Genomic DNA, 57223 nt, shown 5'->3' with positions numbered 1-57223 from the left:
TTTCATATTTTTTTGTGAACAACATTTAACTCATTTGCTCCCAAATAAATATTTTTATTTTAAATGGTTTAAGTGTCCCAAAAACGTATTTATACGTTTTTTTAAATAAATATGCTCAAGCATACAACAACTCGACTGCAAAGAACGGTTGAAGAAATGGTAGTTATTTCACAAAGGGCCAGCAGGTGGCAGCAGAGCAAAAGAGATCGACCAGGGCCATGTTGAAAAAAACCCTCAGTTACTCACAAATAACTCTAAATTGATAGTGTTTTTGCACCAGATTTTTTTGTAGGCGATGTCACACACAAACGTTTCCCGAAGAGGCGTGTGTGAATTTAAAAAATTCAATTTCTCCGGAGTCCATCAACCTATTTGTCACATTGCTCATATAAGCTAGCCCAGTGGTGTAGCGGTCCCTGGAGATGTGGATATAGTCTCCATTTTCACAATTTTTTTCTTTTAAAGTTGTACCGAAAAAACGTAGTTTTAGAAACGGGGACATGTAAGAAAAATCCGTTATTGGTACATGCTCACAATAATAAATGATCATGACTTGTTACGAGCAGTTTATTTATTTTGCCTGGATAATTTTAAATTCAATCAGCAGGGGATACAGGAACTGTCCTCCAATTCTGGTATGGCCCACATATTGACCAGAACTGTCTGGTATGGCAAAGCTTCCATCCCCAAATCGTGACCTTCAGGTCTAACCGGCAGTCCGGGGGAATGTTGTCCTCGCTAAAGTGAATTAGGTTGCAGTAATGCATTACGTTCCCCGGACAATCTGTCATTGTCTACTCGAGTTGGTCGCACGGGCTCATCCGCCCCATCTCCTCATCCCATTACTCTGCCGGCCGAGGTGGAAGATCCGTGTAAGGAGTCCCGCCAAGGTCACGGGTCCCCGGTCCTGTATATGCTTTACAATTGCAAGACACAAGCGCAATTAGCAAAAGCGTCCGTCTTCCCAGACCGTCCCTTTGCTCGAGGTCTTCATGAATAAACGATGACATTTGTATCATTTGCGAGCCGGAGGATAATACTTGCGTCCAAAAAGACTATAGAGTCCTCTAATGGGGTTTCAACTTGAACCCGCGCTTCACATGAGGAATAGTAATATCAAATATGGAGGACGTTTGCGAAGGGCCATTTATGAGTTCAGTCACAGCGGCGGATCGATGCCATTCCTCCCAGCAATTTTTGTTTCATTACACGCTTTTCAGTCTGTTCTGTACTCCGACTGACTGCTCTCATTTCAAAAGTGAAGAGCACTGGAAAAGAATGCTGCATGAATCAGCATGGTCTGTCTCTCTTAGCAGATGGGCCAGTTTGGGCCGGGTCCTCCCCTTTGCTCTCGGATGGCGTCGGCGGACAGTCCATCAGTGGAGAGAGACGCTTCAGCCTTGCCCTTGGAAAAAAACAAAAACGGTAAAGAGTCACGCAACATACACGCGGTGATCTTCGGCTGTGTAGACGGTAGCGCTGGGTGTCGATTCTAATTTCCTCAAGGTCAGTTCACAAGAGTTGAGTTCAATTCGATTTTGTTTTTTTTCCGATTCCATTCGATTCACTTCAATCCGATATTTGACTCATTTGCTTCCAAAAATGTAAATAGTGCCATGGTCCCAAAAACATATGTATACATTTTTTATGATTGTTTTTTTATGTTCGAGGATACAGAAGACTTTGATACAGCCTCTGACCTGAAGAGGTTGCTTAAAGCAATGGTAGTTATTTAAAAAAAAAAACTGCGAGATCAGCCAGGGCCAAGTTGCAAAAAAGCGCTTTCCCCCACAGTTTTCAGCAGTTTGGTGAATAATGATGAAACGTAGCTATATTCTAATGCTAATAGCTGCAAAACGGAAACAGATAGAAATGGTTTTATTTTCCTGATGAAAGAAGACACTCAAATCTTTCTTTTGGTAGGTTTCATGTTATTATAGCAATAGAACACAATATTCTGTGGGCTTTGCAAAATCAGTCAAAATCCAGTAAGACAGCCGGAAGCGAAGGGGGTTGCTTCAGTCAAAATGGCTGCCAGTGAATGAGTTAATTATGGAACATCAAGTCTTCTTAAATATCATGGACATGATAAAAACTCCTCAAAGATTAAATTCCAAATTTTGCGGAGGAAGTAACTGGTTAAATTATTTTGGTAAAATCACTTAAGTGTTACACAAACATTTAATTGCTGCTATGTGGAAAAAAAAAATGCTATATCCATTTTTTTTGATTTTGACGTTTTTGGGATGTCTGCATTCAGCTTCATCCCAAAAATGTAAAATAAAATAAGAACAAAAATGGACATAAGTGTTTTTCACATAGCAGCGACGATTTGCATCAGCAAAGATGAAATGTAAATATTTTCATAATTCTAATTCAATAATTGTAAATATAAATGAAAAAGATTCTGAATGGTCTTAAAGTACAAGAAATCAGGTCTTCCATAAATGTAAGAAAATACTTTCATTTCATAATTCATGTGAACAGTACTGTACATATGTCAATACAAAACAACCTTGGCCTTTAAAATACTATTCTGATCAATGTATGGGGGACAGATATTAAAATAATCGGTTCATGATTTTATGAATCAATATCGGGCTCGAAAAGGAAAACCGATTCTTCGTTTTTTGTGTGTTTTGTTTTTCAAACCCGGCCCTAGTAGACAGCCCTGTTGTTGGACGTAGCAGATTGTAACAGATTGTTGAAACGACTTTCACATCATGTTACATTAAGACTCTGAACATCAAACGGCGGTCACATTAAGCTGCTAACATAAGATGCTTGGGACATAGTAACTGTGGGCCATAGGGAACGTAAAAGGTTGGGACTACAGAGCATTGGTCATTTTGGGAACAAATGACCCTGGGGATCCTGGTAAACAGAAGCAAACCTCGGGCACAGGCGGAACTCTGGAGACAAAAAGGAGCCTGGGAATTGAACGGAAATCTTTGTGGCAGGAAACCATGGAAACGATCTAGTACTGGAAAAATAACACAATATGGTCAAATAGAACCTTGGTTAAAGAGGGAAGTCAACCGTAAACATTTCTTGACAATAATATATTATATGCGACAGTTATAATTCTTTAATACAAATGTACAAAGTTTCCTCCTGTAAATATCATTAAGCATATCATTTATACATGTATTTAAGGTAAGTTGTAAAATGTCTGAACTCCTCTTGTTTATGTTTAACAGATTTTAAAACATGATAAATCATGCTGTTACTACTAAGTATTGTCTCAAATGTTCTCCAATTTCGATACTGTAAATGTATAGGATCGTATGCTGAGAAACGTTTCTTGGGGAGGAGCAATATGGCGGCTTCAAAAGTCTCGGCCGAGCGGCTATCCAGTCATATAGCAAGAGGCAAAATGGCCGCCTTCCGATATTGATTTGAAAAAACTGCTGGATTTAGCTACTTAACTCATAGTCCACTAATGTAATATTAACCAGAATTCCATATTTGGACTAGTGGGGTTTCATAGAACATATTATTGTCAAGAACAAAATATTTTTTTTACATTTTTAAAAACCAATGTTGCCTACTTAGGATCTAAGTTCTATAACCACCGCGATAGCCCGAAATGGGTCCAAATCGGATCAAACGCAAGCATTTGGAGTGTCCTGTAGAAGAATCCAATCAAACAGGTAGACCAAAAAAAAAAACAGCTGACGTAAAAATGTTGATAGCTATAAATAGATCCAAACAGCAAAAATAGTAAAGCCAGGCTTTAGAACCTTCGGGAGAATATTTGCATTCTGGGCCCCTGGGAACATTCTAATATATATAATAATCATTCGGTTGAATTAATTATGAAAATGTCTCTTTCGTTGCTTTCAAAAGGCCAACAATGTTTCAAGACATGAGAGGAAATCGCTTGTAAATGTTCGTCCCTTTTTTTAAATCCTTGCAAAACATTCACTTGCTCTCCTTCTTGCCCGTCAGGCACCGCAACGTGTCAGGCAAGGACATTCCCGACTATTTATCTCTTATCACAGTCAGTAATCACATCCTCTTGATGCACATCATCAAACAAAAGAGCAAAAACACACTTTGGAAGGACACCGACTCGACAATTTTACCCACCGGCCGCAACAAACGGCATCGGGGGGGGGCAGCCATAAAACTTTATTTGCCTGTATTTATTATATGTTAAAAAGCGCAAATAAAATAGCGCTGTATATTCCACAGGACAATAAGTCCAGGAAAAGGGATAAAAGTCCCCCAAGTTGCCGATGACCTTTCAAATTCCCACCCGTTCCTGTGCTGCGGCCGTATAATTGCATTCTTTTACTTCCTTTTATTGCGCTCTCCAAAGCCGTTTTCCGTCTCATCCCGCTCGCCCGTTCTCTTTGACCGCGGGGGGATTTAATTGGAAAATGAAACATTGTTTGGATTCAAACGTCTGACTCCTGCACAAGGGCGCGTTTTGTGTGCCTTTTTGGGTTTTTTTAGCCCTTATCGCTCTTCCCGTCACCGCTCGCCATCTTTTGACCCATCAGCCATCTCGCGTTCGGTTCTGAAGCAAACATTCCGCCTCGGCAAAGATAAAAATGTTCAGTGTGAAAAATTGGACGGTTAATTAGACTGATATGTATTTCGATGACGATTCAGATTTTTGGGGCAAAATAAAATTCTGATAACCGATTTATTGGCCAGTGAACTGAAACGTATCAAATGACTACGATGAAATGCAGAAATACAGATTTGAATTACTTTGTCCTTTAGTAATTCAATTGACAACAGAAAAAAAATATAAAAAATGACTTTCTGTAAATTAGTTGAGGGGCCTCCTGTTCCTCGTCTTCTTGCTCATAATTGTGCTTCATGTTTTCCAGTAGAGCTCAGTGCTGCTTGGGATATTGTGGCATAACATGGTATTACAACTCCAAATTCTGTCTTGCCCGTGCTTCTCAATTAGTCTTTATTAAGAAAACACTTTCTGCCCCCCACCCCCACCCAACTTTCTGTATATCTGTATATATTACTGGATAGCCGATACACCCCCGTGCAAGCTGTTGAAGCCACAGGGCGGCCATTTTACCACTCCCATTTCACCAGCAGACTATTGTATAAACTATACGTATATGTACAGATTAGAAAATATACAGGTTGGCGGGGTGGTCGTTTATTTTTTTTTCTTTTATCGCTAAGTTCCTTAAAAAACAATATTAGATTTGGCAGAGTCATCTTTTGTTGAATAAAGCTATAATTCTTTCATTTAAAAAAATATACAAGTTTCCTCCTGTAAATATCATTAGGCATATAGTTTATACATGTATTTAAGTCAAGTTGTAAAATGTCTGAAGTCCTCTTGTTTATGTTTAACAAATGTAAAACATCCTAAATTATGCTGTTTCGACTGAGCACTGTCTCAAATGTTCTTCAATTTCGATACTGCAAATGTATAGCATTGTCATCCGAGAAACGTTTCTTGGGAAGAGGAGCAATATGGCGGCCTCGCGGCTTCAAAAGTCTTGGCCTAGCGGCTATCCAGTCATATAGTCAAATCGTTGCTAAAAATAGTATAATTTGTCTCTACAATTGTTGTAAGAAAGAGAACGCCACTGCCACCTACTGTAGTGGAGGTTCAATTACACACAAGGTCGCGCCTCCCTGGCATCGCACGTGACCCTGTTTTGTTTTTTAAAGCCTTTTCGATAAACAATAATTATTTTCAACAGTGGATCATATAGTGGAAAAACATAAAAGTATTATAAATCTGCGACATATAGCGGCGCGGCCCGCTATCGAAAAGCTGCACTGCATCACAGGGGAAATGTTTGTACAACGAAACGGACGGGAGAAGTCAGCATTCCGCAGCGAATAACCAGGAATGATGAAGCATTTGTGGAACATTACAAGCCATTGTGCGTCTGCCTTTCACTAAGACGCATGATGGTGACCTACATTCTGGGTGGCGGGGATATACTTTTGGAGAATTAGGTCGAGAAATGCTTGTTGGGACGAAAAAAACCCAAACATCTGAGGATCCGAGTGAGCGTTACATAACGGCGGCAGTGCAGCCGAGGTGATGGTACAGCTCGCTCGGTGCGTGTATTTAACGCTCTAATGTTGATTAAAACTATTAGGGAGCCCCCCCCCCCCCCCCCACACACACACACTCACCCACACACCCTGAGGATGAGTGTGATTCATCACTGTGCAATTGGATTAAGTCTCCAAATCCGGCAAGGATGAATCCTGTCATGTGGTCGGCGCTGCCGTTTTCGTATTAATATTGGTGACCACAAGCAGGTCGCGTGGTGTCCTACGCGGTCCGTATATGTGAGGCACCCGACTGAGAGACGCCCAATTACATGGAAATTAACGCCATTGCAGCCTTTTGAAATGTAAATTGAGGAGGTGGTGGTGGGTGGTGGGGGGGGGGGGGCAATGCGGCACAGGAATATGAATGGGGGCCTCGGTTGACGCAGTGAAACAAGATTGCAATTACCTGCTGTGTGCGTGTGGGATTAGGGATGGGCGAATACGGATTACGGATAGACCGATTATCGGCCGGGCTCATTATCAGTGCCGATATTTGGCATTTTGACAAATAACGGCCGATAAAGTCAGTATCTCACCGAGCGGTGAATGCTTGCGAACGTAGCGAATTTGGGGTTTTCATCATAAAATGTTCACAGACAGTTTTTACTCAGGCTGGGTATCGATTCACAGGAGCTCAGTTCGATTTTTCGATTAGATTCATTTCTTGTCAAACCGATATTGATTAATTATTGGACATCAAGTCTTCTTAAATGTCAAGGACATGATAAAAATTCCACAAACATTAAATTCCAAATAAATTTTTGCGGAGGAAGTAACTGGTTAAAATATTTAGTGTTTTAATCACTTAAGTGTTACACAAACATTTAATCGCTGCTATGTGACAGTTTTTCTATTTCCATTTTTTTTCAGTTTTTTAGAGTTTTACGTTTTTGGGATGTCTGCATTTAGCTTCATCCCCAAAACAGAAAAATGTAAAAATAATAATAATAATAATAATAATAATAAAGACAAGTGTTTTGCACATAGCAACGATTTGCATCAGCAAGGATGTGTACTCGTATTGGTCTGAATAAAAGTGATATCGAACATCCCTAATCGGGCTGGTATCGGCCTTATTGTAAGGTATTATGTACTTTTGGAGGCTGCCAATACCAGCCACCGATACTCAAGGCAAAACAAAATCTGACAGTGAGTCCTCTTCGGCAGTAGTTGACAACAAGTATCTGTACTCGGCATCGATGAGTACTCAAAGAGTGAATACTCCTACTGGTAACGGTCTCGTTGTGTGTGTAGTGCCTAATAGTGTTACTGTGCGTGCGTATCTCGGAAGTCTCATTAATCGCAGACAAGCGAGTTGAAAAGAAAAAGGAAGCGGCTTCGTAACAAACGTGTTTGCGTTTGTCCCAGTTGGCAGTTCACGCAATAAACGCGTCCCTCCCTTCTGAAGACCCTTTCCGCCATAATTAATCATTCATGAGTTTCACCAGTGGATCAGGATCACCAACCGGCGTGGACCCCGCAAGACCTCGGCAGTCTGCGGGTCCGCAAGTCAGCCTCCCTGTGGATTCATGTGCCAAAACCTTCAATTAATCACTCCTCGCGCTGTCTAAAGACAAGTTGGGATGTCGTGAAGCTCTGGGAGGCGCCCGCTGGGTTTCCTCCAAAATGGGTCAGGTGAAAGCTCTCTCTCTGCTAATGAAGTCCCAGAGCAGTGGGCATCACACCTGCGCACTTTCAATTAGCGCACAGGAAGAAAGAAAAGAAAGAAAGAAAGTCAGCACGGCAATACGGCAGCTGCGGTCCTGCCTGGGAGGACCCGCTGAGACTCGGCAGCTTCCTGCTGCACCGCTCGTGGATTTCAATGCTTGATTGTGATGTATTGCTGTATTTACATGTTGAGATGAACGAGCAGTGGCGGAAAGTAGGGATGTGCTGAAAAAAATCGCTTCTCATAAGCAAGGTTATTTTAGTTAACTTAAAACGAACGATAAAACTAAAATTCAGAAAACAATTGAGTTAACAAAATAAAAAAATAACTATAATTATAGCAAACATGTCCTTTGGTAATTAACTCAATACATGAGCCTTTGGGGATGATTTTAAATGTGATTTATTACTGATGTTAACTGGGAGAAGGACGTTTTGAAAGTGTGTCACACAGAAGTGATGTCATCTAGCAGCAGCCAATAAAAAAGCACCTTCAGATGTAGTAATACAAGTAAGTAATACACTTTTTTTTTTTTTTTACAAAACTAATAATGAAACTAAAATTAATAATTTATTAAATAACTAAAATTAATAAAAACTAGAAGAACCACCTTGAAAACTAATTAAAACTAACAACATTTTAAAAAACAAAACTCAAAACGAAATCAAAACTAACTAAAATGAAAATTCCAAAACAATAACAACCCTGCTCATAACGATTCTCATTTAGTACGATTCAGAATCGATTTTAAATGGCCCAAAATCGATTATATTTAAATTATTTAATACCGTGTGTGCCTTTATTGGGAGCGCTGTTCATGTTGTACACAATTTGTCCACTTGGAGGCGGTGTGGTTCCGCGCGTTCTGAAAGCCACACTAGCGAGTAGAAAGAAAAAGTCACAATCAAGTTATGCCAATAAAAGTTGTTTTTTTGCCGCGTAGGAAGAGCAATAGACACCAAATGAGGTTGACGTCTATCATGATGACAGAACACACAAAAAGGACCGAAGGACTGAAGATCGAACATGAAGTTAGCAATATTGGCAAGAGGAATTTGCCCCAATGAGCCTCAGTTGGAAGAAGAAGAAGAAGAACGGGGGACACATCAAAACCTTTGTAATTCAATTTGCCAGATAGTTATTGTTGTTCTTCAATTTTAGTGCTATTGTTGTTTTACACCACCAAAACATCATTCATAAAACTCTTGTTCCTTTTAGATTATTCCGATCTACTGAAAGTTAAAAACTTTAATGACGATATATGCTATTACACTTTTAAGCAAATGCGCCTCAAAGCAATAACAAATAAATAACAGCAGTCCTTTGATGTATCAGCAGGACTTTATCGACCGCGGTCTTTCCCTGAGACTTGCGAGCGGCTATCTTGTTTCTCTCTCTCTAAATGTCTGCTGAAGGGGACGGTGAAGGCAGCCATGTTGTCCTGATGGTAGGATTATACGGACAAAGCAAAGGACATGGTGCTGCAGATGGCATCGCACGGACTGACCTCGCCGCCAACAAAAGTCCAACGTTCAATTCATTGGAATTTAGTGGGAGTTCCGCAAGTTGGATTTTTGCCACTGTGACTTGTTTGTGTGACTCGTTTTAACTGTCAACAAAAGAAAAACAATTGCACATGATTGTGTATTTGAAACAACCACATAGCTTACTTAGCCTTTAAGTCAGCTAACTTAATGCTAACATACAATGCAAACTGTCAGACTAGCCTAACAAAGCTAGCATGTCGCGGCTCTCTGTAAGTATCGGAAGACAATATAATAGTCTTTGTGTGCTTCTCTCTATCATACTGCCCCCAAGTGGTCAAGACGTGCACACCAGAAAGAGCAAAAACTATTTATATACAATATAATTATTGTCATAATTATTTTGTTGCTGTATATTTTTAAATAATACAGTATTATAGTTTTATTTATTTTTTTAAAGACACTTTAAACCTCTTTTTGTTCAATGGTAAAAGAAACGGCGTATTAACAATACTCACAGGCAATACTCATTCACTTCTGTCAATTTGGCAGCATCTCTTCCAGAACAGCTCAGTGCTACATGTAGTGGCACAACGTGGTACTACAATGAAGTCATCCAACTCTAAATTCCGACAAGCCCGTACACTGTAAAAACACTTTTTTTTTTTTTAATCCTAAAATCTGGGCGAAAGCAAGGAGCTTTAGTGTATGTGTCCTTTTTAAAGTTGTGACATTTAACAGCAAGTGTCCAGCTTTTGTATCGATTGGCTTGTCATGCTTCTGTTTGTGGAGTGAGCGGAGGTGTTGACACTTTGATGTCTTTTTAGTTTACTCTCCTCGCGGAGGTGCCGGGGGCGGGGGGGCCCCGCCTCGCTTCCGTCCAAAACAGCCATCAGCTGATGAAGCCTGTGGATTTTCCACGGGGTTGCATCGTCAATTATTCCTCCCGGCGTTCCCCTCTCTGTCCTCCGTTGCACCTGGCAAGTGCGCCAACCCACGGCCTCGTTACGTTTTAATACATCACTCGTATGCGCGAGGATGTTTCAACATTCAATAGAAAGACGCGAGGAGATTACATCGCTATTGGCTGGTCAGATCCGGGATGAATAATTCATGGCGCTGCGGCGTTAATGACAAAAGCATGCCATCTGTGAGGAGCCACAGGTAATGGAGGAGATCCATCATAATGGCTTGTTACAGATGTACGCCGGATACAGTAACGCGCAATCCCGCCACCTTGTCTTTGGGAGTAATCAATAGATCCGCTCTGTGGGATCAAGCTCGCCTGCCGCAAAATCTAATTTAAACCATGAATAAAACATTTGGCGGATGCATTTTTAATCACATCTTGTTAAAATGTGTGTTTATATATTTATATATATATATACACAAAGAGCGTTTCCTCTTTATTTTGCTAGGTTCAATTCTCATATTCGATTGCATTTTTTTTTTTTTAAATAGAGTCATGTTTTCTGTATCATAATGAATAATTGTGATTATTGTTTTAGTCATGATCATGCAACACTGTCATGAAATTTTAATTCCAAAAATCACTCCAAAGCACCAAAACTGCTATGACCAACATTGCTTGGTTATATTACTTAAAAAAAACCTTTAAATCTTTAATCCCATTTTAATTGCACGTCATCTGTGCCATGATGCCAATCCTGACCGCCAACAAAGTTCTCGAATCCACGAACCAATCTCTGCCCGTGAATGTGAACGTCAGTCAATGTATGAAATATTCATGAATCTCGCCACATTCCAGACCCGTGTTGCACGCCGGCGTCTAATTGCCAATTAAAGCCGCCGCTCCGGGGGGGCGCGATGGTGACGACGATAGACCACCACCACGGCGATGGGGGAGAAGAAGCAAGCCTTGAAGTAGGGCACAATAACAGCGCATCCCAAAAAATGTCTTGAAGAAGGAACTTAATGGAATTCAAATCAGGGCCGCGGTGGGAAAAGTTAGCATGTAGCAACACATTCCCGAGAGTGCGCTTCACCTTTCTTTGGCATCTAAGCGGTGGCGTAGCAACATTGCCCAGGGGCCCCAGCAGCCATTCCAAGTATACATAATACGTCATGTTAAAATTGCTCGTCTTCAATAAACAATCACCATTAATTGTGCTTCGTTCAAGTGGCTTGTACGCTGTGAACGCGAGATTACATTTCCAGCACGCTGGTCCGTGGAGAGTACGCTTTGTTTTCATAGGCCGGTTGCTTGCATTGTCACAGAAGGTAATTATTCTGCTTTGGAACGGCCGGCGCTCAATGAGTTAACGTAAAATTTCCACTTTATTCTCGTCACATTACGTACGACGTGCATCTGGGCAATGTCCGGCTTATCGCGATCAAAGAGGCTTTAGTGTATGTATTGTATGTCGTTTTTCCGCCAACCCCATCTTAGAGTAAAGCAGGAGTGAACGCGTGTTGTAATTCAGATCATATAAAAGTAGACCTTGTCGCTAAGCTATTAGCATTCGGCTCACGCCTGTACGTTGCCTGTTGGGGCGACTTCATACTCAAAAGGTCCTTCAGTCAATTACAAACGCAATCAATAATCACAAATGAATCCTTGACGCGACGATGTTTTCATGTTGGTACCCGCTGATGGGATAACCCCCCCCAACCCCCCCCACGCCCGCCCCCGCCTTCATCTTGTTTCTGCACTGTTAGCTTGAAGAATTCGATTGCGCTTGCGGTTGGTCCGGGCCAGGCTGTTGCAAATTGTTTGTTTATAAAAATGAGCCACCTGATCCCGGGAGATGGAAACTGCAGCGCATGCTCCTCCTCCTCCGTGGAGTGAATAATGAACATATGTAACAGTATATGAATGTCAATGCAAGTGTCTCCCAACAACAGCCTACAACTGTACACTCATTAAGTCAAACCGTCGCCGTCTAATGAGGTCCACTATGAGCTCATTAACTTCTTAACACGCATGAGCAAAGGAAGAAGCCATTAAATGTCAGTGTCGTGTTCTCGTTTTTTTTGTGATTGGAGTCGAAATGGAGTGAATGCTCCAGTCCAACACAGAATCAAAATGGGCCCCCATCCATCCATTTGATTTGCTCTACCGACTAATAAGGCTGCTAGCAAAAACGACAGCGGTAGCTTGACTTAAAAGTTGTATATATATATATATATTATATATATATATATATATATATATATATATATATATATATATATATATATATATATATATATATATATATATATATATATATAGAGAGAGAGAGAGAGAGAGAGAGAGAGAGAGAGAGAGAGAGAGAGAGAGAGAGAGAGAGAGAGAGAGAGAGAGAGAGAGAGAGAGAGAGACGAGAGAGAGAGAGAGAGAGAGAGAGAGAGAGAGAGAGATTTGCAAGACAAGGATGTGTGTGAGGGATGCATTTTGGGTGAGAGGGAGAAAAAGTGTGTGCATGTGAGAGTTTGTCTGGCAGATAAAAAGTGTGTGTGAGAGTGCATGTGTTTATGAGAGAGAGGGTGAGTGAGAGAGTGTGTGGGTGGGTGACAGTTGTTCGTGTCAGACAGCACATACCTGAGAGAGAAAGTGTGCGAGAGAGAAAGTGCTTATGAGAGAGGTAGAGTGAGTTTGAATTTGTGAAGAGGGTGTCTTTAGTGAGAGAGCGAGTGTGTAAAAGAGCGTGAGAGAGTAGATCTTTGAGAGTTGCGAGAAAAAATTTAGCATGCGAGTGTGTATGAGTGAGAGAGATTTAGTGTGAGACGCAGTGCGCGAGTGAGTACGTTTGTGCGAAAGAGGGTGCGTATGCGGGTGGGTATCATTCCGTGCGTGTGTGCGAGTGACCTCATAGCTTTCAGGTCCGCTGCCTCTGCGGTGTCGGCGGCACATTGCGCCCCTCCGGCTTCATTTGATTTTTGATAGGATGTCTGATGGATGTCACGTCGTGCGGGCGGTGCCACCGTCCCCGTGGGTGTTTGGCGGGGGTGTTCACCTTTCCCACTGCTGGAGTCTTGATTAACTTTACAGTAAGGACGTGGACGCTGCCATCTTGTCAAAATGGAGTCCTTCCAACATTTCATTCATGCTTCGTTAAAACTGTTGTTCAGTTTGCGTTACGAAGGGATTGGGTCATAAAAAAAATAATAATAATAAATAAACTGGCAAATACATTTGAACAAATTTGCGGATACGTATTTGCAAGTACGTTCACATACGCACTATAATTATGGGAAACATTTTGAATTCATGAGCTGCAAAACCATTAAAAAAATCTGAAACAGCATTTAACTTAATTTTCAAATTCATTGCTATAATGTAGGACAAATGCTAAGAAGACAGCCTTTTTTGTTAAGCATGTTTACATTAGGGGTGTTAATTAATTAATTAATTAATTGCTTGACTTCAATAATTAACTCACGATGAATTGTAAAAATCTGTTCTAAATGTACAATAAAATGTACAGGTTCAAATAAAATATTTGTTTCTAAGTTTTTATACTCTTGTTAACAAATAAGTAGGAAAAAAAAATATTAAACTCATATAAAAATGGCTGCATCTTCATCAATCATTGATACAGTAATTTCATAATAATTCAGTGTTAAAATTAAAAAGATGTACTGTTTGCTAAAGTTTGACAAGGGACGTGTCTGCTGCGTTGTGGCTGGAATTCTCCCAGTACAGGATTTCCAAGTAAGGGGCGGTCATTAATCATGCGTAAAAAAGAAAAGAAAAAGAGTGGCATTTAAGGAACTTTAAATTAACTCAAAATTAATGCACTAATTTTGACACCCCTAGTTTACAGTCAATCTTTTTGCCCATCAAAATATTCATTCCACATTGGTATTTCTGTGCTTCCATATTAAACTAGTAAAAAGTAATGAAAAATAGATCAATACAGATTTTCTGCCAATATATATATATATATATATATATTTATTTTTTATTTTTTTGCATGAAACATAAATTAGCCGTACTTGATTTGCTCATTTGCGCTCTATCTTCTGTGTGTACGTGTTCCCTTCAGCTTGGACTCCCGTCAGCTGCCATTGATAGTCAGCAGAAACATTCTTCTTCCTTCCACTCCAAACTTTTGCCAGATTGAATCTGAAGCTCCCTGAAAGAAAATTCCCAGAAACAACAAAGTCCGTCGGCGAGCAGGTGAGCAGAGATTCATTTTGTTTTTAAATCAAAATGCAAATGTACCTTTGTGCCTGAAACCTTTTCAGTTGTCGAGGTTTAAATGAAACAAGGTACACACACACGCACACACACGCACGGTTTAAATGTCATTTTCTCAGGCAATATTGTAACATATCAATGCGATGAAATGATTCTTCTTGTCGCGCCTCGAAAATAAATGTACAATTTACGAGTGTTTTTAAAATGTTGATTTTTCTTAAGATTGGACATTAAGTCCAATTAGAAGCAAGATGGAAGCGCTTTGCATAATCACATCAGCAGCAGCAGCAGCCAATGCAAATTAAGCCTCGGCTCGTAAAATGGGAATAATAAAAATAACAATAATAATAAAAAGTGATGGGAACACAAATCATGAGTGGAGGGTAAACAGACAATTAATGTGAAATGTTGCTAATTAAAAATTGTACGCGATTGTTGTTATCCTAGCGTGTGGCTAGCAAGAACTTGTAGGAGCCTGACGACGTCGCTGATCAGGCAAGATTGAAAAGTATTTTTGGCATATTTATACTTTGATTTGTTTCTTTAGGTTTTGCTCATCGAATTAATACTGACGTCAATTTTAGAGTTAAATTAAGTAGATTTTAACAGGCTAGGTAGCTAGTTTGTCAGGGAGCCATTTAGCTGCAAGTCGTAGCAAGTTTGCTTGGAAGCTAAGCTTGCGTTCAGACTGCGGCCAAAGCTGATTGCTCCTCGAATTCCATGACTTGACCGCCCACATGGTTTTGAGCAATTTATCCCGTCCGTTAAGCATTTTTAAACTGCCCGCGTGTGGAGGACACGACGAGTCAGTTCGTTCGTCCCCACCTCCCCGACAAGTCAGCGCTCTGTCTCTATCATTCTCTCTTGCCCTCGCTCTCTCTCTCTCTCTTTTTAATAAATGTACCTGTAATCTGATTACATGTTTTTTCCTGTAACTGTTACGGAATACAGTTACATTTTTGGGGTAATCTGATTACGTAACGGCGGTACATATATTCCGTTCCTCTCCAAGCCTGTGTGTATATATTTAAATTGTTTTTATTTCCATTTATAATTATTTTTTGTATTTAATTTTTGAATTAGATTTTTATATCCCGTTTTTATTTTATTTTAAATTAATTAATTAAATAATTTATTTATTTAATTTTGACAATTTTGGTCCTCCATATGGGAACACGACATGTCAGTTGGCCTCCCCCAGCATTTTTAGCTTTTAGCATTTAGCCTGTGTCGCATTCTGAGGGTTGCATATGCTTCGCTATGTCATCCACAGGTGCATGTGAAATTGTAAATAAGCGTAAGTCTTGTTCAAAACAATGTACAGTACGATTTGCATTTTTATTTTCTTGGCGGTGTGTTGTGGGCTCGCTTATGGAATGGAATTCAATCTGCGTGCACGTGTGTGGATAAGTGTGTGCGTTTTGCGTGTTTAGAGAAAGAGAGAGAGAGAGCAAAAAGAGAGAGAGAGAGAGAGAGTGGCTGGGTGAATGGCACTCAGTATGTAGTGACTGAGAAGAGAAGAGAAGAGAAGAGAAGAGGGTCACCCAGGAATCCCTGGAAACGTCTCAAGATGCTCCTTCCTCCCTTCCTGCCTCTCTTCCCAATCCATCCCTCCTCACTGTGACCATTTCAAGGCGCTGTAATGCCGCACCGCCGAGGAGGCGCGAACTAGTTGGCAACGCACGCAAAAAAAAAGCCGCGTGCGCCGCAAACAACACGATGTGAGCGTCGTCGTGTTTTTGTAGACATCTTCTCAGGCTGCGGTGTTGCGCCAGCTGATCCCTCTCATCAAATTCTGTGCCCCAAGTGATCATGCAGGAGGTGCGCTGAAGTGGCACCCAGGAGAGGGGGGTGGGTGGAAGACGGATTTTCTTCGGGGTTGGACGCGGAGAACCCAGTGAGGGTTCGGGGGGGAAGCAGAGCTTTGGTGCCGCGGGGCTGCATGAGGATCTTCGCCCGGCGGTCGGCTCGGTCTCCTCGACGCAGAGATGCCGGTGCGCGCTGTGACCACCAGGTTCATGTACAAGGGGCTGTGCACTATCCCGGATGTCCTCACCTACCGGACCCCCGTCATTCTACCTGAGGATGAGCTGGAGGGTGAGTTACAAAGTATGCGAGTGTTTTTCTGACCACAGAAATATTCCGACTCCGAATTACAAGTGGCGAAAGTTCTCATATTCTGTACAGGAAAAAAGTAACTTCTCTAAAATACAAGTCACAATGACTCCATATGTCAAGTGTGTTGAAATGACTAAAATAATAGTACACAATCAGTTCCACCCAAAGTGTTTCCTTCAGAAGCAATTTAATTAGTGGCAGGTGCGTTCTGACCCCCCATTTAACATGAGTTTGAATGTGTTTGCTCTATTCTCACACATACCCACTTATAAGAGGGTGTGTACACTTATGCAACATGACCCCCTGTTTGTTTTTGATTCCCCTCTTATTCTTTTTTTTTAATGAATCATAGAGGTTATAAGCTACCTAATAGTGTGGAAAAGTAAAAATGATTTAAATGAGTCTCGTTTTGTGTAACAACAGGGGGTGTGTAGACTTTTTATAGCCACGATAGCTTCCCTTCACCCCTTTGGTAATTGTTATTTTGACTGTTGACTACTTGACAGAAAAAAGCACAAGTTAAATATACTTTACTGCTTTTCTCTCTCTCTGAATAGCATGACGACTGGTCGCCGTTCAATTAGAAGGCACATGCAGTACAGACAAACAATCATTCACATTCGCATCTATGAATTCAATGAAGCTGAACTGAGTTTTGGTGAGAGAAGTGGGATACCCCCTGGACCAATCACACACGTACAAAAATTTAATAACTGGTCGCCAGTCAATGTAAGGGTACAAATGGACAGATGATTCACTCTCACAATCAAATTTAGTGGCAAGTTGGGATCTTCAGTTAAACCTAAAACGACTTTTGGCGGTACTCAACCATCCCTAGTCAGAACAGTCATCAGTTAAATCTAAACTGAATATTTGGCGAGAGGAGTGAAATACACCTTAGACGGGTCGCCGCCCAGGCGCCCCACTCACAGGGCGACCGAGCGTTTGCACATTTGTTTGTGTTGCTGCTCCATGTGTGTTTAAGCAGCAGTTGTTTGAAAATTTGCAATTGCCCTCTAATTTCTTTTAGCCTGTCTATGGCATTTCCCATAATATGTTAGCATCAAGCTAGGCAGAATCATTTGTTTTGGTTCAACAATTTAGAGTTGAATTGTCTTAATTGATTGGCTGATTTCGCTGGCGTGCCTAATGAAGTGTCCAGAGAGTTTTCTTTCAAATTACTATTCTTAACTTGTCATTCCCATCAACTCATTAACAAAGTCGTCAACGTGTCTGTGGCTGTAATGAGGCTTGGTGGTATGTGCTCATGCATTTTTAAACACATGCAGCTGTTTTATTTGCCTCCAAAAGTCATGAAAAGGTGACATTTCGGATTTTGTTGGCACTCAACCTTGGCAGTTTGCTGAAATGAAGCTTCGCGCTGAACTGCGGTCATACTTGTCCCCCGTCCCAAATGTCACGCGGAAGGTCAGAAGTCTTTCAAGTCCTGGTTCAGATGTCACCGCTTGGCCCCGGGTGGAGATGAGAAATAAAAGCACTTGCGTGGAAGTGAGCGCGGCAAATAAGATAAAACAAACACAAGCTGTGTTGGCTTTGCACGACATTATCAACGTCATCAATTTGCTGGGAAATTGGCAGTAAATATTTGCGTTTCTTGTGAATGACAAAGTGTGATAAAGAACCTGCACTGCTGCTGCTGCTGCTGCTTTGGGAAAAATTCAAAAGATGCTTTAATGGAATATGACTTTGCATATTTAGCCTTGCACAAACTAAAACAGAGCCTTTCATCAAATGTAAACACATGACAAAATGGCAAATATCTTTGCGAGTCACCTGGAACTTGCTTCAAATAAATCGATGTATTTTTCTTCCTCTGTGAAGAGCAACTATTACGACTGAGGACTGACTCGTCTCCTTCTTGTATATCTACGTGTATATGTTTGCATTATACTGCCCCCAAGGGGCCAAGGCGCGCACACTAGAAGGAGCAGCACAATCTACATTGAATTGAAGCAAAAAGTGTGACAAAAATAGATTGAACTTGCCATTTTCTTTAATTATGTCATGACTATTGAGTGAGCTATTTGAGCGTGGTGACGGAACAAATTCTCAAGGCACCGCTATACGACACATTTATTGTATTTCCACAAGTAGTGGCTGGCTATTAATTGGCCGGAAAAAAACTTTTAACCTTACAAGGGGAAAACTTTTTGGATTGTTTTTAAAAAAAATAATGTTGGAGAAAATTTGGAGAAAAGTCGTGATTTTATGGTTTTACACAATCGGAAAAGAAAAAATTATTTTTCTAGAAGAAGTGACAATTTGATGTGGAAGGTTGTTTTTTTAATATACTATATATGAAGCTGTTTTGGGGCATTCAGATTTTTTTTCTTTTTTCTTTGTAGTAAAAAGAGATTTTTTTTCTTTAAATCACATTATGGAAAGTCATTGAGAAAAATGCCACAACCTGAAAAGAAACGTAGCCTATTTAGTTTTTTGTTTAAAAAAAAAAGAGTCTATATCATAATATGACATGTAAAGAAATGTTTTTAGAATGTTTTTTGGGGTCAACAGTGGAAATCTGGCAAAACTCTTTTAAAGTTGTAATTTAGCCTTGTTTTGAAAAAGTTTTTTTTTTCTACAAAGTCACAATCTGAACAGAGATTTTAATTATTGTTATTATATATATATATATATATATATATATATATATATATATATATATATATATATATATATATATATATATATATATATATATATTTTTTTTTTTTTTTTTTTTTTTTTTTAAGTTGTAGCAACCTGGGGGGGGGGGCATATATTATAAAAAAAACCTTCTTTTGTCCTCTATTGTCACTATTTCAATATATTTAGTTGATTGCATTCTCACCATTTGCTCTCTTTGAGCTAAATAACTCACATCTACATTTACATCCGGATCACTTACATGAGTGTTTACTTTGTCCAAGTCGCATTGTTGTCCTGGTTTTGTCCTCCATCGTGTTTGTTTGTGGGGTCATTAAAAAAAATGAGCTTCTTTCTGTTTTATTTGTGATTCTGTCCCGCTGCCCTTGTGTCCGGCCCAGCTCCGTCTCGTCATCAGTCTGAATGACAGTCGTCCAATGCCGTCCGCCAGCGGTTAACGCCTGAAACTCCTCCCAGTCGTTGCCCCTGTGTCCTACCCAGCTGAGCCTCGTAATTAGTCTGAGTGTGTTTGAGATCCTTGTTTTTGAGCCTTTTGTCCTTCTGTTGTTATTCTTGTTGTCGTTCACCTCAACTGACCCGCTAGCTTAGCATTAGCGTTTACAGCTTCAACAGCACAATATTAGAAAGGAACGCTAAGCACAATCGTACGCAAGCTGCGACAGAAAACAAAGTTTCCTGAAATATTCACTACTCTTCGTGTAAAAAAAAAAAAAAAAAACAGTCAGGAATCTGAGTGTGCTGAGTGAATTTGTTATTTGCTTACTGGCACCAGGTCATGACATTGAATCAAGGGTGGTGCTCAAAGTAGATAACAACCCTCCTGCCACGCCGCCAGCTGTAATATAGACAGATGCACTTTGTGCGAGTGTATGTGTGAGAGCGGAAGAGCGCATGTGCCTGTATTATTGGTAGCCTCTGTTTGTATGTGACGCGGCTTCATATGTGTTCAACTAAAGCTTTGTTTGACCGTTTATAATTATCGAAGAAGCTATTTTCAGCAGTTTTCATGAGCTTGTCTCAGGCTATTATCCGTTAATAGCAATTAGCAACAAGCTAATGAACGTTCAAAAACTTTTTGCTGTTTATATGTGCAATGTTTAATTCCGATTTAATGACACATAACACAAACATGTAGCATGCTATATATATATATATATATAATTTTTTCATTACAAATAGCTAGCTGGCGGCTATTGCGAGAAGATAACATATCTTAACTTGGCTTGTCAAACAGCACACAAAAATAAGTAAAAAAGCTGGTCCACTTTGCACATCTTTTACTAAAATACAATACTACCTTTTGATCACAAATAATCAGGAAACAGCTAGCAGAAGAAGCTAACTTAACAGTGTACAGTAACTCTTCACTCTATGATCCTTCTTGTAAAACAGCACAAACCGATGATCAAAATCAAAACAAAACAAAAAACTGGTCGACTTTGAGTTTTCCACAAACACGTAGCAGTTTACCATTTGATCGCCAAGAGCTAGCTGACAGCTAGCGAGAGAAGCTAACGGAGCGTTCCACCAGTCCCACTTAGCACTTGGTTCACAAAAAGTTGGTCATATTTCTTCTTTTAGACAATCACATCGCTTTTTACATTTTGAACACAAATAGCTAGCACACGGCTATTGTGAGATGCTAAGGTAGCAGCCTATGTCGTCGCTCAGTACACCTTCTTGTCAAAAAGCACATGAAGCTCACCCTTGTCAACAAAAAGTTGGTCAACTGTCTTCTTTTACACATACACGTAACTCTCTCCCTTTCGTTGCACAAATAGCTAGCTGATGTATAGCTGGAAAAGCTAACCTAGCAGTAGACATGCTAAAACTTAGCTTTTTCACAGACCCAAATTAGTTCTGTATTGATAAAAAGCCGGTCAACTTTGTTTTAACACATGATAGCAATTTTTTTTAGCATGAATATATCAAACTGCCAGCGAGCGCGAGAAGCTAACGTTTAGCCGCTTCTCCTTCTTGTCGGAAGCAAACAGAAAGCCACCCTTACGCCACGAGCGTCCGCCTTTCTGCGCTGGAAGCTCTTTGTTATCACTTCAAAGAGAATATTGGGATGCGGGTCGTTGGCTGCGGGAACGCTTGCCAAAAGGCACTTAATGAAACGCTCGGCCCTTGTGTCGCAAGCAATTGTGCTTAGAGCGTCTTTGTCTGGCAGCTTTTTGGCTTTTTGGCTGTGATGTGACGTGTGCTCCTGCTACAGCAGGCTGAGATCAAGCATAAGCTTCTCTTTTACACAAGCAGCCAAACGGGGGTGTGCGCGCTGGGGGAAATCAATCAACTCTTTACTTGATAAAGGCCTCGACACAATGGAAAGCCATCTCAGGTTGACGTCTCGCTGTGTGCTGGCATAGCAGGCTTTAGCACGTTAGCAATTCTCATTCAGCTGAGAAAAACTGAGAAATTGCTTGTAGATCTGCCTTAGTGCCTTTTTTTTTTTATCAGCTTCTTTCATGTGTGTTAGCATAGCAACTGTTAGCATTTGACCTATTTCAAGTTTGTTTAAACATGTGGTATTGTTTAAGCACATTTGTGTTGTTAGCATTTTAGTGGAATTGTTTGCACGCGTGTTATTTACATCTGTCAACAGTGTCATTGTTTACAGTTACCCACGTGGTATTTTTAAAGTTGTTTTTTTTAGCATGTGTGGCATTGTTTACACGTAGTTTTGTTTACATGAGATAGCCTTTACACAAATGTCATATTGTTTACACAAGTGTGGTATTGGTTAAACACATTGTTTACACCTGCCATGTTAACACATGGTATTGATTACACATGTGTGGCATTGTTGACACGGGTGTCATATTGTTTTCGTGAGCGGTATTGTTTATGTGAATGTTATTGTTTACCCGTCTTGTTGTTTAAGTGCCAGTGGTATCGTTTACACATGACATTGTTTACACACATTGTTTTGTTTAGCACACATTGTTTACATGTGTATTTTTTAAACGTTACACACATTGTTTACGCAGGTGTCATATTGTTTATGCAGGTGTCTTCTCGTTAACGTGTTGTCCTGTTAGCATGTGAGAGGAATTGTTTACACGCTTGTTATTTACGTGCCATTGTTTACATTTACGCACGTGGTATTTTTAAACTTGTTTTTTAGCAAGTGTGGCATTGTTTAAACACGTAGTTTTGTTTACATGAGATAACATTTACACTAGTGTCATATTGTTTATACAAGCGTGGTATTGTTTGTATGTGAGTGTCTTATTGTTTAGAATCGAGTGGTAACGTTTACACGTGACATTGTTTACACACATTGTATTGTTTAACACACATTGTTTACATATGTTTTTTTAAAACTTTACACACCTTGTTTACACAAGTGTCATATTCTTTATGCGGGTGTCTTCTCGTTTACTTGTTGTCTTGTTAGCACATGAGTGGAATTGTTTATTGTGTTATTTACATGTCATTGTTTACATTCAGACACGTGGTATTTTTTAACTTGTTTTTTAGCATGTGTGGCATTGTTTACACGCGCAGTTTTGTTAACATGAGATTGCATTTACACAAGTGTCATATTGTTTACACAAGTGTGGTATTGTTTACGTGTGGCATTCACATGAGTGTTATTGTTTACATGTCATATTTTTTTACTAGTCATGTTGTTTACACGTATTGTTACATGTTACATATTATTGTTTTCACGTGTGATATTGTTTACACACAGAAATCCGAGAGGCGTTCAAAGTGTTTGACCGCGACGGCAACGGCTTCATCTCCAAACAGGAGCTGGGCATGGCCATGCGTTCCATGGGGTACATGCCCAACGAGGTGGAGCTGGAAGTCATCATCCAAAGACTGGACATGGATGGTGAGACCACCCTCGAGCTCCCCGTAGACCACATGTATCACGTCCACATGTCCCTGCGTGTGTGTGGTCTCAGGTGACGGTCAGGTGGACTTTGACGAGTTTGTCACCTTGCTCGGTCCCAAACTGTCTGCTGCCGGAATGCCGGATAAGTTCCACGGAGCCGACTTTGATTCTGTCTTCTGGAAGGTCAGTCAAGTGCAGAATGCGATGCACGGTACAAACGCACAAAACATCACATCACGTCAGGGATAATAAGAATCAATTTGTGAATTCAGAATGTAAATTTCCAATGGGAAAACTCCTGATGTGTTCTGAATCCACTTCAGTGCGACATGCAGAAGCTGACGGTGGACGAGCTGAAGCGTCTTCTGTACGACACCTTCCGGGACCACCTCACCATGAAGGACATCGAGAACATCATCATGACCGAGGAAAGCCACCTCAACAGCCCCGAGTCCCACGTGGACATCGACAGTGTGTATATGCACTCGCGCGCGCACACACACACACACACACACACACACACACACACACACACACACACACACACACACACACACACACACACACACACACACACATGTCGTCTGTAAAAGTGCCTGAAAGTGTCTGGATGTTCCCACAGCGAGCCCCACCCAACAGGAAAAGCACACGTGCGTGCGCAAGAGCCTGATTTGTGCCTTCGCCATCGCCTTCATCATCAGCGTCATGCTCATCGCCGCCAACCAGATGCTGCGCAGAGGAATGAAGTAACGCGCCCCATAACCAAATCTTCTTTCGACACTTTTTCACCGGCTTGTGCAATACAACGAATGATGTCAGCACGGGACAAAATGAAATATTGTGTTGAAAATCAATACCGCTTTACAATAAGGGTAATGCTTCATGATTGATAAATTGCTGAGTCAGCTGCTGTTAAAACTTTATGACATCACAATCCGATATAAGAACACCCTGCTTGCCAAATAGTGAGACTCTTTTAGCTCATTTAACTAATTAGCTAACCCCAATAATCAATGAACTACTGTATGTTTTAGCATATGAGGTAATGGGAGCAACAGAAGAGAAAGATTTATTAGGCCAAAACATGTGCTTGCCAAAACTCAAACCTGTCCAAGTTCAATTACAGCTTGTTATTAATCAGTTTTGGCGGGAAAATGTACATCCATTTGAATACAATTTATTAACAAACCCATTTAAAAAGCACACTCATCACTTATTGCTGTTTGTTAACCCGTTTCAATGAAACTCATAAACCAAACCCTTATTTTAAAAAAGCACACTAAAACCAATGTAAATGCAACCTATGAACAAACCCTGCATAAAAAGACAAATGTTATTGAGTTTTGCCATATTAAAGTTTATTAATGATTTATAAAGCATTTATTACAATTTACACGGTCACTGACCTGTTTCAAGGTGGGGGTCTTAAGTTTTGACCGTTTGTGTTTGCAAACAACCAATTCAAAACGGACTCCTCCCATGGCTCAATCCGCATTCTTCTCGTCAACATATTGTGCCCGCCTTCAGCGACAAGCCCTCCGCTCTGTGATTGGCAAAATACAGGTGCGGGGGGGGGGGGGGGGGGGTTAGGGGATGCGATAATGCCAAAATCCCCACCACACATTTAACAGAAGCCCAGAGGTGTTGATTGAGAAGGGATTTCATGTGTATATATCCAGGGTTTATGAAGTGTTTATGCTAAAAATATGTATTTCATTTATAACAATTTATTAATAGTTTATAAAACATTTATAAAGCATTTTAAAACATTTACATGCAACAGACCCCTCAAATAGTAAGGGGGAAAAAATCTTCAAGAAGAAATTCATGAAGCATTTAGAACCCTGATTTTTTTCTCCACTCACATTTTAATTTATGAGTAGAAATGACGCATTTCTGACGCAACTGCGCGACTTGTACGCATACCCTTATTGTAACGTGACTCTACCATTCAACGCAACCGTTTCATCATGACATCACCCAAACAAACACCCTCAAGAAGCAGCAGCCTATTGCAACAAATCAGTATCTTACACACAAAAAAAATATATTTTCTTCCATTGGTTTTATTTGGTGTGTCATGAGGGAGACTGACTCACTTATGAGTTTTTTGTGTGTGTGCAAAATCCTACTAAATTCCTGGACGAGGAGACTGCAACAAAAGTGTGCAATATCATCGATTGAAATGAAATCATTCGCTGGCAGCCCAGTTGAAATGAAACGTTGACGTTCGCAGCCGTCAATGGCAGCGAATGCGTTCAAAAGTGCGTGTGTGTGCGCACAAATTATGCAACAACATCAAACGCAAATTTGATGTTCTGATCATTTCTCCACATGGTTCACTTGAACTGTTGAAGAATAATTTCTTGACATATCATGATGAAAATGATTTCACGTAGGCCACGCTTATATTTTCTTACTTGGAGGAGGTGACGCCGCAGCGCAGATTATTTTGTAATAAAAATGTAAAAAAACAAAAACAAAACACACATCAGAAACACAATTATTTAGATGATGTGAAAGCCGTTTCAGTATTGATGCGATATCCTTCATATCCTAGTAAGACAATTCAGTGCACTAGTATCTTACGCTTTGTTTTTGCACGCTACTAGTAGAAAAGGGGAAGCGAAACTTGTTCATTTGAATCATTTTACAATGTCAATAATCGTAGACCTAGTAGTACACAGTTGTCACCTTAGCGATGAATCGGCAAGCCGATATTAGCTCTTTTAAAATCCCCACATACCATTTACGTTTTTTTCCTCTTCAAAATTAGTGCCACTTTTCTTTGACTAGTTCCTGAACCTTAAGCATGACATCCTCAAGTACTGGCTGAGTGTAACCCGAATTTCCGTTAAAGTCAATATTTACATCAAAATACTTTGAACAGTAATTAAAAAAAAAACAAACATATTTGCGCGACCAGGAAAACGCCGGAACCAATATTTCGTGTTTCCGCACGGACATTCATTGCTAACGGACGGCAGAGCGGAGCAAATTCAAACGTAAACACGGAAATGTGGCTGTGTCCGAATGTCCACCTTTATTCCCTAACCCCTCGTTCACTACATAGCCACGCACTATATAATGGCCTAATATGCAGTGCCCTCATTCTGTTTGGCGATACGGACAGCCAGCTCGCTCACTTTCTCCTCGTCGCGTATCACGTGACCACCGCACCTGTCATGACGCACGGCGCATAAATCTCCCGACTATTTACTGTGAATGAAAATGTTTTAAAACTGTACTTCCTTTTCGCTGTTGTGCATATCTTCAACTCAAATGAATTAATTATTGATGTAGTATATATTTAATGCATCGCTTTGGTTCCCGCGCTTGCGCTGTCGCCATGTTGGTTGTTTTTCATACTCGCAATGCATTATGGTCTATATCAACCCGTTTGAGTGGACATCGATTGGCGTGACCCCTCAGTAGGGACCACATTCGGACACAGCCCGTGACGCGCCGACCTGCTGAAAGTACGTACATTGCTGGAGGTAAGAACAACATAACTTTAAAATGGCGTTTAAATCACTTTAAAATGGCGTTTAAATCACTTTAAAATGGCGTGATTACTGTGGGAAATTAACGAAAAAGAACGTGCTACAAACCGTAACGACGTACGACCTAACTCGAGGACGGTCATCCTCACAACTGTGTCATACTAGTGAAGTTTTTTTTTTCCCACTACTAGTGACACTTTTGGCCTACTTTGTACAACTTGAATATTGAAGAAATGCGAGCAGGCCAAAAGTGCCACTGAAAGTGGGGGGGGGGGGGGGGGGACGTTACTAGTAGTAGGACAGACGGTCCACTAGTGCACTGAACACTACTAAGGGCAAAGAGTGTACTAGTACTTGAGATGGATTTCAGGGATACAGGACTAAATGCTCCAAGGGTTTTCCTTCACATCCAAAAGTTGTGTAGTTATGACGATCATGCACTTTTCAGACTTGAATCTATTTATTTTTTAATTTTTTTTGTCGTCTTATTTTGAACTTGAACTTGCAATAAAACAAAGATGACGTGTACATAAGATGATGAAGATTGTGGACGTTACATGACATTAGCCATTACCTCCTCATGATAACATATCATGTAAAGTTAGATGTGAATGTACATACACAATAATTGTGATTGTAACAAAAGATGATATTATTGTGAATGCTTGTCCTCAAAAAGATGTACGTATAATTTCTGTCAGGTGCCTTTTGTCACAAATATGTCGTATTTAATGTGAAAAGTGTGGAGCACTTTGAAAAATGTAGTTTTGATGCTGGATCTATTGCAAAATTATCAGCAATATATGAACATGTTCAGTGTGTGTGCGCGTTTGTTCGTTCTGACTTGTTTGTGTAAAGTTGACCGTATCCAGTGTTCACTGATGTAATGTAAATGCTGTCTGAATGCATGACATCCAATAAAAAAAAACACACACACAATGGGAAATTACACAATATAATGTTTTAGACGATTAAAAAAAAAAAAAAAGTTTTAGAAAATTAAACATTACAATAAAAAAGGCCCCATCGATTAATCGGGCAGACGATATTAGCGCTTTAACCTTTTTTTGTTTTGTTTTACTCATTAACACGTTACAACATAAGAAAAATATTGAAATTTGACCCCTAATGCAAAAAAAGAAGAAGAAAAAAGCCATAAAATTCGAATAACTGATTAATTGGCTGATTAAGTTAAAAAAAAAATGAATAAAAAGTTTTCCCCCCCCCCCCCTAATTCTTACAACAATAAATGCATGAGTTTGGACAAAACTTTCTCCTTAAGTATTTGTTTAATTTTACAATGGAGCATAAAAATTGTCACAAATGTGCCTCTTTTTTTTATTACTGTTATCATATCATGTTGATATATATATATATATATATATATATATATATTTTTTTTTTTAAGGAGGCAAAAAGTGGGCAATTTCAAAAGAGCTAAAATCGGCTGATTAATCGGCGCATCAATAATCATCCCCATTGCCCGTTGCTGTCGACCTTCCAGCCGCCCGGCGGAGGCGGCACCAGCGATGGCGGCAGGTCCGGAATGGAGAAGATCTGCGGCGGGACGTCGCTCTGCGTCCGGTCCTCCTCCTGCTCGTCTTGCACACTGCATGGATAAATAATCAAATAAAGTCGGGGCCATCGGACGTGCGCGGGCGGTCACGCGCGCGCTTCGTACCCTTTGCCGACCCGGCCGCTTCTCCTCTTCTCCCTGGCGGACAGCCACACCTCCACGCTGGGCTCGGCCTTGCTCGGGTCCTCCGAGCCCTCTAAGCGCCATCTCTCATCTGCCAGACAGAGTCATGACTTATTTACAGACGTCTGGACTTGATTCCCAAACACTCAGCGACGGACAATGGCGCAATTCCACCTCATTGGTTGGAACAAAAAAAAATACCATTTATTTACTATAGATAATGTATTGTGTCAAATTAATGTACATTCCTTGAAACGAGCCACCTTTAAAAAATTGTAACATGTTTTTTTTTTAATAAGAAAATAGCGCTCTATTGCTTTGTACTAAAAAAAAAAAAGATACAGTAGTAACATTTTTAAATAGAATCTATAGAATTGTGCATCGTGATCTCATGCTTGAATACCTATTGTGCATCTTGGCCACCAGGGGGCAGTATAAAACACAAAAATAATACACAAAAGTTTTTTTCACAGAGGATAAAGAATGCATGCCATAAGTATCGTTATATTGTCTGTCTTGCATGTGTCGCTGCACTGTTAAATCCTCAACTTCTGCAAAATGAATGCTAGTTTTGTTAGTGTTAGCCCATATAATGTTTTGCATTCGGTGTTAGCATTAAGCTAGCAGAGTGGAAATGATGTGGTTTGGTTAAATATACAATTAGTGCAACATAGAGGCTAGTTTCGTCTGCCCGTCTATGGTGTTTTACATTGTGTATTAGCATCAAGCTAACAGACTTTTGTAAATTATATGGTTTGTTTCAATACACTATTACCCCAACGTCAAGGCTAGTTTCATCAAACTGTCAGTTGCGTTTTGCATTGTGTGTTAGCATGAAGCTAAAGGACTTTCGTAAGTTATGTGCTTTAATTAAATGCACAAATACCGCAAAATTGAGGCTAGTTTCGTCAGCTTTTCTGTGTTGTTTTGCATTGTGAGTTAGCATTAAAGCTAGCAGAGTGTAAATTACGCAATCTGGTTAAATGCACAGCTACTGCAACACTGAGGCTAGTTTTATCAGCCCGTTTATGCCATTTTGCAGAGTTAGCATCAAGCTAATGGACTCTCTTAAATTATGTGGTCACTTGTAATCTGAGATACCGCAGTAACTTTGTGCATCTATCTATTCCAACAATGTATAGTGACAGGCAGGCAGAACACTTCAATTCTCAAAAACTGACCTATTTTTTTTTTTTTTCTACCTGTTGCAATTCATACAACCTAGTAAAAGCCAAGTGCTCGAAAATCACAGTAAGTACATTTCAGTCATCATTATTTTTGTATGCATACTTTGGTGACATTTTTGTTTGGTGGTGTTACACCGTGAGATTTCTCTCATGTAAAAATACGTGCCTTGCCTCAATAAATGTTGGGAAACACTGCATCAGACAACCAAAAAGGCAAAGAGCCAGCGGCATGACTTATTTACAAACGTCTAGACGGTATTTGTCTCACGTCCCTTTTATTTGACAAGCAGCGCGTGATCTGCGGTGCTCCTCCATATTTTTCTAATCAAGTAACAAATCCCCACACGTCTCCTTTTATGGTAAAAATACATCAAGAGACGTTGTCTCGCTGTCAAATTTACGGCGCTGGCTCGCAGAGGGAAAAAGAAGAAGTCTGTCTACGAGCACAAATATTGACGAGCAATGCTGCCGAATTAGACGACAGACAGGACACGTTTTCAACAAGACACAAACACTTGTGCATTTTTCTTTGGACTTTTTGCATAAAGTTTACATTTTTTTAAACATACTGGCTTATTTACATGTACATGGCAATTGCATTGATGTGTATTGTGTGTGTGTAATTGTGACAAGTTTGTGTGTCATTTTCCAAAGCCAACAGCGCACTCCTGTGGCGAGTCGCCTACCTTGCACCTTTCTTTGTAAATTGAACATCTCAGCCTCGGACATGTGCGAAAACCTGCAGCTGGGGCCAAAATCGCACATGCCTTAAACACAAATGACACATGTTATCACTCGCATGCAAACATTCTCAAACTTTTCAGTTTTAGCTGCCAGCAAGAACGATGTTTTGCGGTCACCTCTTTGGAGGTACTTCCTGCAAGGTTTTTTGGCTTGTTCGTCTTTAAAAATCTCTGAATAGCCTGCAAAAAAAGAAAAATAATGATATTTTAAGGGCAATATTATACAGTCGAAATTGGGTCAAATGTTTATAGTGACTGATTTCGTTTACCTCTGAAATGGTCAAACCAGGCCTTTTTAGCTCGTTGGTGCTGCACGCCGAATAGATGCTTTTTCCTGTTGTGCATGTTGTCCTGGAAAGAGCGCTCGCAGTAGTCGCAGTAGTATCTTTTACCCATGTTGTCGGCGTTTTTCTTGCAGAATAACTATAATCAGTTGCCTTTCAAACAGCTCCTGGATCACATAGAACTATTGTGTAGAAATTAACTCGGCTGACGTCATTTTCCTTCATTTTATCCAAGTACACAACATTTTAACAACATGGTGGGAAGACCAAATGCGATTCAATGTTATATACCCCCGCGAAAAGAGGTTTTAGCACAATAATGTGACGTTTTAATGAGAAATAGATAAACAACGGTGGCCGTGTGTGGTCAAACGTTTGGAAGCGGAACTTAATTTTACGCACGCGCTATGACTCCACCAAGATGGCGCTGGCAAAGCCCGTTTTTTCTTGATTCGATCAATATTTTTAAGGCCATATCCGGACTTAATCAAAATCAGAACCGTCTTTATTGGCCAAGTATACAAAAAACACGGAACGGACAACACGGTAATTAATACAGAAGTAGACGCAGCGTGAAGTTGGCTAGTCATGGCTGGAGAGTGATGTGTTCAATTTTGTTGTTGCAGTAAATGTTTACGTTTAATTTGGGAACAGAAAAATAAAAATAAGTACTCTATGTTGGCTACCGTGTAGCGTCCGGGGTAAACGAGGCTTCTCAAGTCCTACCAGAAATGACCAGCACCACCAAAAATAAAATTAAAAAATATCCTCAACGTAACAACGGTCGCTTCTTGATTGCGTCATCACTTACTCCAGGCATGACTAGTCGACGTGGGCTTCATCCAACTCTTCTGGATATCATGACTACTCGTGCATTTGTTTGACAACAAGCGCTTCCGTGGTACGTGTTAACATTTATCATGCAAGGAAAATAAGAAGAAGACATTATCCTGCCATATGTAGCTGCCTACATAATTAAAACGTGTCGATTTCTGTAGTGCTGTGAGAGGAGGTTCGGGTGCTGAACCGACCCCCAAACTGTCTTTCTCGCCGGGGATATGGCGTCCTTTGGCTGGAAGAGGAAATCGGGCGAGAAGATATCCAAGTCGGCGTCTCGGCAGTTTGAGGAGGCGGACGACGGCGCTGCGGCGGCGGCGGAGGAGGAGGAGGACCGGCAGCGGCGTGACGGCGACGGCCAAGTGAACTGGCAGCAGGCCGTCAAGCGCCGCCGGGAGATCCTACTCGACGACTGCGCCGCCAAGAGCAAGACGCTGAAGGAGGAAGGCGCCGCGCTGGCCGAACAGAACAGGTTCGTTCCGACTGGACTGGAGTGTTGTTGTTGTTACAGCGTGCACTGGTGGGAAGCGGTCAATAGGTGGCGCCATCGCAAAGTAAAACGTCCACAAGCAAAACAAGCGCTCTCGTGGTGCCATGATTTACGAGGAGTTAATCAGTTCCGTGACCATGCTCGCATCTCGAGTCATCTTTCCCCACTGAAATTAATCGAAATGCCATTAATCCTTCTCAGACCCTCCCAAAAACAGCATTTTACAACTTGTTTTTTTCTTCTCAATAGGAACAATAGATTTTACTTTATAAAACCACACAGTAATCTAACGTTATAAATCAACCCTTTTAGATATAAAGACAAACTTGCCCTAGAAACGTTTTGTTTGGACACATAGATGACACAACATTATCATGAGTTTGTGTTTTGGTCACAACATTGGGCTTCAGCGTGGCGGTGAATTTTTGATGATTCTTGGAAGTGTTTTGGCTATTCCCAAGTGTCCTCAAACAAACGTGGCGAGATTTTGTCCGCCAATCCGGGACCTTCTCCCAACTACAATACACGGTCTCTTTTTGGAGCTGTTATGTGATCTTTGCAGCCGGGTAGCTGACCCTATAACCGGATTCCAATTACTCAGCCAATAGCCCCGTCTGCACTCCACGACATCGAATGCTGTCTGTTGCCACGGGCGACGCCTCGTAATCGCATTTGCGCGGAAATGATGCCCGTTAATGGCACTCGCGGGGTTTTAGATGTGATCTGAGTGTGGCCAGACAGGGCGTCGGTTTTCATCGTCTTTAACCTTTTTGACCCGCTGAAGTCTGCCACTGTTGCTATGTTGCGGGTCAGCTTTGGCGCCACTGTTATATTGCAGATGTTTAATTAAGTGTTTTTTTGGGGGTTGAATAATTAATCTAACTCCAATCAACATCACAATGCACTAGAATACAATTGGATTATTTTTCAAAATCTTTCAGCTGTACTCTAAATTGTAATGGCCCCTGATGGGAAACTGGTAAAATGTCCATTAGGGCTGACAAGCTCTTGTTTAACTTTGACTAATCAGGACCTTTTATTTGCTGCCCTCTTTGACCTCACTGTCAACTGTGTACACAGTAACCTGCTTTAGCGTGGACCTTACACACAAGCCATACCAAGCACACGTTGCGTAATTTGTTCACATGGTCCACTGGTGGTTTGCTAAGAGTTTCGACACTTCCATTTCCTTCCTCGTTGCCTGTTTTTTTTTTTTTTTTCTCTCTCTTAGCCTTTTTGCCAACGGTTCGCAATGGGTCTACGCTGTGGTTTATCTTTGCACACGATGATTTATATCTTGGGGACGCATTTGAAGCTTTTCTTGAGTCAAAGTTGTACAGTATGTTTTTAACTGAAAAGGATACGAGACAGCGGGAAATGTCTATGAGAGCCATTTTGATTTAAGGCGGCCATTTTAGAGTCAGTTTGGCCTTTTCCTTAATAGATGAAGATTTTGTCTAATTGTTTCCAAATTTGAATTCTGTATGCAAACTAGACAGATGGGCGTGTTGGGATTGCACATTGCTGAATTTGTATGACGTTGGGCAAGACTGAAATCAGCCATTTTACAGTCATTTTGGCCGTTTTGATGGATCTCTCAAGATCAAGTCGTCTTACACATCTTGTCCAATTGCAACCAAAAAGCAGATTTTTTTTTCTCCCAATTTAGTCCTTTAAACCAGTTGTACTTAGAAACGTGAACATCGGTAGGCACGTCTGCCACAAAAAAAAAGTCTCAAAAAGCCAAGTTGATGCAGACACAGAAAGTCTGCCATTTTGGTTTGAACGCAGCCATTTTAGAGTTTTTGTCGGATTGCTGCCAAAGCTTACCCTTGTGTATTCGCTGGACGGGTGTTTTGGGCGTGCATATTGCTTAGTGTATATGACAACGTTATGCAAGACTGATTTGTCAATAACAAGTGATGTCATGCAAGGCTTCGCTAAGTAAACACGTCACGTGGCCCTTTTGTTAACTTACATAACACAAGTCAAACATGCGGGTAAAGACAAATTCTCAATTTTGTATTGTGGTCAGGGTATTCAAACCCAACAATAACATTCTTAGCAGGCATGCAGGTGTAAAAATACATTAACATGTTTTTGTTTTCCAGGCACAGAGAAGCCGTTAAGAAGTGGGACGAGGCCATTCAGCTGACTCCAGACGACCCGCTGCTGCACGAGATGAAGGCCCAGGTAAACTCGCGGACGTGCTGGAAATGAGTGGCAGCGTATATGCTTGGCTTTACACGATCAGATGTTGGAGCTGTTCAGCGAGTAAAAAAAAAAAGTAACCCGCTGGATCTTTTCACGTCGGCGTTGGTCACTCGCACCACCCGGCAGTTGACAAACATTGTGAATGCTGACTGTGTGTGATTATTTTTTCCCCGCTTGCCGTCGGGCCGCAGGTGCTGACGGCGCTGCAGGAGGTCTTTCCGGCCGTCAAGGCGGCAGAGACGGCGGTGAAGCTGCGGACGGTGTGGTGGGAGGGCTGGCAGACTCTGGGCCGCGCCCAGCTGAGCATGGGAGAGGTCGACATGGTGAGTCAGAAGTTGGAATTTACGCGACAGCCAAAATGACCTTTGTGCACTCACCTCCTGCTTGATGATATGATGTTATTATATATAGTATATATATTCATAATTAAAATAATAACATTAATTAGTTAATATTTTTTATTATTATTAAGATTTAAAAAATAATTATTAAATGATATTTAGTTACTTTATTTTCTGATTGTTAGATTAATATATGAGATATTTACATTCTATTAATATAATTAATTCATATAAAAATAATATTAATATAAGTATTAAGTATTTTATAACTTTTTCAATTATAATATCAAATCATTAAGAAAATATATTAAAATTAAAATATGAATGACATTTTGAATAATTGATCAATAAAATATAATATAATATAATGTTATAATGTTGGTGACCAGACATCCTCTTCTTTTGGCTAAGATTTGACAGTTATTCATGATGGGTTTTTTGTTGTTGTTTTTTCATTGAAAAACAAAACATACAGTTAAGTTTTTCATCTATGAGTGTCCCAAACTTATGTCACTTAATTTGTCACACAGATTTTGGATTTTTTTCATACTTGTTTTCAAAAGAATCTACCAGTTTTAAAATCCACAAAATTGTCTGACACATTTGCAGTAGGAAAGCGGCATTTCTATCACCATTTAAAATAATAACAACAGTTTTCATGATGTCATCACTTTTAGAAAATGTAACATCGTGTTTTGTCTGTTACGTAACTCAAACGCTCACATAAACTTTACTGGAAAGTGCAATGTTTTGAGCAAAAACAACGGGGAGAAAAAAACACAAACAGGAACATTGTGCCACCTGAAAATTGGACACCGATGACGTAAATCGCTTTTTTTGATTTGATTGATTGTTAAGATCAGTCGCTTGCGCATGTTTACTACAAACAACCCAAACACGGCAAGCGCCTGCGGCACCACGCGCTGCCAATATGGCCGCCAAACATGCCCCGTCTTGAATATACTGGGCGTGCGTCTGTGTGAAGCAGGTTGCAAATGTGTCTGTACACAAGTAGTGAAACTTGTGTTTAAAAAAAGAAGAAGTAAATAATCCAGTAAAAGGACACATTCTCAACTCTTGTACTTAAGTAAAAGTAAAAAAAAGGAACTAAGTCTGAAATGTATCAATTCAACTTTAACTAATTGAAATGTGTAAATTTAACAAATTTCACAGGAAGATGGACAAAGACAAAAAATGGAGCACTACATGTAGACAGTCACAGGCATATATTCTTTATCCTTTTGTGAAAATTGACTGCTAAAAAAACAATTACTGCAAATTACTGAGTCACTGTAGTTGTGAAAGTCTTCTTCGTTTGATGTCTGCCTGAGTGTATTATACTGCCTCCTGGTGGCCACGTTACGCACACCAGAAGGTGCTGCAATGAATTAATCACGATGCACCAACCGTTTAACTCTTTGCATATTATTTATGTTATGTATGGCTATATTTTAATAGTATAATAATAATAATAATGCATGAGATTTTATATAGCGCTTTTTCGGACACTCAAAGACGCTTCACAGTAGTCACATTCTTCATGCACTCACACGTTCACACTGTGGTGGCGGTAAGCTACTTAAGTAGCCACAGCTGCCCTGGGGCAGGCTGACTGCTGCCAGTGTGCGCCTACGGCCCCTCCGACCACCACCAAACATTCGCACCTTCCATACACCAGTGTGAGTAGCACTGGAGGCAATGAGATTTTCATTCATTTCTTAAGCGGAAATGCCATTTGAGATATTGCTTTGGGTTGTGCGTGTGATCACGTCGCAAGTTAAACTCGCATCTCAGCCGGTTTGAAACTTAAACCTCACGTCATCGGCATCAAGGGAAAAGCTCTGAAATGAAAACCCCCTTCTGCTCTTCTTGTGGGACCTGTCTCACGGCCAAGACAATAGGAAGTGGTGAAAGTCAAACACAGACACACCTCACACAGAGTGCACCCAAGTGGGAGGCAGGGGGGGGTGCGATAACATCTATTTTTAACTCAGGCATGTCCAGTCGTGATTCAAGCCTTCAAGGTCTTTAACACGTTTGAGTGGAATCATTCCGCTTGTGTCACTTTTGACCAACTTTTTCCTAATGTCTCACTTGTTTAATGTTTTGAAAAAGTTCAAATTCAGTCATCGTCATATCGCGGCGGGGCAGTCGATATTAGGCCAGGGGGCGGGAATCGTACAATATTTTCATGTGAGCTACGAAGGCGGCCAAGTTGGTTGCACGTCCGCCTCACTCCAAAAGTATCAACAAAAAGTCGTTAAAAAAAAAAGGCGAACATGGGATAATCAAAAATAGTTAATTAGCCCCCCAAAAAACGAGACTCGGCGTAACAAATACTAGGATAGCTTTGTAGCTAGCAAACAAGCTAGATTTGTAGCTAGCTGGCAAGATGGATAGATGGATAGAATTTGTAGCTGGCTAGCTAGAAATGATTGATGTCAGTTTCATTAGCCTGCCTAAGCAGTTTGAATTGTGTCTTAGCATCAAGCTAGCAGACTTTCCTAAGGCAAAGTTAGGTGGTTGCTTTAAATACATTAAGTGTACAGTGTCCCCTCGTTTTCTGCTGAGGTTAGGTTCCCAAAAAATTCCCACAATAAATGAAGTCCGCGAAGTAGTAAGCTTTATACTTTACAGTTATTCTAAATATTTTAAGGCTCCAAAACCCCTCACCACACCGTTTATACACTTTTCTCATCGAAGCATGTATATATTTCCTCACATTTCTCTCTTGTTTAAACATTCTCAATGTTCAAACCTTCATAAATTGTATAAAATAGGTCAATTACTTTAAAAAAAAAATGCATGCATATAGCGAGGGAACACTGTAATTGTTATTGTTTACCGGTAGTTTGGATTAACCCAAGCACGGCTTGCGTTTTTGCATGCAGGCGCTGCGGTCCTTCCAGGTGGCCGTCCACCTGCGCCCGTGGGAGCGCGCCCTGTGGCAGGACGACCTGGTGTGGGCGCGGACGCTATGCCGGCAGAAGGCGGCCGCCGGGGAGAACCTCCGGGTTCAGGAGGAGGCCGACCAGCGGCTCCTGGACGCGCCGGAGCTCCACGCCGACTTTGACTTTGAGTCGGACGAAGTTCTGGCAGCATGCGAGGCCGTCGGCCGGCGCCAGGCGTGCTGCCGCCGCCGCCGCCTCGACCCGGGCGCCCTGGTGGTGGACGCTGCGGGGAACGTGCTGGAATCGGGGGAGGGCGCGTCGGGGGACGCAGCGGCACCCTCGCAGGAAGACTTTGTCAAAGTGAGAAGACTCTGAAGGTATGCATGAGGAACTAAACGAGGTCATTGAGGTCATACACAAACTTTCCCATAGAACTGTGTTTATGGAACCAAGGCACATCTTTTACATTTAAAAAAAGACTTAATGGCACACCACCAAACACAAACGACATAAAAAGTATTGCTACTGATGATGTCATCTTCATTTTTGTTTTTGTTGCATGATTGGCAGCAGGTTTATACGCAGGTTATTTTTACAGTCGCTTCTGCTAGTTGAAGAGCATTTCATAGTTCTGCATGTCGCTATACGTGCCCGACACAGAGGAACATTATTATTATTTGAATTAGAGACCCTCTAAAGTGAATTCAGAGATTTGATTTCACTTGATACACGTTTGAAGATAGTTGCTGAAAAACAGCAAAGACGGAAAACTTTGTAGCACTGATTTGTGGAGATAGAGCGATAAACAGTTTTTCACCATTTCAGTTTTCCTGATTTTTATTTTTATTTTTTCGCAGCTAAAATGGTGCCCAGCAGGATTTGTCCCTCCCTCACTGTTTAAAAACATTTAATGCTAACATTCGCATCAGTTATCTGGCGTAGTGGTTAGCTAGCTAGCTATGCATACGCCACAAAAAAATGCATCTTACCTTGGCGTGGTTGCTTTAGAGCACCTTGTTGTTGGCCGCGAGTGCATGCACACTATAGGGCGGAGGAAGAGCGAACGAGGGACGGGAGTATGTGGCGTTGGGTGGATACATTTTTGCGGCTCAAACGTTTTATGTTTAAGCATATGGTTTTCAGTGACAGTTGAGCGGGACGTTTATTTTTTTTAAATAATTGTGTTTATTCTTGAACAAATGTGTCAAATAAACAAGACACAAATGTTTTCACTTTACAGGGACTTCAATAAGTCAATCGGAGTCCGTCTGAAGCCGTTGACAAAATTGCGGTAATGGTTCCTAACATACTTTTACGCCATTGCAAAACTCCAAACAAATCCCTGTGAAATAAATGAACTGAAATCAAATTCTAACGTTTCCCTTTTTTTTTTCCTGTATGAGGGAAGTTTGATTCTCATGTCCTCATACCATCATGACACCCCCCCCCCCCACACACACACACACATAAGTTACATAATGAGACAATGAATGGAAGTCAGTTTTTTGTATGCAAAGAGTGATTAGGGTGCATGAAGCAGCAGCTGTGTGTACACTGGAAATATTCCAGCTGACTTTTGCTATATTAAAAAAAACAAAAAAAACATAAATTGTGCTTTTAAGGTGTATTGTTCATGGCCAGGATGTCAATAGAATGCGTCTGCGTACTGAATGGCCGCTGGTCGTAAAAATATATGAGAGCCATTAAACACAATCCGACATTCCACGTAAAGATCCTACCGAGGTCGAGGCGAGATGGAGAGAATGTTCTTTTTTTTTTTTTTTGTGCGAGGTAACGCCCAGTTGATTGAATTTGAGCGAGGATCCATCCATTTGAAATCGTTCCGTGGAACCAATTGGCGGTCGAGTCTGGCTGACGTCAGGCGGGATCAATAAGTGACATAACCTGTGATAGTTATAATCTGTCTCCAAGGCTGAAGTCATCCAGGTTGTTTTCACAAACTGATAAACTGCAATAAATCACCTGATTGCTTACTTCAACTCAGAACTTATTTACTGCCACGCACAGTGCATAGGGCCGATTGTTTGTGGGGGGAGGGGCCCGTTTTGCGCAAGAAGATAGTCCTACTATTTTGCAAATTACAGTTTATTCATTAGACTTGTTCTGCCGCCTGTTAATTTTCAGTGTAATTCCACTGTCGGCCACTAGATTCCAGCACACTATTTAGTTTGCCACTAGATTTGAAAGAAGAGTGTAAACAGGAAGTATTCCAAGATAAGGCTAGTTTTTGCTGAAGATTATGGAACCTCAAATCCTCTGCCATTCTGCTTTTTACACCTACCGAAAGCAACTACTGGAGGTTCATTTTATAATATACATGTTTGGGCATGATTATTAATATATATTGTGAAATGATAATGAAAAGATTAATTGAGATTAATATTTGATATATATATATCACTGAACCATTTCGACTTGTAAATGAGAATTATTTCTCAAACATAAAAAATAAAATAAAATAAAAAACAACAATACAGACTCCTGACCATTTTTTCCAACTTTATTTGTTGCTATAGTTTTGTACAAGGTCGAGAGTAGTTGCATTTTCATGTGGTTTCTTTCAAATTTCCATTTTCTACAATGACAATAGAGCAAAGAAATAAATCAGATGAATCAGAATGAAGGCAATGCATGTGCTGGTCAAATGAAATGAACAACTCGGCAGATGTGGCGTGGCTGCCTTTTCATTGTGAGAGCACATCATTCACATTGCGAGCGCTCAACCCCGAAAGCCGTACAAAAGACCTCAAAATATTTGCACCTTCTCACGGAGAAGACCATAACCTGCACGTTTTCATACGCAAAATAAATTAGCATTTTTAAAATAGCAACATTCACATTTGAATAGCTCACTTGTCACGTAGCATGTAGCTAACAATCTTGGAAAAGTACCATAATAGGAACTTTTTGCAAATGGGATAGAATTATATTTGTGTACAATCCCTGTTGCATTGCAGGTTTTTAAATTATGTTTTTTTTTAAATTATTATTATTATTGTTTTTACAGTGTTCAAGCAAGTCCGAATTTAGAGTTTTGTGCCTCCAGTGTAGTGCCACAATATGCCAGGCAGCACTGAGCTCGACTCAAGGAGATGCAGTGTAGTTTCAGGAAGAAAAAGAAGAGGCAGAGAAGGTAAGGTGTTAGCTCCTGTATACCGTCGATGGCACTTTGCATTATATGTTAGCATTAAGCTAGCGGACAAAAGGATAGTTTTGTAGAATATTTTGCTGTTTAAATATTTAATGTTTGATTGTCTTTTGTTTCATGTATCAGTTAGTAAACTTCAGCTGGGAGTGGCAAACGGCTTGAAGCAAGCACGCTATGCCTCGAGTTTGCGAGCGAGAGTGAAAACAGGAGCTAAGGAAAACAGTGATGTTGAAATAAAGCAAAGGTAGGCAGGCTTTTATATACCCGGTATATATATACAGCCGACAGACACATTTGGAGGACAAAATTAATATTACATAATAAACCCCTGGCTATTTGCAAAGGACCATGTCTAATTGTTGCCTCCACAAAAAGCTACATAATTGCCATGATGGTGACAAAGCACTACTTTTTTCTTTCCCAAATGAAGCTTTTGAATGTATCTCAACATAGTTCCTTGGCTCTAAGATGCCACAAGATTTTTTACAAAGCACTACTTTATCCAAATGAAGCTCCTCAATTGATCTCAACATAGTTCCTTGCAGGGGCGGAGCTACATGGTGGCCAGGGGTAGCCATGGCCACCTCTATACCCAAGGGAAAGTTTTGGTTTCTGTGATTTTTCTTCATATTATTTTATTTGTATTTATTATATTTTATTTATTTATTATAAAATCACCCTCTCCCACCCCAGGTCCACCGACCCGAGTACACCCACCCAAACACTGTAGTGTATGGGAAGGGTCATTTAAAAAATATATATATTTATGGTCTTTGTATATCACGGGTGTTCCCACATTGTAGATGCTTCTTGAACGTATGCCGGCGACACTGCAAATCTAGTCCAAATAAACGGACATGGGCGCTGAATCACAATGGGCATCAAACCTGTGATGTATTTAATTCTTTGAGGCCATTTGAAGCTACGCAAAATATTTACAGCTGACGAGACGAGTTGTCCGTGGCGAGTCTTTAGATGCATCTCTCCTGGACGTTTGCCGTCCCGTCCGTAAGCGACACTTGCAAAGCCGGCTTGGAGCTCTCCGGCCGCTCGCCCTCGACGGGCCACCTCAGGGCCAACGTCCGAGTCCCCCTCAACTCCCTCGGGGTCAGTAGCATCTGTCCTCCGGGTGAGCTCGAGCCCCCGTCCGTCCCTTCCCGAAAGGAACCCGTCCCGCCCTGGGCCGCGTACAGACAAATCTGCGAGGTGCACGCCGTCCCTTGGCGCCCTCGCGACGCCAGAGACGCCGAGTCCCGCGACACGATGGAAGACGAGGACAGGCGGACGCCGGCGCAGCGGAACTGACCGCCGTCGCCTCGCCGGCCGCGTCCCATCTTGCAGAAGAGACATTTGATCTTCTCCATGAGCGTGAGGACCACCGTCTTCCGGAGCAGGATGTACACCCACGGGTCCAGGATGGGGTTGATGGAGGCCATGCGGATGGCCAGCAGGTCTTTGTTGAGCCCCGTAGACTCTTCCTTTTGGTTGCTCAATAGCTGGTTCACAAAGATCCTCAGCTGGAGACCAAAACAGGAGACGTGTCTTGATTAGTCAAACAGACAAAAGAATGGGTGGAAATCGGTACCTTGCCCCAAAAAGTTTTTTTTTTTCTTCCCCCCAAGGAGAATAAAATACTGATAACTGATTAATCAGACTTAAAAATATATACAATGAATAAAATAACTTATTTTCTGGTCACACAATAAAGATGTGAATTTCAGGCAGGACATTTAAAAGTTTTACAGTGCTCTTGTCCTTTTAACATTTGTTTAGCTTTACAACATAGAGAATAATTGGACAGCTCTTAATATCACCACTGCAATGTTGTAATTGTCAAAAGCATCAATAACAACAAAAATTCAGCATACCGCGGGCAGCTGTGTTTACTGACATTTGGAGGAGTTCACAATCAAGACGTATCTAATAATACCACAAAAACATCAAATGTTTGAATGAAATGCGTTCTTATTTGTAAATTGACAGTAACGACAAACCAATCGGAGGACAGAAAAATGCTGGTCAGCGAGGATGAATTGGAAAGTTCATGTGAATAATAACGATTCCCAAGCGTGGCCGCTGCTCACAGCTCGGAGAATAAATTTCGCCCTACTTAGGTCGGCGTGACAATCGGTGAATGTTGATCTTAAACTGACGTGGCGACACACGGAGTGAAATCTGATTGGACCAAAAAAACAATAATCCATCATTACCAAATGAAAAGAGCAGCAGACTGTTGAGAATCAGTTTATACAATTTCTAGGAGCAAAATTCCCAAATAGATTGTTAATTTTGTTCAGCGTTTCTTCTGATCAGTTGGCTAAATTATGCAAAAAATGGAAATGATTTGGAAAATGTGTCTTATCGCACAACTATGTAGAATAAAACCAAGTATTCTATCAAAATAGATTAGTTTTAATTTTGGCAATTTTGCAGGATCTTTTCTTGACTTCAATTGAATAGTTGTGAGTATTGTCATCATTTCCCGTGACTTCTGATTTCAAATTCAATCCAACCCATGGGCCCGATGCGTGCGTGTCCAAATGATTTTGACAGTTTATGACAACGCCGCTGTAGATAATTGCACGTACTCTCACACGTTTCACATGGAAACAGCCAAAACACAGGCAGAAACAGAAGGTCGGGCCGTAGTGAGGACAAGGCGGAGGGCCAAGAAAAACGGGCCCTTTTCAAACAATCATTCATCACGAGGCAGGGGGGGGACCTTTTCCCTCCAACCCTCCCCAGTCTTGCTTGCACTGCTCATGGCTGCTCTGCGGGCCTCACCTCAAGCTGTCAAGTCAAATCCCATCACATGAAGTGTCAGTCTGTTTATTTCATGATAAGGTGTGTGCAGATGGTCAATCAGTAGGACCGCCCTCAAGTCCTACTGGGAAAATCAGCTTGTCATCATCGGAAAATCTATTTTCAACGACCGACGAAAAATGGCCTGAGTAGCAGTTAGCATTTGTAGATTTTTTTTTTGGTTTCTTTTGCTGTTACTGCTTCCTCTTTAGTGGAAATTTGTTAAAAAGTTGGAAGAATTACTCTTTAAAATTTTAAAAATATATATATATATATATTAAAGGGGATGTCAACCCCCAAAAATCTTTAAAAAATAAAAACAATGAGTTCTATGCAGCCCCCACTAGTCTAAACACGGCATTGCGATTAATATTGTGTTTGTGAAATAAAAATGAAGCAGGCAAAATGCAGTTGTTTTTATCCATCTCAGGGGCAACCATTTTGCTAATGCTTTTCGCTGAAAGTGGCATCATCATAGCCCAGATACACTCACAGAAATATTTCAAGCCTAACTTGAGATTTATGTAATTCCCATTTACTTTAAAAAAAAAAAATAATTTTAACTAATAAAGCCTATTGGCGTTCGTTTAACTTAATGACCAAAATGTACTGCACATGCTCAGTCACGACAGCAAAAGTAGTTTTGAATGACTTTCAAAGTCGAATGTGTTTCAAGTTTTTTTGTGTGTTTTTTTTTTTAAGAAGCCTTTTAAATGGTAGCCATAAGCGTCATTTCTGATGCGGCGCTGGTTGTTGCGCGGGTGCACGCGGTGACCCGGCACGCGCGCCCGCGCGCCGAGCGACTCACTCACCACCAACGGGATGGAGCAGACGAGCACCACGGCCGAAGTGGCGATGAGCAGGATGACCATCTGGATCTCGGCGCCCGCCAGCCGCCGCAGGCTGGCTCGGCGGCCGCTCTGCGCCCCGGCGGCCGCCCGCCGCCGCCCGACGCGCTCGGCCCCCAGCGACGTGCGTCGGACGAAGCGGCGGTGCATGAGGATGAGCGCGCCGCACACCAGGACGTTGCACGCCACCGTGGCCAGCACCACGGCCGCGTTGACGCCCGCGTACACGAGGTTGAAGGCGGCCGCTGACGTGCGGTTGCCGCCGCCGCTGCTTCCGTGCCAGTCGATGAAGCACCAGGTGCCCGGCCGCTGCAGCTTGACCTCGCCCACGCCCAGGCCCGGGAGCGCGCACAGCCCCGCGTTGCTGACGTAGATGGCGAGCAGCGCCAGCGCCGCCAGCCGCTGGTTGACGTAGCGGTTGTAGAAGTAGGCGTGGTTGATGGCCAGGTAGCGCTCCACCGACATGGCGCACAGGATGCACAGTTGCGCCAGGAAGAAGAAGAGCAGGATGAAGCCCGAGTACTGGCACAGCGGCTCGGCGCCGGGCCACGCGCCGCGCGCGTACGTGGCGATGGTGACCGGGCTGGCCAGCAGCGTGCCCAGCAGGTCGGTGACGGCCAGGCCGCACACCAGCGTGTAGAAGGTGGTCTCCTTTTGCTCCTTGCGGGAGATGCGCAGCACCACGATGGCCGTCACGTTGCCCACCACCCCGAAGATGAACATGATGACCGGGATGGCAAGCGCGCCCACGAGGAGCGACGAGGAGGAGGGCTGAGGAGCGTCGGCGGTGGCGTTCATGGTCTTCCTCAAGCTTCGATGTGCATCCTCCGCTCGAAGGAAAAGTCACATCCCAGCAGACTTTTTTTTTTTTCTTCCGTCCCCCGTGCAGAATCTTACTAAAAAGTTTTGTGGTTGCTGCCGCACACTCACTTTGCTCACGCAGTTCTGACGGCAAGTGACTGCAGGGAAGTTGGTCCCTTCACTCAGCTCCTCCTCCTCCTCCTCCTGCTCCTCCTACAATGAAGCAACATCACACTTTTGTGTTGGAGGTTGCACTTTCTACTTCACTTCTGCTTTTTTTTTTTTTTTTTTTTTTTTTTTTTACATTTTAAAGAAAATGTCCACATGTTGTGATGCAAGGTGTTGTCTTTGGAAACAGACAAATATGAGATGCATGCTTCAAACCAAAATGGCACACCTGTGTCTTTTCATTTCAGGCATGGCTTCTTGAGTTGTTGTTTTTTTGGGGGGTTGATTGGGTTGATTCCAATTTTGTGACAATTGGACAAAATCTCTGGGATGAGTCTGTCTTTGAAGAAATCACCAACATGACCCTAAAATGGCCGCTTCTCAAGTCAAAATGGCAGACTTTGTGTCTTTCCAGGCATGGCTTCCTTGACTATGTTGGTGGATCTAAAGATGGCTACCAAATGACACGTTGCCAAGTCAAACTGGCTTTGGGGTTTTATTAAAACAATCGTGTAGGACAAGTTGGCCTTGAAAGACCCTCTGGCAAACATGACCTAAAACATGTCCGCTTCAAATCAAAATTTCCAAGCAGGATTTTTTTTGGTGGGTCTATTCATGGCAGATATGTCTACCAAATGTCATAATGCTGTACTCCCATCTCGCTGTGGCCATGTCAGAACTTTGCTCTTTTGTCATCTTGGTCCGGAAACTATTCGCAACGTTTTGGGGCCGGAAACGTCACCGGAAGCTGTGGTCAATAATGAGGCAATTAATCAAGTTAATGTCTTTTTTGAACTGGCGGGTGATAAGCTCAAGCGCAATCGCGACCGACCGGATGACCAAAGGCAGCCGAGGATATGATGCTCAATCTTTCCCAGCTAGATCCCTTTTTTTTTTCTTAGGTTTTACAGTATAAAGGCAAATGGGAATTTTTGATTTCAGCGCCTTCGGTGTAGTACCACGTTGTGCCACATTCAGCCGGGCAGCACTATTGCGCTGATTTTTGGTCGAACCCCCGCCATGAACCGGGGTTGACAGTAGGAAAATCCACGACTGGGCCTCGTAAACAAATAAAAGCTGCTGGATTGTCTTGGCCGCAGACGTGAATGCCTAAAGACCCCAGGGTGCAAGCATGTGCGACCTCGGGGAATCATTGGCCCCAATATTTGAGGTTAATTTGATCTCGTGTGGGTATACTGACGTATATCGGCAAAAAAGTTGCCCATGCGTAACCGAGATATACTGCGGAAAAGACTTCGACGCACTCCCGGCCCAGCCTGGGAACGCCACAGATCTCCAGTTGCACTCGGCGGGATCGGGTCATGTGACAGAAAAGCTTCTCCAGGGAGCCGATCAAAACAACCCCATTGAAATTTATTGCCTCCCCAAGCGCACTTGCACCTCCGGCCCGCGCAATGGCTTTTCCCTTTGCCTGAGAAAGTCATTTGGTTGTATACACGTGGCCCCGTTTCAGGTTCTCGGAAGTGGATTTCCAATTTTTTTTTTTTAGGTTTTATTACTCTGCCTCTGGCCTAAAGTCAACAAAGACGAATTTTAATGAGGACAAGCGATACGTGGATTGTTACCTCATTTGCTCCCAAAGATGTATTTATACGTTTTTAAAATGTTTTGTTTTTAATGCTAGAGCATACATAAGGCTTTGAGAACGGGGATAGCAACAGTGGTAATTACAAAAACGGCCAGCAGTTGGCAGCAGAGTATAAGAGATCAACCAGGGTCATGTTGCAACAAGCTGTTTTCCCCAGTGTTTTTCAACAGGTTTGTGAATGATGATGAAACTTAGCTATATTCTAATGCTAATTTCAGCAAAACGGAAACAGATAGAAAGATACCTTTTTTCCCTGATGAAAGAAGAGACTCTAATCTTTCTTTTGATAGGCTCCATGTTTTTATAGCCATAGAACACAATATTCTGTGGTCCTTGCAAAATCAGTCAAAATCCAGTAAAACAGCCGGGAGCAAAGGGGGTTGCTTCAGTGAAAATGGCTGGGAGTTAATGAGTTCATGAGAGTACAGAAATGTCTATGATGTAGAAACATTTCTTATTCAGCCCGCAGGTGGTTGTTTATTTTGCTGAGCAGATTTGTCGACGAAGGATGCTTATAAGTGCACGAACCCTCACCTAACCCGTCGCTCTGTTCCGAATAAGACAACCAGCCGCGAGAACGACAAGTCTCGACGTGTCGAGCAAAATTCCCTAAAAAAAAAAAAAAGATGGTGGCCGTGAATGATGGTGAATTTCCAGCTGGTCTCTTATCATCCCACACGAGTTTCCCATGTTGTCCATATGGAGTCAGGTTACTCCCCCAGTCAGGGGTTAAAGGTGGAACTCGGAGGAAGGGGATGCGCCCTAGATTGAACGCCAATAAACATTCGAAAGGCCACATCAACAATGAGATGGTTAACTTGCAAGAACCGGATGACAACTCGACTATGCTGAGTACTTGGGTTATGTCTGCTTTACTTGAGTATTTATTTCTCTGACCGATTACAATAATAAAGAATTCGCACGACGTACCATCACAACAGTCACACGTCGACTATTGAGCGCACCAAATTCTCTGCAGCAATGTCGCGCGATTCACCTGCAGCCAATCACCCGTCGTCACCAATCATATGAGTCAGGTGTGTGTCATGACCTCCGGCAAACCCCTGAGACTGACTCACCGAACTCCCTGGGGTTCGATTGAATTTTAATTAGCGATAGACCGATCATCGATGCCGATATTTGGCCATCGACCTTTTTATCTGAAGGCCGATAAAGCTGGCATCTCGCTGAGCGGTGAATTCTTGCGAACGTAGCGAAATTGAAGGTTTTCATCAGGATTTCTAAACCATTTTTACCGTCTGCGAAGATCTTCTGAAACCTTTTTATAAACTTTGACGAAAACCCCCAAATGAGCTCCATTCGCATGCATTTGTCGCTCAGTGAGATACAGGAAACTTTTCATTTATGGATTTATTTCAATTTTCGCTTTATAAAAAAAAACATGATGCTCTCGATGATGATCTTAAATAAAGTTGAGAAGTTATGTTGAAATTTAGGAATTTTATCTCCAGTAGAAAAGTACTTGCTTGTAGTTTTTAATTTAGCGTAACGATGACTCTGGAAGCTCCCTGCAATTTTTGTTGGAATTTTTATCAATTCTTTGTATGTTTAAGATGAAAAGAAAAAGTACATTTTGAAAATGTTGGCAATATTTTTTAGTTTTTTTGACTGAAAAGGAATATCAGTTTGAAATAATAATTGACTACTAATAATCAATATCTGTATCAACCTTAAAAAAAACCCATAATGGTTTATCACTACTTTTAATATTTGATGACTGAATTTTGTTGGAATGTGCCGGTAATTTTTGCCGCCTTTGACTGTTTTTGTGAGAAACAAGAAGTCGCACAACATATTCTTGGTCACGTCTCCACGCCGGTTCATCGTTGCTGGACTCGTAAAGTTTGCTTCATATTTTAGCCGCAGAGTTAGCGTATCTCCGCTAATTGCTAACCCGCACGATCCCCACGCCTTCAGATCTGCACATGCTCAATTTCCATGACCAAAGGATCTCATGCTTCATTTTTTTTTTTTTTATTTTTTTTTTTTTGTACGCATGAAGTGCTCGTGATCGGGTTATCTGTCTCGCAGTCAAGAGTTCCTGGGTTTGATTCTGGGCCTTCTGCGTCTCATTGTCAGGAATAACTTTTAAAGTAAAACTCAAAACAGGGATAAAAAATGAACATTTCTAAACGATGTCTTGACAGGATTACATATAAACATTATCCAAACCCGCCGAAGGGCATTTAGCATTTCTCAACGCTGACTCAGCGAACTGTTGATGGAACATCCAGGCCGTCGGCCGCGTGCTATCTGGAACGCTCAAAACGGAAAGCATATCGCGACCCGCTGTGATGTCCGCCAGGGTTTGGGATTCCGACTCTCGGCGCCTCCATCACGTTTGACATTTGGCATTTTGGAAAAGGTGGAAAAAGTACTCACATGCTCCACTTAGTATCAAACCGTTTATTACGCTCCACTTGAGGTTAACTGTCAATCTAAACGCACACAACAACAAAGACAATTACACACAATGCATACTTAAACGCAAAGACACTTTGTTCAGCTTGTTTCCTGAACGTAGCCCGCTCAAGGCTAACGCACAATGGAAAGCGCCATTTACTCGCTAACGCTAATTAGCGTGCTACTCGTGGCACGTTTATCACTTTAAAAAAAACAGGCTATTCATACAAAAGCACTTCAGGAATGTATACAGAGAAGCATCTTGACATTCCTCACTGGCATATGCTCTTCCTACACTACAAAAAAAAAAAAACATTTTTAATTGGCATAACTTAATTGTGCCTTTTTTCTTCTACTCTCTAATGTGGCTACAACTTAACAGCATATCAGAATGCGTGGAACCACACTGCCCCAAAGTGGACAAATCGTGTACAACATGAACAGCGCTCCCAATGAAGGCACACACAAACAACGACAAGACAGTATAAAATAATTTTAATAAAATCAATTTTGGGACACTTTAAATCGATTCTTGGCACACTCTTACTGTTTGTTGGCCATTCACTCTTTTTTTTTTTTTTTTTTTTTAATAATTGTGACACTTTGTTTGTATGACCTTCAGCGACACATAATCAATTTTTCCAAACATATCGCTGGCGTCGGGCTGAATCCTCGTACCTCCAAATTGATTACTTTGCAGGGGACACTAAAAAGAGAGCAAACCGCTTTCAGCTCTTGAGATTGGGCACTTATTTGTAAAAATAACATCCGGCATATCATAACTGACCAAAAGTACAGATTTGTGAAATAAAATGAAATTTAGCATATTGTGACCTCGGAAAAGCGATGCAACGGCGATCTCGTCGATGAATACAAACGTCCACGGCTGTGAATTTTATGGTCCCATTACAATGTCCCCATTCCTTTGCTAACCGACTAACAAAAAAAATGCTAGGTTAGCTCAAGCTAACAACTGAAAAAAATATACATCGTACTGTCTATTTTCAGATTGGAGAGAATTTTTGAAACGCCGAAACTGTTGCGCGTCACAGCCCTTTGGCCATCAGTCATTCTTGAAACTAAAGTAATAGATTACTCTGCAAGTTCCTCATTAACGGCAAGAAAAGTTTTCGCCCTACGGCCGCAGCTATAATTACCCGCATCAGCCCCGCGTTCGGCTGCAGTTTTTAGCGTAAGCTTTCGGGGAACAAGTCCTGACACTTGCAAACTATTTCCCCTTCGGGAGAGCAAACATCGCATACCGAACGTCCCGCAACGTGTGTGTGCGTGCGCGCGCACGCACGCGTGTGTGTGTATCAGAGGGAGGGCGAGGTGACTTATTTTTATATAAAGACTAAATTATGACACATGCCAAAAGTTTGGAATGCGTGTGGAGCAAACATGCCTGTTCTTCTTCCACTGCTTTGTGAGCCACTGTTTACACTAAAGCCATTTTTTAGTGTAAACTCGTAACGCTTTATTGGGGGTGAGGCGGTAAACGCTCTTTAGAAGGATTGGGGGGGGGGGGGGCGCTTGCTTGGGGTCGGACTGCCCTCCGCGGAACCCTGGAATAGACATCGCTCCCCGACGAGACGGTTACTTGGAAGAAAAAGATATACACCTCCCTCAAATAATCGCCTCACTTTTCCCGTGTGTGTGTGTGTGTGGGGGGGGGGGGGGCACACTTGTGCAACCAAATTATTTCCATAGATAAATTTTGCTTACAATCTCGAAAAGCTTCTTTTTTTTTTAACTGCAGAATATATTAAACAGTTTACATGCCATATAATAATGATGGGGGAAAACTTTTTTTATGTCACACAAATCAGGGGTGTGTAAACTTTTGCAACCCATTGCATGATTCAAAATCAGATTTGAAATTCATAATGATAATAATTCCAATTTATATCTTGAGTGCATCTCACCGGTCCTCTTGTGATGTTTTTTTTTTTTTTTTTTTTTTTAATGGTACTTTCCACCATTTTGCCCGGCGGCCTCTCAAAACAAAATGCGAAACGGTGCAGCAACCTGCACTGATACAATAGAATCTTTTATCCAAAAGCTTGTGCAGATTCCAGCGACATAATCACTCTAATTCCGCGGCCGCTTCCTTGGGGCGCTCGTCTTTTCACACACACGAGTCGGCGTGAAAAGACAGAAAATCATACCCTGTCCTCACCTGAACATGAAAGCCGGCCTTGCTTGTTGCTTCGCGTTTCCTTGATGTTTTTTTTTATTGCGGTTCGGATTTGTGACTCATGCAAGTGTGTGGAAAAAAGTATAATAACAATTGTCTCAGCTAATATTAGCTGCTCTTTATTGCTTCTTAAAGGATGTCTCATGATGATGACAATGTAAATGTCTCGCAAATTTAGCAAAGTCCATCCGTCTCGTATTACAAAAAATCGAATTTGGAATAGGAATCGGAAACATTTGCCGGGACTGGTTCATCTTAGCTGCTCTTTATTGCTTCTTAAAGGATGTCTCATGATGATGACAATGTAAATGTCTCGCAAATTTAGCAAAGTCCATCCGTCTCGTATTACAAAAAATCGAATTTGGAATAGGAATCGGAAACATTTGCCGGGACTGGTTCATCTTAGCTGCTCTTTATTGCTTCTTAAAGGATGTCTCATGATGATGACAATGTAAATGTCTCGCAAATTTAGCAAAGTCCATCCGTCTCGTATTACAAAAAATCAAATTTGGAATAGGAATCGGAAACATTTGCCGGGACTGGTTCATCTTAGCTGCTCTTTATTGCTTCTTAAAGGATGTCTCATGATGATGACAATGTAAATGTCTCGCAAATTTAGCAAAGTCCATCCGTCTCGTATTACAAAAAATCGAATTTGGAATAGGAATCGGAAACATTTGCCGGGACTGGTTCATCTTTGACAAAATGACCCTAAAATGTCCGCTTCTAACCGAAATAAGACTTCCTGCATCTTTTGGGGCATTTTGTCTTCAGACTTTTTTGTGCTTCTACTCCTGATGGACATTTCAATCTCCAACAAGTCCTCCAACATTGCTGCTTAAAACTGGTTGCAGGGGATGAATTTTTAGAGAAACGCTGTGGTTGCGCAAAGACACATTTGAATGGCGACAACAACATTTGTTTGCGACCATTAAAATTGTTCTGCCGAACATCAACCTTGAACGAACGAACTCTGATGAAAAACAACATTTGCTACGTTTGCTAACGCTAGCAAGCTTTCAACCACTCAATGGGATTTGGGCTTAACTGGTGACTAGCAAGGTTATTTTAGTTAACGAAAACTAACGAAAAAAAACAAAAATTCAAGAAACAATTTCGTTAATGAAATAAAAATAAAAAAATGAAAATGCTACTGACTGAAACTACATTTTATGTTTACAAAACAAACTAACTATAATTAGAGTGAAAATGCCCTTAGTTTTTGTCTTTGATCATTAATTTAATGCATGTTGCGTTTGTGGATGATTTTAATTGTGATTTTATGATTTATTTCACCGGAATGAGAAGGTTTGAAAGTGTGTCACACAGAAGCGACGTCATCTCATAGAAAAGCACCTTCAGTTTTACGCGCTTGACTTTTTGCCTCCAATGGCTGAGCTCGCCTGCTTTTTCATTTAGCTCAGCCAAAATGCAACGCTGGGTAGGAAATGAGTTACATTTTTCATGTTAGCATATTTTTTTTTATAAAATGTTGCGCACAAGTAATACACATTTTCAAAAAAAAGAAAACTAATGCTAAAACTAAGCTTCTTTTTTTTTTATATCTAAAACTAATAAAAACTAACAAAATCACCCTGAAAACTAACTAGATTAAATTAAAAAAAACTCAAAACGAAATAAATACTAATTAAATGAACATTTTAAAACCAATAACCCTGGTCACGATGAATTCCAATTAAGTTTCATTTTGGAAGTTAAACGTGACATCACTGCAGCCGCGCTGGGTCGAGAGTCCGCGCACGAGAACCTCCCCCGTAACTGCGCTATGTCGGGAAGTCGTGATACTGAACCGGCGCTCCGGCCGTGAGATCCCAGACAACCGCGTTCCCAGGATAAGGGGAGAGGTTTTAAAGTGTAATTCCACCGGGGGTCCGAATATTTGCGGCGCGTTGTGATAATGCAGCTCAGCCAGCAAGCTGATATTTTTGTATTTATTTATTTATACGAGATTTTTAAGCAACGGAGCTTTCTTTTTTTTCATACTTGGGTCCTTGTGTTTTCTTTCGGCCTCTCTATGAAGACAAAGTGAGCAGAAAAGTCCCCACATGAAGAGAATGAGGACATCTTCAAGTGGTCCAGAAGAACTCCCCAAACTTTCCCAAAGATGCCTTCTTACTTGGTTTCCTAAGCAACCGGGGACCCGAACAGGAATGTGGGAGCAAGAGGTGGACAAAAGCGCGTACACAAAAAGGAGTTCACACGACGATGGCAAAATGATTCGCTAACAACTTTCTGCACACCATTTGTTCCCTTAATCCAGCAAAAACAAAGGTGGCAAATTAGCCCCTTGTGCTAGCTAGCTCCCTAGCAGGTAAATGAGCACCCGGGGAGCTAGCTAGAGAGCTCGCTAGCTAGCATCTGGGGCTAAAGCCAAACTGTGTTGGGGTTTTTACTTTGGGTTTTACTTTCTGGACTTGGGTTTGCCACCTCTGAGTAAAAATTACCTGTTGTGTGTTTCAAACAGCTTGAGAGACCCTATGTCTGGAAATTGCAAGGGGCCGAGAACATCGCCACGAGGGACACCCATGCCGAGGTAAAAATAAATAAAAGATTTTTTTTTTTAAGTATTACAATTATGTAAAATAGATTATCTGAATAATATAATTAATGAATTCATGTTTTAGTTGTCCAATACATTTATTTTGGAGTCTTGTTCAAGATCTCCCAAAAGTTAGCCACTTAAATCTGTCCGTCATCAACGTAGAAATGAAATCTAGAGGCAGCAAATACAAAGAAAAAAGTAGCGGCTCTAAAATTATTCTCATGTTTTTACTTGTTTCGTTTGATTAAAAATAATTGTAAAAAAATGTTTTTGGAATAAAATACAATTACGCCCAATTTTATATGCACTGGTACCTTGACTTATGAATGCTAATTTGTTGCATGACCAAGGTAGTTTGTATTTCAATATTGTATTTCACTGCTCTGTTTTTTGTCACTTCACCCAAATTTTGCCTCCAAACTTTTCAGCATTTTTGTTTGTCTCAAAATTAGCAGCAAAGTCAATTCTTCTTGCTCTGGATGCGGTTTTGGCTGCTGTTGCAGCCGTTGTGATGCAACAGCATGTGTCACTCACACATTACAGTAATCAAAAAACTAAGTGCTAAAAAAAAAGAAAAAAAGGCGTTGAGCTCACATTTGACCGTTTTTGACCTCACTGTTGAATTCTGGAGGAGCGTCGCATGTGCTGAAATCTTCTTGAAGTCTGTGATTTGGTCTCATCTAAAGTCTACTTTGTTGTTTTCCATAGTACTTAATAATATGGATTTGTAGGCAGCACATTTTTAAATACTAAATACATCAATAAATGATCAAATATCTGTGTGCCGTCTCAGAGCAGGCGTTGCCAAGAAAATGCACAAAATCTGCAGCGTTTTGCAGTTATCGCCACTTGGTGGTGCTGTCGGCCCAACCATGCATCAACAGCTGCTCATCAATGCCCATTTATAGTTTTCCAAATAATGGTTTAGTTTTTAAAGATAATATCTTAATTTCACATTTAATTAAAAAAAATCGAATTCATTCAGTTCAACCCTGATGCAATATGTGTGACTACACATGATTAGCACATTTCCAATTTTTTACGTTTTTGCTAAATTAATTTTCAAAAATCAAATCAACCAGCTTTCTCACTCACCAAAGATGGCGGATGTGTTATGACAAGTGACAAGTGCTAGATTTTGTCACAATTTTTCTTTCATGTCATAAGCAATTTTCAAAAACATAAGTTAACCTCCAAAATATGACAGTTTTCCATTTCCACAAATATGGCCGACGCACTACTGCAAAATTGCTGGACTTGGTCACAAAAAAATGCTCAGTTTTGCAATTTAAAGTAGCGCTAACCTTAATAAAATATTTTCGTAACTCTTCTGATGAAACATGGACTTAAAACGAATTGATTGGTACCTTTGCCATGGCCTGAGGGGGTCTGTAGCATTTTTACTGGCACTAAGCAACTTTGAAGAGGACGGGAGGAACACTGACACACAAAAAACTACAAATGTGATGGCTGCTTGATGGCATACGTCAAAAAAAAAAAAAACGGCACAATGCGCTTGTCCTCGTAGAAAATGTGGTTTTCCTTCAGACATAACAATACCGCTTTTGTCCATATGGCGTCGCCATAATCAACGTAAACTAATTAACACTCCGCAAACATGGCTGACACTCTCCTCAAAATGCTTGTCTCCCACAAAAACACATTTTGACATTTTTTCCAAGTAGTTCATTAAAAAAAAAAAAATAACTCCCTAAATTACAGATGCTGCATTCACTTGAGAAAAACAAAAAAACAGTTGTTTTTTTGGGGGGGAGCTTTGTTTTTTGGTGTAATTTTTTTTAAATTATTTTCCGGAAAAAATTGAGGCTTGGTGGGGGTTACTCAGATATACAGGAGAAAAAAATACTCAGAAAAACAGAAGCTGGGGCTCTGTTTTTCGGAGGTTTTTTTCTGTTTTTAATTTTTTTTATTTTTTCCCTGTTTTTTTCTGAATATTTTTTTCAATTTTCCTGAGTAATTTTTCCTCCTGTGTTTCTGAAAATGTTTCCGCATTTTTCGGAATATTTTTTCATGAGATAAAAAAATATATAAATATATTAATATTTAGAAAACAGGGTGAAAATACTTAAAAAAAAAGACATTTGACAGTAAAAAAGGCGGGGGGGGGGTCCCCACATAAATGCAATTCCCTGCAAAATGTCCGATTTTTCATTCCACAAAGATGGCCGACAATGTGCTACTGCAAAAGTGCTAGACTACAACTTCAGCATTTTATTTCACCACACTGACCCCCAACCCCACCCAAGTACGTCCAAGCCCAAAATGTGTCAGCTACAAATGAACGCGCCCCAAAGATGACCTCATGGCTTCAGTCCCACAACGCAAGACATTATTTGAAGTTGGCGACTTGCAGCAGTCTCACACTCCTCAAGGGGAAACTTCACTTTAAAAAAAAAAAAAATGTTCTGACGCAGGCAGGCTACCAAGGCAGCTCAGCGTCGACACGCCGACAAGCAACTTCCTGTCTGATCTCGGCACGTTTTGATCAATTTGTCTTTTATGGTTTCCTTTCAAGCTTCCTGCAGGCTTTTCTTTGTAAAGGGAAATCCCTTTTCGATGGCTTGTGCTCAACAAATACAGCAATTAGACGCCTTAGAAAAGAGCTAACAGGTTCCCGCGTGTTTCTAGTTATACATGATGTCGTTCTTTTTTCATTTCTTGTTGTTAGTCGTATCTTTTATAAAATGGTGATATTTTATAGCTACTCAAATAAAGCCACACTTCATTTGTCCGCCAATTACCAATCAGTGATCAACAAGGTAAAAAACTAAACAAAAAGAATGATAATTGATCACCAATTCCATCAGAAGATGGAGCAATACATCTATTTAAAAAAAAAAAACTTGAAAATGCATGCATGGAGAAAAATATAAAATTTGTCACACAAAAAACGGTGTAGAAATGAAATATATGTTTTATTTCACGGAGCCGATCAATGACGTCATTGATCAATCGGGCAAATTAAGACGTTTCAGCCGATCATTGATTTTGCAGAGGATGCAAAATACTGTTCGATCTCGACGCATGCAGCCGATCAGATCGGCGTAAGGTCTAATCGGTACTTGCGATACAGATATCGGCCGCCCTCTAGTGGCCGTTTTATGATCAGGAACTAACATTGAACATCTCACAGGAAGATTTACATATTTTGAATGGCACTTTTTCTGTCCACTGGATTATTAGTTTCATTTTATTTATTTGTTATCAAAATTCATTTGATTGTGTGTCTTATATATAATGTTTTTTTATAAACAAAATGAAAAAATATAATTTACAATTGTTATTAATTTCATGCAGTCTTAAGGAAAAATACTGTATAGGCTATATAAAATAATCTGACTTTTTTTTTTTGTATGTCAATCAAAAATAGGCTACTAGTGGTATGGGTGGCGACTCGAGTATACTGATATTGTTCTTATCAAACATCCCTAGTTATTTTCAATACTT

General features: G+C 41.0%; 4 protein-coding genes across 15 annotated transcripts; 2 read left to right on the top strand and 2 right to left on the bottom strand.

Annotated features, from left to right (window-relative positions):
• Nucleotides 1–15760: 15760 nt before the first annotated feature.
• On the top strand, nucleotides 15761–24542 carry cabp7b (calcium binding protein 7b). 2 transcript variants are annotated; one of them, XM_086096841.1, is made up of 5 exons: nucleotides 15761–16465; nucleotides 22839–22982; nucleotides 23056–23168; nucleotides 23309–23456; nucleotides 23608–24542. In XM_086096841.1, the coding sequence occupies exons 1-5, from the start codon at nucleotides 16345–16347 to the stop codon at nucleotides 23733–23735; spliced, it is 654 nt and encodes a 217-aa protein (XP_085952967.1). In that variant the 5' UTR covers nucleotides 15761–16344; the 3' UTR covers nucleotides 23736–24542. The 2 variants fall into 2 exon arrangements, with proteins under 2 accessions (XP_085952967.1, XP_085952968.1); XM_086096842.1 differs by having other exon boundaries at nucleotides 15770–16453.
• Nucleotides 24543–24586: 44 nt separating this feature from the next.
• ttc33 (tetratricopeptide repeat domain 33) lies at nucleotides 24587–40685 on the top strand. Of its 5 annotated transcripts, XR_015097212.1 has the most exons (7): nucleotides 30802–31302; nucleotides 31400–31710; nucleotides 33840–33921; nucleotides 34134–34265; nucleotides 37175–37551; nucleotides 40203–40328; nucleotides 40470–40685. XR_015097212.1 is itself a non-coding variant. In XM_086096221.1 (6 exons), exons 2-5 carry the CDS (start codon nucleotides 31460–31462, stop codon nucleotides 37547–37549), a joined length of 840 nt encoding a protein of 279 aa, XP_085952347.1. In that variant the 5' UTR covers nucleotides 30802–31302; nucleotides 31400–31459; the 3' UTR covers nucleotides 37550–37551; nucleotides 40203–40335. The 5 variants fall into 5 exon arrangements, 4 of the variants coding, with proteins under 4 accessions (XP_085952349.1, XP_085952348.1, XP_085952347.1 ...); XM_086096221.1 differs by lacking the exon at nucleotides 40470–40685 and having other exon boundaries at nucleotides 40203–40335; XM_086096223.1 differs by lacking the exons at nucleotides 30802–31302; nucleotides 40203–40328; nucleotides 40470–40685 and adding an exon at nucleotides 24587–26464 and having other exon boundaries at nucleotides 37175–38543.
• On the bottom strand, nucleotides 26930–31765 carry zmat5 (zinc finger, matrin-type 5). 7 transcript variants are annotated; one of them, XM_086096226.1, is made up of 6 exons: nucleotides 31373–31765; nucleotides 30387–30568; nucleotides 30235–30297; nucleotides 30061–30141; nucleotides 28170–28278; nucleotides 26930–28097 (listed from the first exon to the last, which is right to left on the bottom strand). In XM_086096226.1, exons 2-6 carry the CDS (start codon nucleotides 30511–30513, stop codon nucleotides 27959–27961), a joined length of 519 nt encoding a protein of 172 aa, XP_085952352.1. In that variant the 5' UTR covers nucleotides 30514–30568; nucleotides 31373–31765; the 3' UTR covers nucleotides 26930–27958. The 7 variants fall into 7 exon arrangements, with proteins under 7 accessions (XP_085952352.1, XP_085952353.1, XP_085952357.1 ...); XM_086096227.1 differs by having other exon boundaries at nucleotides 31433–31765; XM_086096231.1 differs by lacking the exon at nucleotides 31373–31765 and adding an exon at nucleotides 31213–31344.
• On the bottom strand, nucleotides 40583–44933 carry ptger4b (prostaglandin E receptor 4 (subtype EP4) b). The gene is made up of 2 exons (XM_086096219.1): nucleotides 43958–44933; nucleotides 40583–41860 (listed from the first exon to the last, which is right to left on the bottom strand). Exons 1-2 carry the CDS (start codon nucleotides 44789–44791, stop codon nucleotides 41315–41317), a joined length of 1380 nt encoding a protein of 459 aa, XP_085952345.1. The 5' UTR covers nucleotides 44792–44933; the 3' UTR covers nucleotides 40583–41314.
• Between the last annotated feature and the right edge of the window lie 12290 nt (nucleotides 44934–57223).

The sequence above is a fragment of the Leptonotus elevatus genome, chromosome 15, assembly GCF_054856555.1.
Source record: "Leptonotus elevatus isolate MCC_2025b chromosome 15, RoL_Lele_1.0, whole genome shotgun sequence".
In the NCBI taxonomy this organism is placed as follows: Eukaryota; Metazoa; Chordata; class Actinopteri; order Syngnathiformes; family Syngnathidae; genus Leptonotus; species Leptonotus elevatus.
Note: the sequence above shows the minus strand (reverse complement) of the source record. Positions and strands in the feature narration are given on the sequence as shown.

Excerpts from the sequence above, each read along its gene's own strand:
- cabp7b (XM_086096841.1), top strand. The coding sequence starts at position 16,345 with ATGCCGGTGCGCGCTGTGACCACCAGGTTCATGTACAAGGGGCTGTGC. Across the intron at positions 16,466-22,838 it reads GCTGGAGGGTGAGTTACAAA|AAATCCGAGAGGCGTTCAAA; the intron begins GTATGCGAGTGT and ends GTTTACACACAG. Across the intron at positions 23,457-23,607 it reads GTCCCACGTGGACATCGACA|CGAGCCCCACCCAACAGGAA; the intron begins GTGTGTATATGC and ends ATGTTCCCACAG.
- zmat5 (XM_086096226.1), bottom strand. The coding sequence starts at position 30,513 with ATGGGTAAAAGATACTACTGCGACTACTGCGAGCGCTCTTTCCAGGAC. Across the intron at positions 30,142-30,234 it reads CAGGAAGTACCTCCAAAGAG|GCATGTGCGATTTTGGCCCC; the intron begins GTGACCGCAAAA and ends TTTGTGTTTAAG. Across the intron at positions 28,098-28,169 it reads AGCGGCCGGGTCGGCAAAGG|TGTGCAAGACGAGCAGGAGG; the intron begins GTACGAAGCGCG and ends TTATCCATGCAG.
- ttc33 (XM_086096221.1), top strand. The coding sequence starts at position 31,460 with ATGGCGTCCTTTGGCTGGAAGAGGAAATCGGGCGAGAAGATATCCAAG. Across the intron at positions 31,711-33,839 it reads GCGCTGGCCGAACAGAACAG|GCACAGAGAAGCCGTTAAGA; the intron begins GTTCGTTCCGAC and ends TTTGTTTTCCAG. Across the intron at positions 33,922-34,133 it reads TGCACGAGATGAAGGCCCAG|GTGCTGACGGCGCTGCAGGA; the intron begins GTAAACTCGCGG and ends GTCGGGCCGCAG.
- ptger4b (XM_086096219.1), bottom strand. The coding sequence starts at position 44,791 with ATGAACGCCACCGCCGACGCTCCTCAGCCCTCCTCCTCGTCGCTCCTC. Across the intron at positions 41,861-43,957 it reads TCTGCTCCATCCCGTTGGTG|CTGAGGATCTTTGTGAACCA; the intron begins GTGAGTGAGTCG and ends TTTGGTCTCCAG.